We start from the raw sequence: 72,089 nt of genomic DNA, 5'->3' as shown, positions 1-72,089 counted from the left end.
ACCCTTTGGATATTCCCTTCGCTGCCTTGAATAAAGACTAAGCGCACCGCGTTTACAACAGAACACCTGTGGACATGCAGAAGGCAGTGCTCGTATTTGTATAGCGGTTAGTTTCGATTCAGAAGTATAGGGATATAAAAACGAGACCAAATTGGTTAAAAATTCATTTATTATGACTAATCTACTCATTTGGAAATGCTATCATAGCTTGATAAGCATATCTATGTCCGACAAACAAAATGACACCAAAAAGGTTTTGCCACCTCGGGTGGTACCAACAACCCATTTTTCGGCTCTTGGCCCATGGACTATCACGCGCGAGAATTTCGATAACCGAGTGGAACAATAGGTGCATGAACAGCGCAACAGGCAGACTGTTCAAAAATAGTGTTCATGGTTAGGATCCCGCCGGACTAAGGTGGAATAGACAAGGGGTAACATGTAAAGAGCAACAAGAACTATACACTATGCATGCCGTACAATGTAGCTGCTAAGAAGATATTGCTTCAGTTTTCGTTTGAATGAGGTTACAGTGGTACAACTTACAAGTTCCATAGGGAGTTCGTTCCAATATTTGGGCCCAGCGAACATAATGGTTTTTTTCGCGAAAATTGTTCGGGTACGTGGAAGGTGATATGCGTAACGTTGACGAGTTGGATAATCATGAACTGTATAATTTCTTGTAAACATTTGGGAAAATACGTCTGGTAATTGGCCAGTTGAAAATTGAAACATACAAACAGGCCGACGTTGTAATAAAATAACTCGGGAATTTTCAAAATTTTATTACTAACAAAAAGTTCGTTCGTGTGGGATAAATATCCAGTGTGGTTAACAATTCTAACAGCTCGTTTTTGTACAAGAAATAACGAATCGATAAGGTTTTTAGAAGCATTTCCCCACGCCAGAATCCCATAGTTGAGATAGGGAGATATCAAAGTTGAATAGTGGGATGCTCTGTAGAATATTACTTGGAAAATAATAGCTAAGTTTGTTAAGAACCCCGGTATTTCTAGCACTAATTCTGCTTACATAATTAACATGCATTGGTTCTCCAAGATAAATCACTGTCGATATGAAGACCCAAAAATTTTGTATTGTTGACCTGTGACAGATCAATGTTGTTTATCTTGACAGAGAGAGGTAACACAGGTAGCGAATTACTGAATAACATATACTGAGTTTTATAATGATAGTAATAATAGTAATAATATTAATAATAATGATAATAATAATTATAACAATAATAATGATAATAAATAATTGTTATTACTTCTATTATCATTATTATTATTACTATTATTATTATTACTATTATTATTATTATTATTATTATTATTATTATTATTACCAAGTGGAATAGGTATCCTTGTGAAGAGCAGTATTCATCATGCACCTAAGAAGGGCTATAGTCAGTGTACCTGCCTCAGTAAAGGAGCACTAGCAGATTTAGTCTCTTTTACAGAGAAATTGATAAATTCTTGAGGACTTTACCACATTCTGATTCTGGAACATGAAGAACAGGATACGCATTATTGTGAAACCTTGAATGGTGGTGTAAAACTATTCAGAATCGGATCTAGATTCAGCAGGATATTAGGTGTCAATCAGCTGTACACTTCAATGTATATAATGCAATACATTAAAGTGTCTACTAGGATAGTTTTAAGAATAAAGAAAAGAAATAATCTGAAAAAATACCGAGTTGATGAAAAATAGATACTAGTTCATTCCGGTTAAACGAAAATGGTACACAGCATTTTAAAGGCTGAATTACGTGTCATATGCATGTAGGGCCCATGTACAAGACGCCACCAGCACATTAAACATATTGTAAAGAGAAAACTTCACCATTCTGCATTGAAATTTGATTTGATTTGATTTGATTTGATTTGATTTAATTGATTTGATTTATTGAATCCTGTATTATCATTGTGAATGAACATACATGAACATATCTCATTGTTGGAGCCGTACATATATATATAGACATCGGTTGTTAACAAAATATTTTTTCTTCATTGACTTTGCACCATGTACGACAGAAATGTATCGGCAATACAACCGTACCCCGAATAATACAGTAGGGCTAAGCGTGACTTGATTTGCGTGCAGCCCTCGTACATAATATACATATTAAAAAAGGAGAGAGGGATGACTTGCATAGAGATAGGATAGCTGAAAGGAGAAAGGGAAAGGACAGGTCTGTATGCTTTCACTAATGCCCCAGTCACATATAAACACGGTTGCTCAAGGATCTACACGGTGATCCGGGGAAATCCGGGGACGTTCGGGGAGATCCTGGGAGATCCGGGATTTTGGTATGACTGTACACACGGTATCAACACGGCAGCTACACGGATAAGGCCGGAAGAGCGCGGCGTCTACACGGATAAAACACGGCATCTACACGGATCAACACGGCATCTACACGGCAGCCACACGGATCACCCCGGATTGCTCTGCCAACACGGCAATCCCCGGATGACGCCGGATGTTTTTGACCTCAAAAAGTTGCCGTGTTGGCCCCCCGGCGTCAACACGGATCTCTCCCCGGATCAGATCCGGGGTGGTCCGGGGTGATCCAGGATGTCTATGTGACTGAGGCATTAATGCCCCAGTCACATATAAACACGGATGCTCAAGGATCTACACGGTGATCCGGGGACGTCCGGGGAGATCCGGGGAGATCCGGGGAGATCCGGGATTTGTACACACGGTATCAACACGGCAGCTACACGGATAAGGCCGGAAGAGTCCGGCGTCTACACGGACAAACACGGCATCTACACGGATCAACATGGCAGCTACACGGCAGCCACACGGACCACCCCGGATTGCTCTGCCAACACGGCAATCCCCGGATGACGCCGGATGTTTTTGACCTCCGAAAGTTGCCGTGTTGGCCTCCCGGCGTCAACATGGATCTCTCCTCGGATCAGATCCGGGGTGGTCCGGGGTGATCCGGGATGTCTATGTGACTGGGGCATTAGGCTTACACAAAGTTAATTCACTGGATCACTGAGCAGTAAGGCATGACAAAATATTTCTCACCGAGGTACAGGTGAATCGTTACACTTCATGGTTGGTTACATGATTACATGATAGATAACATAATAGGTTAAATGCGGCGATATTTCTACGAAGGAATTTCGTGTATTATACACTAACAATGACAACGAAATTACTGATATCGATGGTACAGATTAAATGCTAATTGCACATAAGATAGAGGGTTGCGAATGATTATCATATCAAGTAAAATGGGATGTGAGGAAAAGAGAATGGATGAAACGTGTGATAAAATCGTATATATAACCTTAACAGTTAACCCTAATATATCAATGATAATAACAGGACAATAACAACAACTACTAATGACGATAAAGCATGCAAAAATAGCCATGAGTGATAATCTCAATGTAGACATTCTCATGTTTTCAAATAGGATGTTTTGGAAAATATTTCAGAGCACCTTCTTAATAAAGGTTCATGATATCATGACCGAATGTGTATATATCTATAGTGAGCGGGAAATCAATTAAGTGTGTTGTACATTGATGGAGCCATGGGCACACAGGGAAAAAGGTGTTCGTATTCTGCATAATTATAAATGACACGTATTTTGAATGGGGATATACATGGTGAATGAAACGAAAAACAAACACCGGTGATACACGTATTTATAAACTTGATGGAATTTCTTCTTTGTTTATACCCTTTTGACCGAATTGGAAGTCAGTTACAGAGTACTAGTGGCTGACTTCCTTGGTAATCTGTCATTATCAATTATGTAACATGTGCCTCGATTGCGATTTCTTATTATCTCTTGGACCTTCTTTGTGCATATTTTGTATTAAACTTTCGCTATTGTACACTGTATCACCTGACCTGTACCTCGCTCGGATGATTACGCAACTCTCCAGAAGTTCCATTGTTTCTTTGTCTTTTCTTTGTCATTTTTTTAATTCTTCGACGTTTATATATCCCTACTAAAAAACTGTCATTCCTTTCAATTGTAAATATAACTTAAGAATTAATCTCACATCAGCATCTGGGAATCTATACACCCTAAAAGCAATGCTTCTATGTATAGATTCCTCATATTTCACATGTTTAATTGTCGTAAATGCTGTATTTGACAATTCATCCATGCTTTTGTTTAGTTATGTTTTATGGTTTATTTATGAAATGTAGAATATGGAACAATAAAAACAAACAAAAACAAAAACTAAAAATATGTCAGTGTGGGAATTGAAGGCAAAAGATCGTATACGGCACATCATGCCGTAGACTCGACGTATGGTTTCTCAATCAAAAGTTGTTTGACCTATATCTAATCTATGACCTTTACTATTGGATAGCAAAATACAAGGTGTACATGCAATATAGCTTATCATTCTCGTTACATCTATATTAAAGTTTCCTCCTGATCAAAGTTCATTACTCATGAAATTATTTTTTAATAAGTTTCAGCGGTGTTCGTATCTCCTTTGCAGTCTTCGCCATGAGAAACGAAACCCCGTCGTCTGCAGAAGGTGCCTTTCATCGGCCCCTGGAACCAAGAAGTAAGAGTTTTTAGTTCTCATCAGTATCGTAACTTTATAGATTAAAAAAAAAAAAGTTTTGGCCATTATACTGATGAGACCTGTTTGCTTGTGTGTAAATGTAGGTATTTATGTACCTGTCTGTGTTTGTGTGTGGAAGACTGTTCCTTATCATTACTTTGTGCACTTAAGGAGGTACTATGATACCTCCTAAAAGTGTAACGCAGGTCAACAGACTATCTTTACAACATCACTTGATAGTCGAACCATGGTGCTATAACTGCATAAGGAGCTCCATGATCGAAAGCGGGGCGTGCAATATGCGTTATGACGTCATGGTTAGTAATACTACAATAGCTCGTGATACTAGAGTAGTATACTGCAGTGGGGAAAAAAAGAAGAAAAGGAAATATAAAGAAGATGCCATACATTTAATTTTCATGGCATAATAGACGAGTTCTGGACTTACCTACCTTAAATGGCAGGCAAAATAACATTCACCTTAACATAAGTATGTTAGGTCAGTAATAAGGAAAGAGTGGAGGAATTATTGTGTACTCTTCGAAAGAAATGAAATGAGTTTCTTATAATGTGAAATTTCCCTTATATCGTTGTATACTAACGCTTTGCATTGTGACAGTGACGTCACTACTGAAAGATATGGCGTTTAAAACCTTTCCCCTGTTCGGTTTTAATAGCTCATCATATAGTTCCTACATTCTGCTTTAATCTTTTTGTTAAAGTCAACGAAACGTGGTGTAGAATAACTATTACTCTGTAGTACAGCCACTTACATAGACTAAAATGTACAGACGCCAATGAATCAATCTTGAAGCATGAAGCAGAGTATTGTGCTCATCACATATCCCCGTTGTTTATACCACGCACCCAGTTTAGTGTTCGTACAGACACGAATATGCATTCTTTATGTTGCGATCATCAAGTCGTATCAATATTTGGAAATCCATTCCGAGAGTCACTTTTAATAACAGGGACATCACAACATCTGTGCCCTTTGTATCATCATGATGACTTGTCACGTCTGTAGGCCTCATTGCACATCTATATTGCATATTGCTGAGTCAGCTGTTTACATCTCGGAGCCTATACCTCGTCAAGCGATGTTTAGGTACAAAGTACAGAACTGATGATTGTGTCGGAATAGTTTCCTGTATAGTTCCGCTATTTTTATCAAAATCTCGTATCGATCTGTCATCATGCTTGGAGAAAGCAATGATGCAGAAATAAACCAAACCAGATCAAACCGAACCAAACCAAACCAAAATCATGTCAACCTGTAATTGAGTATATGAATATAAGAACGACCCAAGTCCAATTTTTGGCCAAATTTAGTTTGACATGGGAAATTGTAGCTTAAGCATGGACTCATCTTGTGTGTAAATGATAAATCCTAATTACCCCCGGAAGTGCCTGAAATGAATGAGTTAAATCTTATATCAATGTAAGAATGAAGGACTTGGGTCATTCTTACATTCATATAATAGCGCCCTCTCTCATCCTTCTCCCATCTCTATAGCAGAATATCATGTATATGAATCAAAGAACGACCCAAGTCCACCACACAAAATGGCCTCTCCACAATTAATGTAAATGTTAATTTATGAAGTTTTTTTTAGTTTACTCGAAATGATCTTCCATGGACTTGGGTCGTTCTTATATTCATATACTCAATTTCCTATCGATACAAGGCTGGACAAAGAGCAAGCGAGTCGAGAGGCGGCCAATCACCAGGCACGCGTGGATTTGGCGGCAGCATACAGAGCACTGGATTTCTACGATCTCAGCGAGGGAGTGTGCAACCATCTGACCCTGAGGGCGCCATCTCGAGTCAGAGACGAAGACGTGATGCTCGTCATCCCATATGGACTACACTGGAAGGAGGTATCCGTTAAGAATACTGAGTAGATGTTTGTTTGTTTGTTTGTTTGTCTGTCTGTCTGTCTGTCTGTCTGTCCACCCTGTAGTATGGAAAATACTAGTAAGTGAAACAATTCTTTCAATTCCTGTCTTACTCGTCTGGCTTCTGCCAGTGGCTTCTGCCAGAAAAACCGTGAGACACATTGCAGGTAATGAGACAACATTTATCAACCTTTATCAGACGAGTGTAACAGAAATGAAAAAAAAAAATTGGATCACTTTGGATTATGTCAACCTTTTCTTTTCTTTTCTTTGTGATGATGGAAATAAATAAACTATTGAATTGAAATTGAAAAACATTGTGATGCAAACACGTCGAAGGCATTGCTGTCCAATTATATAAACCACAAGCACTTACACAAAGACAAATACCTGTTCATGTCGAAAAAATGTATCCCTAAGATAGGAATCTTTCAACATTGTTGTTTGTTCAAATTCATGAATTTCTTCCGTCGAGATGTTTTTCATTGCAACTGATTGACAAGTCAATCAGTTGCATTGTTGTTTGTGTTATTATTATTTTTATTATTATTATTATTATTATTATTATTATTATTATTATTATTGTTATTATTATTATCATTATTATTATTCATTCGTTTTGTTACTCTCTTCCCAGTCCCGGCTATGGGCTCTTGATGCACAAAAACAGTGAACTTCATCTGTTGGCACTTCTTTAATAACTTTATGACCATGTGACTCACCATATCAGTTTTATACATAAGAAATCAGAACATGAGGAGTCTTACATAATTATTATCAAAACCACTGCGTAATGGCCTCTGCTTTTTTTTTCTAGCAAAAAACAAACAAACACATAATACATATAAAACTAAATAAGTATAAGGTTTTCTAAATACTGGTATGCACCAATCTCATTAATTCATTTTTTAATCATGTTCAAGTTCAAGTTAATTCAAATTCAGTTCAAGTTTATTCTAAAATTTTCCACCTCAACATAATCAATAACATTTGTTGGGGTATATACGCACAATCACAACGAAAGTAAATAAATGTCAACATACGTAATCAATACAAAAATGGACATTATACTTTTGATGGGGGTTGCAGAAATACGGCCTTTTGGTGATAAAGAAATTGGAGGATGACCCACTAAACAGCGAAGCTTGTATATTTTGGGTCCCACAAGTTACTATGTACAATGTACATACAAAAAACCACAACAGAGAAATGCTTGGTCACCAAATTCAGTACATATTGATTAATCAATTGACCAAATTAAACTAGAATTGTATTTATAGAAATAATTTGTGTGTGTGTTTTTTTTTTTGTGGGGGGGGGCTGATAAAGTTTAATAAAACCTAAGTAAAGTGTCTGAATCCAAGACAGACTAGACTAACGGACAAACAACATGCAAGACAGGCACTGGAGTACAAACATGAACACTACAAATGCAAAAATACACACACATACACACACAAAATAATGATTAGTTTGATTATTGAACCAGACGCCTTGGTGCATGTTCTTTTTCTCCGGACGTTGTCTACTACAATCTGATTCAAGAGTCATTCATGTTGCAGGTCACAGCCTCACGTCTACTTGGGGTGGACTTCTTCACGGGCGAGTTGATAGAGGGCGAGGGCGAAATGAACATAGCGGCGAGCAGCATCCACAGGCCTATTCACAACGCCAGATATCCGGTCGACGGGGTGACATCAAAACAGCTGTTAAAGAGTCAGTATGTAACTGATGATATTAAATTGTCAGGAAGAAGAAACGAAATCTTATATTGCCAATGAATTAGCCACTTCCTAGTCCATCGATTTTTGCTTGCGAGTTCTAGAGATTGTGTGCGTAACTACTGATGTACATAATGCACGCAGTTTTGCGATATGTTTAGACACCGCAAAAAGTCCGGTGTTATATATGAAACACCGAGCTGGTGTTACATTTTCGGTGCTCATTTATGGTGTTAGATTAACACCTCCGCGTGTCATTTCAAAATATAGAATTATCTTTTGAAGAATTTATTAGTAAGCACTTCTTGCTGATTTTGAACTTCAACAAAACGATCAAGAATTTTCTGATAAAGTACTTGATTTTTGAAAAAAAAAAATGTGTAAACACATTTACACCACAGTAACACCAGTTGGTGTGGTCTCCTATTGAAGCTGGACGGGTGTTATACCATTGGCATTAACACAAGCAATATCAAATCAATACCATAGGCCTATGCGGTGTCATTATGGAATTAACAGCAGCACAGTGTCGAAAATATCACCAGATACAGTGTCAAATTAACACCACGAACTGCCAGCTGAACATTTTTCAACACCACCACTATACATTTTCTACACCTGTGGGTGTGGTCCTCTATTAGCACTTGATCGGTGTTAGATTTAACACCCATGGTGTTAAATGTAACACCCATGGTGTTAAATCTTACACCGATGTTTTTTACAGTGTACCATAGCATAACACCGGATATCGACAATTTTCCTGAATGTTATGATTTTTAATGATTCTTTACATCAGTATGATTGCTCACATTCAAAGGTCATCGATGTTTTTCTATGTTGATATGATTTGAGCACTGGCAAAACGCGCATTTATTTTGCTGGTTACTCTTCTTATTGTATTTGAGAATTTCGTAATTCATCTCTTGAAGGGTAGGCCTGAACAAGGTCTTATTAAAAACCTGAATGCGTATTTGAGAAATGACATATTGGGTTGTTGTGGGTTTTTTTCCAAAAAGTAGCTTTTTGTTGTTGTTGATCTCGACAGTCAGATTAATCAACCAAATAGAAATGATCCTGAAATCGAGTTATTATTTTCCTCATCTATTTGAAGAGTTTTATCGCAAAATTCCATACTTGTTAAGTTGAGATATTTGTGATTAAAGCTGCTAAAATCAAAGGTAATAATAAAAAAATATGGGATATCTTTAATCATAATTTCTAGAATATTTCTTGGGTTGCAAGTGAGGTATCATAGGAACGGTTTAATTAGCTCTATCTGACGATGGACACAAGATGGCGCTTAGCCCATTTCGCAATGAAACTCTTCATTTGTATACCTCAGCATGCATGAAAGATCCCGAACCATTCAAAGTAGCCATGAGCCAGGTGAGCATGCGATTCCTGGACTTGATTGCCTACGACCACGAGTACGACGGCTTTGCCAATGCCGCCACTGAGGGCGCCAGACTGGCTAAAGTTCTCCGTGACAAGCAGGTTCTCATGATGGCTCAGCACGGCGTCCTTGCGGTGGGGAAGCGGGCTTGCGATGCCTTTGACCTGTTGTACTACCTAGAAAGAGCTGCTCGCTTACAGGTTAGTTTCGGTGAACTCACTGATAAGAGCAAAGAAATCATAAAGCATGAACAGGTTATCACAATATTAGTCATATTATATCTTAAATTGTTCCTATATAATTATGTCAACTGCTATGGTGTTCATCACACGCTGTACTAAAGATAGTACAACGAAAATAATGAGTGCCGTTCCAATCCAAAAGTGTCATCCGCTTATAGGATAAGAAAGAACACAGAATTGTTTTTGGCTTTCTGTGAAACAATATGACGTTCCTGAAGAGGATGTAGATTAAACATATAGGGATCAGCTGACTAGCAAAATGCGATTCGTTGATGAAAAATGTGCATTATGATGTAATTCGAGTGAAGCTCCTTTCATGGTTCTCGTTGACTTTGATAGATAAACCTAAAATAAAAGCAAGGAGGATGATGAACTCTTTAGAGAAATCGGTTATGACCTAAAGGCCCGAATTCACGAAGGTGGTACAAATTAAACCATGGTTTAAACCATGGACAAAAACCATGGAGCGCCAAGTGTCGCACAGAATATTTCGTTACGAAATTGGTCATTTTGTCGACACAATGACCGTTTCGTTAACGAAATTATCATTTAGTGGACGAAATGTTCATTCAATTACAAAATGTTGCCATTTCGTTACAAAATAATCATTTCATTGACGAAATATTCCATGCGACACGTGGCTCTCCATGGTTTTGTCCATGGTTTAAACCATGGTTTCATTTGTACCCCCGTTCGTGAATTCGGGCCAAAGAGTCGTAACACTGTACAGGTTCACATGCTTCACGAAACAATAGAATAGGACCATATAGGTCATGATTAAAAGTGATGTTAGTCACACACACACACACACACGCACAAATGCACACAACCACACTCACTCGCTCTCTCCCTCTCCTCTCCCCCCCCCCCCCCCCCCCCCCTCTCTCTCTCTCTCTCTTTCGACTGTGGCAACTTCCTCCAGGTGCTGCTGATGTCGTCAGGAGCGGAGATGGCATTGGCCCCGCCCAGCATCGTGAAGGGCGTGGCCAAGGATGAGTGCTATGACTTCAATGCATACGTCTTTTTCGAGAGCATGAAAAGAGTACTTGCGAAAGAAGAACCATGCTTCATGAATTAAAAGGATGTACACAGTTTTGATTGAGACTGGGTTACAGGTTTCCTACATTTTTGTATGGTAATTTTGTGAGATAATGAGAAACCTCTTATGAAATATGAAAGAACAGATAATTCTGTGAGGAAATCAAAGATGAGAATTGGTTTTGAAATGGCTGAGATATCCGAAATAAAGCGTTCCTTTACAAGGTGGAACCCACCTTTTATTAGGATCGCTTTGTTTACTTTGTTTTTAGATATCTCCGGCATTTCAAAACCAATTTTCATTTTCAGCAAATAAACCATGAATTCCTCTTAGAATTGCAGGCTTGTTAACATTTCATAAAGTGGTTTCAAGTATCTTACAAAAAAAAAAGTTAAAAGCTGAATTCCCTCTTCAATCAATACTATACCATCCCTTTAGGCCTTTTTTTTTTGAACTCTTACTCTCCCTGTCGAAAATGCTAAGTATTTTGATTATATTTTGATCTACATGTATATATCATATGCCCAGACTTACTCAACCATCTGTTCACCTTCTACAGCTCAAAAGTTTATCAGATATATATACTTTATCTTTAATTAACAGATTACAAAGGGTGTACATGACTTAGTTTCAATTAAACTCCAGTTGATGCTTACATACTTCATAACATGACATTGTGCATAACAATAGAAACTTTCTCATCAAAATTTTTCTTTGCAATAGATTTCACGAAATATTATGTCCTTTCAAACTCCAGCTCATTTTTTTTTTTGATCAAATGCATGTAGCCTTACAAAATTTCACTTAGGGTTTTGTTTTTGAGTATGACTTTCATCTCGTGAGTTTTCTTGAGTATGATCCAGAGTATAGTTTATATTTCATTCATTACAGCTATATGAAAGTAGCTTATCCACCAGTACTAACCAAAACTAACAGGATCATTCATATACCTGATATATCGCACGTGAGTGTTTCTACAGTGCGTATCAAAAAAAAAAAGAAAAAAAAAGGTAATCCAACTTTGGAGGGCTGCCATATTAATTGTCAGCTTTGACGAGCACAATGTTGGTTGTGAGGAAAGAGAAACGCTTTCTCTTTGCATTGGTACCCAACTATGGTGACAAATGTCATGCATGACTGAGCACATGAACTTTTACGATGACAAATTGCCTTTTCCAAGTTTGAGTGTCACATGAAGGAACAATGTATGTCTCATTGAAGGGATGAGATTTGTCAATGAAAGGGGCCGAATAAACAGGCCAGCCTGTACGAATGCACGTTTGTGTTTAGGTGTGTATGTAGTGTTTCTTCTAACATTTTACAGTCCATAACAAACCTGCAACATGGCCACCTGTCCGATAACTTGGTCACTCCCACAAGGCCAACCCATAAAGTCCATTTTCTCTGTTCATATTCAACGCATGGCTCGAAGCGACAAACTATGTTTTGAAAATGAAGGGAGAAAATGAATAATGGGTTAACCTTTGTGGGAATGACCAAGTTATCAACAACATGGCCACGTCGAAGGGTATGGACCATAAAGGGTTAGAAAAAACAAAAACACAAAACATGCAGTCATGCTGGCTGGTCTGTTAATCTGACCACTTTCATTGACAGTTCTCATCCATTCAGTGAGACATTTATTGTTCCTTCATGTGACACTCAAACTTGGAAAAGGCAATTTGTCATTGTTGTCTTTAAAGTTCATGTTCTCAGTCATGCATGGCATTTGTCACCATAATTAGGAATCAATGCAAAGAGGACGAGTTCCTCTTTTCTCACAACCAACATTGGGCACTCCATAGCTAACAATTAGGAAATGGAACCCCTCCAAAGTTGGATTACCTTTATTTGATACGCACTATGTATATGTTATATATCATTCATTATTTTGTATATATTTCCCATTCCCATGTTCTTCTTGTTGTTTAATTACATGTTATACGTATGTCCAGACTTACTGAACCACCTGTTCATCTTCTACAGCTCAAAAGTTTATCAGATATATACTTTATCTTTGATTAACAGATTACATGACTAGGTTTCAATTAAAATTTCCTTTGCCATAGATTTAACGAAATATGTCCTTTCAAACTCCAGCTCAATTTTTTTAAGTAAATGCACGTAGCCTTACAAAATTTCACTTAGGGTTTTGTTTTTGAGCATGACTTTCATCTCGTGAGTTTTCTCGATTATGATCCAGAGTATAGTTTCTATTTCATTCAGTGCAGCTATATGAAAGTAGCCTATCGAACAGAACTAACCAAAACTAACAGGATCATTTATATTCCTGATATGTCGCACGTGAGTGTTTCTATATCATTCATTATTTTGTGTATATTTCCCAGTCATGTGAAGTGCAGTACACTATATCTTGAAAAAAAAAAGTTACGGCATTGTTCTTCTATTTGTTGTTTAATTACATGCTATACGTATGCCCAGACTTATACTCAACCATCTGTTCACCTTCTACAGCTTAAAAGTTTATCTGATATATATACTTTATCTTTGATTTACTGATTACATGACTTAGTTTTGATTAAACTCCAGTTGATGCAATCCGTACTGCCCTCACTCGGCTTTGTCACTTTAGTCCAGCGATCACTATTTGAGATTGAAATTGAGATTGTGATATTTTTTTGTTGATCTAAAGAAAGAAAGAAGAGGGAGAGAAAATGGGACCTTATACAAATAATTTGCCCCAGACAGCACTTAACATAAAACAAACATTATAAATCTTAGAGAGATATAAACAAGAATATTAAATATACCAAGTCTCCACGAGGGAGCTCATTTAGTCTGCACAAGGGAGCTCATGTTGTCTCCATAAAGGAGTTCATTAAGTCTCCACGAGGGAGCTCATATGATATTGATGAATACCTCATGATTATTCTTCAAGCAGAGTCTAGTGACTCAAATAACTACATAATACACGCGCGCGTGTACCGCACACTAACTCACCCACGTACACACACTCAAACACGTACACACATAACACCTTCAACCACGCACACGTATACTAATATCAGGGGTAAACCCAAAGTAATATACAGTATTTAAATAAAGCACACACACAATGATACAATTGCAGAATAGATAAGATTACTATTAACCGGGGGGCCAAAAGCTAAAAACAGAGGTCGAGTTGCACTCTCTCTACAAACTAAGTAGACCATGCTTATTTTCAAGTTTTTATTGTAACAAACAACATTCCACTGGTCTACCTCAAAAAATTTGTTTCGAAAGCCTCCAAATCCAAGATGGCGTCCAAGATGGCCGCCATATTTACTGAATTTGTTATTTAAATGATAGAATTCGATAGAAACATCAGATTTCAACAAATGTGATGTCATATGAAAGAGAATAAAATTTTCAACAAGTTGATACCATTTTTTGTGGGTTATTGTGATAATTGGATTGAGATTTTAAGGAAAAAACTCATTTTTCGATATTTTTCTGAAAAAGGGAAAATCATGAAAATGCTTGATTCAGCATAAATCAAAGAAAGACTGAAGGATTATCTTGAAACGTTTCAAGAATTTTGTTTGACCTATAATTAATATTTGGAGAAAATTAGGGGTCAGTACCGTTTTCGGTTCAGGAGTTATAATGTCTCAAACTTGAAAACTCACTATGTAAAAATGGCCACTTTAGTTGTGACCAACACCTTGTTGTTTGTAAAAAAAGTCTGCGCGCGCCAAGATTACTACACGCGCCACTGGCACTGGCGCTTGCAGCAGTGCCAGTGGTGCGTGTAGTATAGTCTTGACAATTGCAGTCTTTTTCTTTGACAGACAAGGGTTTGTGCCTGCAAACTAACTTTTCATATCAAGTGGTAGCTCAGGTGATACTGATCGCTATAATTTCAAAGTAGATTGTTCTGAAGCAGATGACATGAAGCAAAAAAAAAAAAAAAATCAAAAAGAGGTAGTAGCTTGAAGCTTGGCACCAATCTTGTTATAGATCAACCGCTCAAAAAAAAAAAAAAATCAAGATGACAGCCATCAAAGTTGACATAGTGTATTGCGCCAAATTAAATGTATTATTTCGTTTTTGATACAAATTTGTCTGTTGTACCATGTTAAACCGTCTTAAGTTTTTATGTACACATTTTTTAAACCAGTGATATTCTACTCTCCGAAAAAGAAAAAAAAAACATATAAAGTGGAAGTTTTTACTTTTGATGTGAGGAGTGAATAACAGAAAACGGTGAATTTCGAGTGAAATTGGAGTGACTTTTGAGTGAAAATGTTCATTTTCACTCATTTTAGAGTGACCTTAGGCAGAGCTCCACACTATTTATATTTGGTGGCCCAAAGGCAAATATCCGACCTTTTTTGGTGGCCCGATCAGGCCACCAAATTCTTCATTTCTGACATTTTGGTGGCCCGACGTGCGTTTTTTGTGGCCCCGGGCCACCTAACCACCGTTAGTGTCGAGCCCTGCCTTAGGGATCACTCGTCACTCTTCGAGTGATCCCCGAGGTCACTCTTAAATGAATGAAAATGAACATTTTCACTCTCGAGTGATCCTGATATCTAATATAGGAAAGCATCTACCAATGGCATAAGCTCAGATCAATTGTGACACTATAACCCACACGAAATCAGCCTAAAAACAATGTAACAAAAATCTGATAACGGAAAATACAGTTTCAGCATGCTTATTTGTAAATGTGAATATACAGCACGAATAATCAATTTGGACAATTCTATTCGAACAATATACTGAAAAGTAATTTCGCACAACACATTTAAGAGCAAAGATGAGAAATTGCCGCCATGTTGGATTTTTTTTTGAGGGGGGGGGGGGGGTCGGATCAGAAGGGCTTTCAAGGACATCTACGGATCAGACATTATTACACATAAACCATCATCATTCACGTTTCTACAACAGCAGAGTAACATACAAGTAAAAAAGCATATCTTTGATACAGAAGCATTTCTTTTTTATCAAAGATTGGGCCTTACCCAAACACTGGAATGAGCTCCACCCCCCCCCCCCCCCCCCCCGAAAAAAGACCCTCAATATGGTTTACACTAGTACAATATCGTTCGGATGTATAGAAACATGTAATAGACAGCAATATGAGAAGATTAAAAAAACATCAAATTATAAGTTATAAGTTGAGATTTAACTTTGACGCAACACACTAAAGGTATTGTTTACCATTGGGAGAGATATCACATTCGATATGTATGTGCAGGTCAGTAGTATTACAAAACATTCTACCATGTAAAAAAAAATATAATAAAGCCTAAAACATACGGAGATATCACCATTTCTTTTCAAGAAACCATAACCATGATAACTGTTGACATAAAAAACATTCTTATCAGATCTATTTAGTATATCTAACAATATTTAGCATTAATTATACTGATTTAAGTTTCTACATTAATCCCTAACTCACAGTTTAGAACTAGTTTGAGGAATTAAGTAAAGCTGGGTTTTTGTTTTACGTGCACTAATGGTAAATACTGCCTTGAACGAAAACCTCGATTAATTACCGCCATCTTGAATTTTATGTGGATACTATTTTTATCGCTAAATATTACACATTGGCAAAATTTGTGCCAAATTTTAAGCTCCTATCTCTTTTTGGAAAATACTTTCTGTTCAATCTTATCTGCCTCAGAACAATCTACTATGATGAAATGCTACAGTAATAGCGACCAGCGTCACCTACCACTTGTTAGTTTGCAGGTACTTGCAAGTCACTAGACAATTACAGTATTACATGTGACCATGTAAACGCATTGTAAGCAAAATTTATAATGCATAAATATAATTTTTTCAAGCTTTAGATGTTAACTTGTCAACAGTGTATGATATTGCCTGTAATTCCAGAAATATGAATTATGTCTCAATCTCAATAAATCTCAATCTCAATCGCAGGTTTCAAAATAATTCTTCAGTTCTTCTTTGATAAATACTAAATCATGCATTTTTACATTTCTTCCTTTTTTCAAAACAATATAAAGATATGGATCCCCCCCCCCCCAAAAAAAGAGAAGCAAACACCCCCCCCCCCCCCATTTATCACAATACACAGCTAAAGTGGTATCAACTTTTAGAAAGTTTTACTCTCCTTCATATGACATCAAATTTGTTGCAATCCAATGTCTCTATCAAATTTTATGTTTGAAATGTTAATTTCAATAAAATGGCGGCCTTGTTGGACCGCATCTGTACTTTGCAACAAATCGACTGAGGTGTACTTACGGAACATTGCTTAGTATGCTTAATATTATGTATGGTGTTGTTTATAGAGAGAGTGGAACTCGAAAAGTAAGCACGATCTTGGATTTGACCCTCTGTGACGTCTTTGGGAACAGATGCGTGTAAATAACTTATTATGTAAAATGGGATTTCAAGTATGAGACACTATAACTCCTGAACCAAATACAATACTGACCTCTAATTTTCTCCAAATATTGATTACAGATGGGTAGATGTTAATTTCTGCATGGTTTTCATAAACATTTTAATTTTATTTTTTAAACTTTTTAGAGAAATATTCATGGTGCATTCTGAAAAATGTCTCCATAAAAACCTAAGATGGTTTGAAATGGCATTAAAATGCTCAGAATATATAAAAACCATATAAATAGACAGCAAAACAGACAAAATTGTATCAAAATCGAAATGATACATTTACTTTGGCGCAATCTTGAATTTTTTGAGTGATTGATCCAAATTTGTTTTAAACTTTCTATAGCAAGGTTGTTTCAAGCTTCTACCTCTATTTGAAAGATATTTTTTGCTTCATCTCATCTGCTTCAGAACAATCTACTTTGAAATAATAGCAGTCAGCGTCACCTGAGCTACCATTTGGTATTAAAAGTTAGTTTGCAGGCACAAACCCTTGTTTGTCAAAGAAAAAGTCTGCGTTTGCCAAGACTACTACACGCACCACTGGCACTGCTACAAGCGCCAGTGGCAGTGGTGCGTGTAGTAGTTTTGGCGCGCGCAGACTTTTTTACAAACAACAAGGTGTTGGTCACAACTAAAGTGGTCATTTTTACATAGTGAGTTTTCAAGTTTGAGACATTATAACTCCTGAACCGAAAACGGTACTGACCCCTAATTTTCTTCAAATATTAATTATATGTCAAACAAAATTCTTGAAACGTTTCAAGATAATCCTTCAGTCTTTCTTTGATTTATGCTGAATCAAGCATTTTCATGATTTTCCTTTTTTCAGAAAAATATCAAAAAATGAGTGTTTTTTCCTTAAAATCTCAATCCAGTTATCACAACCCACAAAAATGGTATCAACTTGTAGAAAATTTTATTTTCTTTCACATGACATCAAATTTGTTGAAATCTGATGTTTCAATCAAATTCTATCATTCAAATAACAAATTCAGTAAATATGGCGGCCATCTTGGACGCCATCTTGGATTTGGAGGCTTTTGCAACAAATTTTTTGAGGTAGACCAGTGGAATGTTGTTTGTTACAATAAAAACTTGAAAATAAGTATGGTCTACTTAGTTTGTAGAGAGAGTGCAACTCACTCGTTAAGTAAGCGACTTTTTGGGGTTTGGCCCTCCGGTTATATAGCTGTATCATTATTTCGAGAGAAAGAAGAAGAAAAAAATATATACAGTGTTTATATCATAGACCTCTGAGCATCACAACAATGATTCGGGAAAAATCCAGAGGCGTTGATACAGCAAGGTAGTTTTGCAGCAAAACAACGAAGAAATGTTGTACAAATATAATCGTGGTTTCAATGACGTATGAGCATACCTACTGACTTCAAGCCAAAGGAGAGAGTAGAAATTTAGTGTCAGAAAGTGGGAGCCATAACAATCTTCAAAACTAAATTTAAGCCACAAGTTTATAAGTATTAAATAAGTGCAGGCGACTCATACGAGAGGGGATTTACAAAAATTAGAGTTGTTCTCACTACAAAAAGGATGAAAAGTGTCTCATTTAAGTAAATGGACGAAGAAATCCTTTGTTCTTTCTAGGGAAACGCAAGCAAGGAACGTAAGACATACATGTATATGTTTTACATAATAAAGACCAATTGAGGGAGATGCCGGAATTTGCAGCAGCGAGTGACTCCAAAAACCCGCTTGCTGCAGATTCCGGCACCTGGGCGAGGAGAAGGTGGAGGCCTCGACGTGACGGCTGACCAGGCTCGGCTTGATCTCGCTGGGAACCGGAGAGCGAAGTTCGCTGCGGATGTCGTGTATACGCTGAATAGGAGAGTGTGAAAGTCCTTCCCCTGTGTACTGGAAGGGGAAAACGAGACTAAATAAAACATAAGTGAGATTAATCACAATCAAGCAAATGAAAAAACACAATATTGATAAGAAAATATATGCCAACATGTGTAGGAAACTCGCAAATATTTTGAAACTCTACGTTTGCAGATGAATATCTTGAAAATCCGCCACTGCAATTGATAATGCATACATTATACAAACTTCCCCAATGCATGCCACAGCAAACAAAGTGAGAAAAACATTATTGATAAGCAATTAAAGTACATCATAACGCATGATAACACATGATACAGACGACTCACAAAATATCATGAAATCTACGTTTGCAAAATGATAGTGCATACATTTTGCAAGACTTTACAAAGTCCATGCTACAGCAAAGGTATGCAATCTTAAATACTGTGATATTTGTTGGTTTCCTTGACATAGGTAGTAACTGCGTCCAGAGCTTTTTGGTTTGCGAGTAATCAGAGATGCTGGGTGATTGCTTATGGATAGCACGTATGAGATTCGTACGTTGATTTGTGTGTTGTTTGCAGTGTAATAAATAATGTTCATACGGTTTCCAATTCATTGCATATTGGGCAAAGACCAGTGGATGCTCATGGGTGTATGCAAGGGGGGGGGGGGAGGGGGTCGGGAGGGTCGTATGACCCCCCCCCCCAAAAAAAAATAACAATAACAATAAAAATCAAAAATCAAAAGGTCCACTTTTTGTAAAAGACACTTCTGTTTTTCGAGGGCTTTTTACCCTATATACAACAGGAAAAAAAGTCACTTTTGTACGCACCAAATGGCCCCATTTTAAGATATAAAATTCAAAAACTCCCTACCCTGGGGGGGGGGGGGGACACCCCACTCCCACACCCTTCCCCCGCTCGGTCGCTCCGCTCCCTCGCAAAGGTAAAGGTCCAAAAATTGTGATTACGACCCCCCAGAAAAAATCCTGGATACACCCCTGATGCTTACGGATAATATGATAAAAAGTTGCAAATCTGGGTCTGCCCATGCGAAGTCGGTTAGTTATTATTTCATCATGTCTATTCAGACTTTCAAAGGTGAAGGAGTTCGAGGCACAGGGTTGGATGTTGAAAAGATGGCGTCCTTTATTAGAAGAGCGTCTGAACACGTTCCAAGCGTCAAGACACCTATGTTTAATCACATGTATAATAATATCATCAACATTTAGAGGAACAATGATTGTAATATTTTATTTTATCTCATTCATTTTATTGAAACATACTTATTCAGGATTGCTTGATCAGTATGAGCTGTTTTTCATCAAGGTCATGAGATAAAACATAAAAATACAAACAAAACAATCATTATGTCATCGGTATAAAAATCCAAATCAGCTGCAGTAATTGAAATATCAAATCAAATAAATAGTTCATTATCAACAACATAAAATTCATATTTTCAAATTCATTTTTGCAAATCCTTTGCCGAGAAGACTGCAGAGATTCTTACGTAAACTTTGTTTGGCAAGATAATCGGCGTGAGATCCTCAGCGATGCAGGGACTTTTTGTAAAAGCAGAGTACAAAAGTCGCGTTTGTAGAGCATCTAAAAGCAAATTTCTAGGAATTTAAACATAGTAGAAAAGTCACTGTAAAGGAGTATGATTATAACATACGGGGGGGGGGGTGTTCATCATTATGTGACGGTGTGAGATCCTCGGCGAGGGAGCGAAAGCGACCGAGTGGGGGAAGGTGTGGGAGGGAGATACCCCCTCCCACGGTAAGGACTTTTTGTAACAGCAGAGTACAAAAGTCGCGTTTGTAGAGCATCTAAAAGCAAATTGATTATTAGTTGAAAGGAGATAATTATCCCCTCCCACACGACGGAAATTGTGTATTTTTTACGTGAAGTGACAAGTCTGGTGCACATTTGCGATAAAACATTTTGTAAATCTATCAATCTAAAGGTGTATTAAAGATAATATAAAGTTTTGGTACCTCAAAAGTATGAGTTTCCTTGTCTTATTTTGTGTTTCAGGTTAAAGGCCGTGTCACACCATAACGCAGGCTTGTGGCGAGGAGGTAGTTTCCAGCACGTAGAAGATTTTCAGCGGGCGAACAAGAATGTTTGCAATTTTCATTCATGCCTTGTCATACCGTACGGGGGAACTTCTGCGGCTTGACTTGCGGGGAAACAAATTTACTCCAAGGAGCTCTCCGCAGTTGGTCCGCACCTGACAGTATCTAGCGCGTAGTTGCCCGGAGGTGCTCACGCAAGTCCGATTTAACCGCAGCCAAGTTTTGAGCATGACCAAAACTTTTTCCGGGTGAGTCGCGGGAATGCCCGTAGAGGTCCACGCAGAACGCCAGTAGTAGACCCTTAGCGGCAGTACTTCCCAGGCAATTCCCACGCAGGTCCTTCGTAGTCCCGTATGCAGCCAAGATAATGAAATTCTGTGAGATTTCAGCCATTCCATTAGAGGAATTCCTTCACTAAGTTGTCAGCCCCCACGCGACTGGTACAAAGGTCACACAGTATACTCGCAAGTATAACGCGTCCAGCAAGTAAGACACATGCGCTGACTCGCACAAATCCCTTTCCGCCCTCAGGAATGTCCGGTATGCTAGAAAATCCCTACACGTAACAAGCCCGAGTAGCTTGCCCGGAAAGGTGTGACAGGGCCTAAACACGGTTGCGGGTAAAAAAATATGCGTGCGCACCTCCGGTCGACTACTTTTGAGATACATGCTAGGTACTGTCATGTGCGGATATCTACGGGGACCTCCGGGTAGTCAAAATTGTTCTTTGCAAGTCGCACGCAAGGCTGGTGTGACACTGCCTTAAAGTACCTTTCATATAACTAACACTGTGAGACTTACTCGCCCCAAAGTGCTCTCATGTCTTTATAGTCAGCATGCAATAATGGTTTCGTACCAGAGCAGAGCGGGCTCTGAAAAATTCGAACGAGCCGTTAGTTTGACTCGACACGGTACCGCGACAATCAATATACACGTATTGATATTCCCCTTATTAGGGGTCATGACCTCAATAAAAATACTCTCGAAGCATTCAGACATGATACAGTATTCATTTAACAGTTTGTGGTTTAAATTGTGCGTGACGTAGAAACAAACACCACCACCTCTTTTGGTAATCCTGTTGTTGGTAACTAATTTAAAACCGTCAATGGTAAATAGAGAAGGTGACGTTTCCTTGAGCCAAGTTTCACTGAGATCGATAATGCTGTGTTTAAATTGTAATTCGTTGAGAAATACGAGTAACTGATCAACATTTTTATTAAGGCTTCTTATATTGAAATGGGAAACAAAAAGCTCATTAAAGTGTGAATGAGATAGTGTGATCATTTCTTTTTCCAAGTGACAGTGAGAAAGTTGGCCTTCATTTCGAGCAGACGCATCATTAGCGTCAAAATCAAGCTTCAGATCTTGGGTTTCTGTGTTTAAAGAAGTAACAAAATCGGAGTCTTCACCTTCTTCTCTATCACAAGAATGTAAGAGGGAATTCAGTGCAGCTGGCTGATAATCGTTTGCATCGCTATCTATGGCTGCCTTTATCAACTTTCCCCTGTTTAAACAGCTTTCGATAGCCCATTCGATAGCCCTTTCGAAAGCCCTTTCCATATCCCTTTCGAGAGCCCTTTCCAAAGCCCTGACTGCCTGTACTATTAATGTCCCGCTTGTTTTCTAAGAAGGGACGGCGAAAAGCAATTACCATCATAAAGACATACGTGTATCTTCCTTTGAGAGGACGAGTCATGATGCAATGCCACATGAATCAATTGTCTTCCTACCTGTGAGGCAGCTCCAGTTTAGCACATACTTTAATAATATTTCTGAGTGGCGGCATGAGACTTTGGCTGCGTTTATCAACTTTCCCCTGTTTAAACGGCTTTCGATAGCCCTTTCCAAAGCCCTTTAGAAACGGCTTTCAAAATAGTTGCGTTTATCAACTCTCTTCGCGAACACGACTTTTAACTGGCCTGTCACTGCACAGCTGCATTGCGCTATTCGGCCCGAGGAGAAGTACAAGTACTGAAGTACAAGACTACAAAGCCGTTTCAAAACAGCTTCGCGTTTATCAACTTCCAAAAGGCTTTTACAAACAGGTTTCTGAAAACTTGTTTAGGAAACCTGTTTCGATAGCCACAAATTTGTGGCTTTCGAAAAGGCTTTCCTAAAGGGCTTTCAAAACAGTTTTGCGTTTATCAACTCGGAAAAATTCCTTGAAAGCTGTTTGGATAACCTGTTTCTGCCCGAGAAAGGAGGGTTGATAAACGCACCCTTTCGGAATGGCTTTTCCAAAGGGCTTTCAAAACAGCTTTGCGTTTATCAACTCGTAAAAACTCCCTGAAAGCTGTTTGGATAACCTCTTTCTGTCGAGAAAAGGAGCTGATAAACGCACCCTATGACAGAAGAAGAAATAGCGTTTATGAGCTCATCCATATTCAGAAGTGCACAAACACGAGTTGAATAATGAGTTGTTTACCGGAAATACATGTTCATGACTTACCGTGTGTCTCTTGGAAACGAGTTACAAAGACAACATTCAGTTGGTAAGCAGCATATGCATACCACACAACGTTCACATGAGGTAATGACCTTGCAGTTGGTAATAACTGGAATGCACAGTAAATAATGAAACCGTGTTCTCTAGGGATGAACAAATACAAAATGTCGAGGGACAGACGGAAAATAAAGGAAAATTCCGTGTGACACACAGGTAAGAAAGAAGCGTCATGAGTGATCTGTGTCACAAACACAGGAAGACGCGGAGTAAGGAGAAATGACAAGCTCTTATGTGGCATAATATTGTAGTAGAAAAAGCAGGTGGATAGATTTGTCTGAACATATCAAGCACAAACAATCGGACATAAAGCTTTTTTTCAAGAACAAAGTTCAGAGTGAGTTTTTTTGAAGCCATGTTATGGGTGTGCGGAAAATTGCAATCAGAGAACATGTATAGCAACGACAACGATATGAACATTTGGCTACAAGAGTTTGCAGACATGCTGTTTAGCATAGAGTTGAGCGAGAAGATCTGCGATGTACGCACGGACAATGAATTCTGGTTGGCATAATTGTTAGAAGTTGCAGAGAAGAATTGACTGAAACGCATTCTTAAAGAAAAGTTGATCCAAAATTGTGTACAAATACAACAATGGCTCTAACTTTGAGCATATTAGTATATAGAAACACGCAATCAAGAAAAGGCTCAGAACAAATATAGTTTCGTAAACCGAGTTCCGCGGTTTTACGGCCACCCACCTTACCCTCCAGTCCCATTACAAATGCCAATTAAGCCATACTAATTGCTAAGAAGTTGGAATATTTGACCAATAGAAAGAGGGATTTGGCTGGAATAAAGCTACGAAAATGCAGACATAAGGAGAAGAATCAAGACTCCTATACTGTATATCAGAAAAGAAGTTGTGAACTAATTTACATAGGTGAAATCCTTGCAGGCATTCTGAGGCGACTGAGCTTGGATATGTGACATTAATTGGAAAGGCCGTAACTATACATCAACACACTCAAAACCTTGCAGGCATTCTGGGGTACTTAGCTGGGCTCTGTGACATTGGAAAGACCGTAATTATACATCAACACACTCAACACACAGACGAACAGTGTGTTAAAGGAACCAACTGTATCAGCTTGACAATGTAACGGATATAGTAATTTTATAACACTTCGTGATAGTCAAAATGATACAGAACATGAGTAGGCCTAGAGAGTTGAAAAACTTCATCGTCGCACAGTATTGCTCAGCAGAGGCGATACTGTTGGAAATAATCAATTAACGGTGTTATTACTTACAGTAAATGGATAAGGGGTTACGAAGTAAGAATGCTAGCACAAATCAAGATCTTCGCTAACCGAAAAGTATATATCGAAGTATTTTAGGTAAATTAGATCAAAAGAGAAAAGATTCACGTGAGCAAAAGGTTAATCGTCATACAGGTTCCATCTGGAGGCACCCTTTTCCTTCCAGTATAGCAGCACATTAGAGCCAACAACTGAGATTTTCGTAGAGACGTGCTTCTCTTTGCGCAGGTTGAGGGCAGCTTTTGCCAGGACGCTCCTTCTGGCTTTCAGAGCTGGAGGGGAGGTCTGTGCGGACTGCGATCCTACGCGGGTTCTGGTCCGCGGAGGCGGCGTGAGATCCTTGTGGTCGTCGCTGGCGTTGACCGTCTTCGAATGCGGCCAGGATTTTGTTGGGATCTCTCATGTACACAAACTTGGCAATGAGGCACTTGGCACTTAATGAGGAGGGTGGCCCCAGCAACTCTGAGGGGTCAAACCTTTTGGGCTTGGTGGGGTAAATTGACCAGCAGCCAGCTCCTGGTCTTTGATTCTAGGCACGCAAAAACGCGGCCCAAGATAATGAGCATTTCAAAACGACTCTTCAGTCGCGCTCTGACCATGACCTGCGGGGTCAACTCGAAGTCACGCGTGCGAGGACTTTGATACAGATTTGCGGGCTTGCCGACTGACGCTATCCTTCGTGTGACGGGCCTCTATGTGCGTGCATGTCAAAATCTTTTTGTGAGGCCCTGAGTGTATGCTCTTCGGTTCACAGCGCATTGATAGTGGGTATTATGTGTAGGTCTATCTGTAGTGCTATTATGAAAATGTGATCAACGCATAACGGTACTCTGCATTGTAGACGCCTGTAATAGAAAAGTGCACTTACTGTTATGCCAGCGCGCCATTAGTTCTGGGTGAGGATCAAAGAAACGGTAAATAAAAGTTTGAAAACGACTTCGGAAATCTCGCAACCGCCACTGTTTCCAGAATGTTGAATTCAGCTCAATTCAGGAAGGCCATCTCTCGAATATCGTCATATTTGTAAGTTTAGATCACCAAAAGCAAACAGATCCGTACCTAGTATATTCATGTACTTTATCTTTGACTTTGGCTTTGACTTTGACTATGACTGCGCGTGGTGTGGATATACAGATATACAGTTGTTGCTGATTGACTTAAGTCTCAAATATCAGACATGTTTTACCTAGAATCGGGGTTTGTCGTGAAAGCAACACAGAGTATTTGGAAGAAATGTTATTGCTTTGTTTTGTGGTCACAATCGTCTAGTGTTTCTATAGAAGAAGGGAGATAAATAACATATACATCTACACGCTTAAAGTTCCGTGTCATTGGTCGTGACTGTCGCCATATTGCCATGGCAATTCACAACGACTTCTTAATGCCACTTTTTATTATTTGCAGCGTAAAAATTTGCAGTGCTTCAGTAATACTGATAATAATAATAATAATAATAATAATAATAATAATAATAATTGAATTAATAATAATAAAATGATAATAATAATGATAATAGAGTCTTTAAATGTGCCATGTCTATCACACAGTGGCACTCCTGGCACACTGCTTCAAATGGTAAAGAGCTACGATTCAAAGAAAGCAAAGAGTTACTGGAAAAAAAAACGTTTTGAGTTTTGTTTTGTTTTTTCTTGAACAGAGAGAATGAGGTTGGCCTATCCATTCTAGTTAATCCTAGTAGTTCTACTCTTCTTCTGAAATGTGAGTTAACGATAGAAAAAAACAACGCAAAAATGTAAGTCGGTATGATAATAGTGTATCCAAGATCAGTTGCGGCATTTTTTTTTTTATAGTAATGGGTATGTTCTGTGGAAGAAGAAAAAACAAATCAATGAATTGAAATGTATATATATTTTCGTATTTGGTAATATTGTGAAGGTTCGTTGGCTAGGCGATACAGTCTACACAGATTAACAAAAGAGATTTGAGTTGATAATATTATCACTAATTCATCTGGTGTGGTCGCCACCAATATCATAATTCGCCCAATTTTTTTTTTACTTACAGTAACTTTTTTAATCTATCCCGATTTGGTGAAGCTCATCATCTGTTTTATACTATTAAAGTCAACGTGAATGTTGAGTGGCGTTTTAGGAAGCTGCTTTCCCAGAGATCGTGAAAGTTAGCTTGTATACAGTTTTAAAAATGATATAATGATGAAGATGATGATAATAATAATAATAATAATAACAATAGTAATGATAACGAGTATTATCATTATCGGTTTTTTTTGTTATCATTACTATCATTATTATAATTATCATTCAGATGTGTGTTTCTTCAATTTATCTCCCTCCTACAAATCAAATTTGTTAAGATCGCAACTGCTGATATGTAAATGTACAAAATAATTTGTGCTCCTACAATTTAAATTTGTTATGATCGCTGCTGCTGATTTGTAAATTAACAAATTGTTCACAAATTTGTACATTTACAGATCAGCAGTTGCGATCTCAACAAATTTAAATAGTAGAGGGAGACAAACTGAAAAAATTCGAATCTGAACCCTGTGAATAATATCTTTCTTTCAATTATCATCATTGTTATTGTTGTTATTGTTATAGCGGAATTCCTGGATCCGCCCCTGAAACATGTACCCTGAGAAAAGAATCTTTTAACATTATTTGTCGTTTATGTTATGATTATTATTATCATATACCTACTTTTATTATCATTATTGTTGTTGTTATCATTTTCGTTATCAATATTATTTTTACTACTATTATTATTTATATTATTATTATTATTGTTATTATCAGCATCATCATCATCACCATCATCACCATTATCATTTCTTATTCAGCGCTTTTACAGGGACCTGATTAAAGCGCTGTACAATTAACGTAGGGCGTTCACAAAATATAAAGACAACATAATCAATATTCAAATAGTTCGGTCTTAAATTTCCTTCTAAACATTTCTCCTGAAACGCTATATGCGGAGTTGTTTTGGTAAAGCATTCCAGAAGACAAATCCAGCATATGAAAAGGTGCGTTCAAAAGCTTTGGTTTTTGCTTGTGGGATTTGTAGGATTGGTTTATCATTTTGTGACCAGAGTTGATATCCCATTATATAAAAATAGGAGGGAGGGATGACTTGCGTAGAGATAGGATAGTAGAAAGGAGAAAGATAAAGGAGAGGTCTGTATGCTTTCACTATAGGCTTACACAAAGTTATTTTACCTGGATCACTGAGCAGTAAGGCATGACAAAATATTTCTCACCGAGGTACAAGTGAATAGTTACAGACTTACAGTTCATTGTTAGTTACATGATTACATATAGATTACATAATAGATTAAAGGGGATGGCTACTAACTGATCAGTGGGAATTACTAAGTGGGAATGCTGGGGGATGATTGTTCCAATTTAAGAGTGCATTTATATTTTTGTGTAAAAATTATTTACTTCAGAATGATCTCATATTAAAGTAATGTGCAGTTTGACGTTTCCAGGTTAGCATGCCTGTACAGTGACGGGGCACTAAACTGCACATTACTTGAATATCAGGAGACTGTTCTGAAGCAAATTTCCGCCCAACAATAGATGTAATGTACTCTTAAATGAAGTATGTTGTACATTGATGAGCCATGTACACACAGGGGGAAATAAGTGTTCATGTTCTGCATAATTATATGACACGTATTCTGAATGGGGATATACATGGTGATTGAACTAGAAAGCAAGCAGCGGTGATACACGTGCCGTATTTATAAACTTGATGGAATTTCTTCTTTGTTTATACCGTTTTGACCGAATTGGATGTCAGTATTTACAGAGTAACCGTGGCTGCCCTCCTTGGTAATCTGTCCTTCACACTAAATCTTTTCACCAAATACCAGCTGTCAGTGTGGAAATAAAAGGCAACAGATCGTATATAAACTATGATTTCTTAATCGAAAGTTGCTTGACCCATATCTAATCTATGACCTTTATCATAAAATGGGTTCAAGAATGTAGCCAAATGGAAGCGCTGAAATGAGTCGCGTTCGCGTGCATTAATTTCTCACTAACATGCACGGCCTGACGTCACAATGTTTACACTAGCAGTGCGCACTCAATCAGTTGTTACAAGTGCGTCGCGCGCTACTATACGCGCTGTCAATCCTGTAAACAACTTCTAGTTCGGGCTGCCGGCCGGCCTTTCTTGTGCATACGTATACTCTTATGCGTACAGGATACTTATATGTGCGGGATTTCCGAGTGCGAGGTGCGTAAATGTTTGGGACGAACATCTTCGAACATCTTGACTCTTGAACGAGTGCTACATGTAGCTGACTGGTATTGACCCACAAAGGTACGTGAAAAATGCTGTTAGTTTTCGACCCATTTTATAAAACAAATGATGCACAGGATTATTTCGTAGCGTCGGGTATTTACAATGTAGTGCATGTTTCACAATTGTAAATACCCTCGAGTGCGCTACATCTCCACTAACGCACTCTATCCTGTGCATCATTTGTATACTATACAAATGATGCACAGGATAGAGTGCGTTAGTTGTAAATACCCTCGAGTGCACTATACGCCTCCACTCACGCCACGAAATAATCCTGTGCATCATCGTGCATGTTTCACAATTGTAAATACCCTCGAGTGCACTATACGCCTCCACTAACGCCACGAAATAATCCTGTGCATCATTTGTTTTATAAAATGGGTCGAAAATTCGAAAACTAACAGCATTTTTCAGCGTTTTTCACGTACCTTTGTGGGTCAAGACGTCCGAAGATGTTCGTCCCAAACATTTACGCACGTCGCACTCGGAAATCCCGCACATACAGTATAAGTATGATGGGGGTTGGGTTTCCGGACACTTAAGTTCCCGCATGAAAACTTACTTATTTTACATAGAATATGCACCCTTTACCTTAAAGACTTGATATAGACTCCTCATATAGGCCTACTAGACAACATACTCTGAAACGGCGTGAGAATTCACCTGCTAAATCGTTGGATTTGCCCTTCAAAGTGACTCCATGTACGCGTCCGGTCCCACAACGCTTGGTCTACTGTACACTGTACGTATGATACGTACGCCACACATGTTATGCACAAGGGGAAGAAAGGTCGGCCGGCCGGCAGTCCGAACTAGAAGTAATTTGTTTGCAGGATTGACAGCGCGTATGCATGCAATTCAAAGGAGCCGCCGCGCGCACAGACGATCGGCAATAGGATTAACACGCAGTGCAATGGGACTGAGTAACCAAAGCATACGTCACTCATTTCAGCGCTTCCTATTGGCTACATTCTTGAACCCATTTTATAATATTGGATAGCAAAATACAAGGTGTACAGGCGATACAGCTTATTATATCCCTCACAAATTGCTTCTCGTCCTCTGATTGGTCGAGAGCACTGTAAAAAACAAAACATAATTCTACCATACAAAATTAATCCACGTACGACTATTCTCCCTAGGGAAATAGTACAAAAACTATATCATGCTGGTGATTTTCGCGCCTTTTTTGCTTCGTGTCGCGACGCGAAATATTTCACGTGTAAATGAATGGGTATCGCAGCACCTTCGCTTCGCGAGAGATTTCATGTACAAATGAATGGGTATCGCGGCGCCTTCACTTCGCGAGAACCACAAGGCACGCATACTGTAGACAATACACTCAATACGTGTAACGTTTAGAGAAAATAAGAGACTTAGAAAGACTCTTATCAAGCCCTCATTCTACCTAAAAAGATGCTCATGGCATTGTGGAATAGAATATTACGTTACAACAGAGTAGGCGATATCGTAGATCTATAAATAGACAATTAACAACAATAAGCAAGCTCTTCGACCAACCGTAGGCCTAACGTTAGATCTAGACCTATTCTAAATAATCTAACGACGGTAACGTTGGTTAGGCCTCATTTGGCCCTGGTTTTGAAGATGCATGTCGTAGAGATAATGGAAGATCGTTCCAAGGTTTTGTTGCATTGTATGAGAAAGTATGATCCCCTAACTACGGTATACTAGATTTTCTATGCCTATGGCTATATCCCAGTGTAGGACTGTCTAATTTTGGGGAGTTCATGCTTCGTCGCTTGAAATTTGCTTATTGGTCTCGCAGTTCACTAACTCGAGCGACCCACCCAAAAGATGTAGACAAACTGTGCAGTAGATAGTAGGCCTGCTTAATTATTTCTAGCGTAAGTTAGATCTAGTTAAGCCTAGTTCTACTTCGGTGACTTCAGTAGCACTATTTTCTTCGGGGCTGCGCCCCTCAGAAAATAGTGCTACTGAAGTCACCTCATGCACATAGTTTCAACCAGAGCCTTTCAGGCCTGGTATATTTGTGTATTATATTCCACATACTAAGAATGTTGCAATAGGATTGGTCAAGAGCTGATCACGTGATGAAGGGTAGTTTTGCCCAACACATCACCTGAGAAGAAAAGTTTGTTACACTCTATATGTTGATAATCCCTTTTGTTTCACTGATCTCCACACAGTCCACACAGTCCTAGCGCGAGATGAGTACGTGCGAAATAAAAGTGCGTTGCACTCACCGAACTAGAGTTCGGTGATTGCACTGTGGCATGTGACCCAGGTCACTGGATAATACACAGTGCAACGCACTTTCACTTCGGTGCCGCGCGGTGCGCGCAGCAAATTCATTGTTTTGTCATCTACGCGCACACGTAGCCTAAGCCCTAAGGATACCTAAAGACAGCTAAAACAGCTTCAGATGTGGAATAAAATGGGAATTTCTAGAACCCTAGATGTGGAATATAAAGCAAATAATCAGCTTTTAGTTTCAGGCAATGAGACAAACTATCCCTTCCTCGGCGATCTGAATGTGTACGCTATCTTATCTCTGCTGCGCTTCGGAAAGATAGCTACATCCAGATCGCCTCGGAAGTGATAGTTTGTCCCATCACCTTTACCAACGTTGACTATTTGCTTACCGTTCTCGTTATAGCTATAATATGAATGTTTCCTTCTGATCCATGTTCATTACTCATGAAATGAATTTTTTTTTATAAGTTTCAGTGGTGTTCGTATCTTCTTTGCAGTCTTCGCCATGAGAAACGAAACCCCGTCGTCTGCAGAAGGTGCCTTTCATCGGCCACTGGAACCAAGACGTAAGAGTTTTTAGTTCTCATCAGTATCGTAACTTCATAGATTAAAAAAAAAAGTTTTGGCCATTATACAGATGAGACCTGTGTGCTTATGTGTGAATGTATAGGTATGTGTCTACCTGTCTGTGTTTGTGTGTGGAAGACTATTCTTTATCATTACGGAGGAGGTACTGTGATACCTCCTAAAAGTGAAATGCAGGTCAACAGACTATGTATACAACATCACTTGACAGTCGAACCATGGTGCTATATAACTGCATAAGGAGCTCCATGGTCGAACGCGGAGCGTGCAACATGAACTTCATGGCTAGTAATGCTATACAATAGCTCGTGATACTACAGTAGTACTGCAGTGGAAAAAAAAAGAAGAAAAGGAAATATAAAGAAGATTCCATACATTTTATTTTTATGGCATAATAGACGAGTTCTGGACTTACCTCCCTTAAATGGCAGACAAAATAACATGAACCTTAACATAAGTATGTTATGTCAGTAATAAGAAAAGAGTGGAGGAAATCATTGTACTCTTCGAAAGAAATGAAATGAGTTTCCTACTGTATGTGAAAAATCCCTTATATCGTTGTATAACGCTTTGCATTGTGACAGTGACGTCACTACTGAAAGATATGGCGTTTAAAACCTTGATTTTTTTTCAGGAAGCCGTGAGATTTGTCGCAATCACATCGTATGCAATTCACAACAGATTATGATTTCATCACTGTATAAGATTTCGATAGAGCTGTACATAACACTTCACTAAGTGCTCATTGTTTACACCAAATCGGAACGTATTGACGTATCCTTAACATCAGATCACCATGTCGTATTGTCGTCGTGAAAGCTGTCTACCAGAAACATGTCTAGTGCCATGTTTCTGCACGAAAGAAACTAGTGAGAGTGGTAATAAGATAGCACTCTCGCCTCTCCTAATTTTTGTGTGTGGTTACGACCAATACATGTACCACAATTAAGGGAAAATCTTTTAAATTTGAATTTCATAACTCTGTTTCCCTTGTCCGGTTTTAATAGCACTTCGTATAGTTCCTACATTCTGCTTTAATCTTTTTGTTGAAGTCGACGAAACGTGGCGTAGAATTACTCTCAGTACAGCCACTGACATAGAATAACATGTACAGACGCCAATTAATCAATCTTGAAGCAGAGTATTATTGTGCTTATCACATATCCCCGTTGTTTATACCACGCACCCAGTTTAGTGTTCGTGCAGACGCGAATGTGCATCCTTTATATTGCGATCATCAAGTCGTATCAATCTTTGGAAATCTATTCCGACAGTCATGTTTAACATAACAGGGTCGTCACAATATCTGTACCCTTTGCATCATCATTCAATTTCAAATTCAAATTCAAACTTTTTCCAACAGAATGTACAAGAAACAATATGATACATTTGACATGCGAGTCGTTGATAATATAGTCAGACATGCAGGGATAACAACATGTTCATGTCTACATGTTTAGTACAAAAGAAACACTCTATTTATACACTATGTGAAAAAAAAAAGTGGAGGTACCCACTCAGAAGACTATGCTTGTGACATGTGGGTACCTCTGAGGGAAAGGGGGAAGGAGGAGAAGTAAAGGGGATGAAAAACTTACAACTACACAGAGTGCGGGAAACTGGGAAAGTCGGGAATAGAAAAAAAAAGAAAAAGAAAACGAAAGAAAGAAAGAAAGAAAGAAAGAAAGAAAGAAAGAAAGAAAGAAAGAAAGAAAAAGCAAAAGTGTGAAAAAGGGGAACAGAAAATAGGGAGAAGAGGAAGAGAGAGAGAAAGAGAGAGAGAGAAAACCTAAATTATTCTGATGCATACACCAAGGGGCGAAGCCCACAGAGACAAATAGCCAAGCGTTTTCGAGAGTGAAACAGCGTCGAGCTGCTTTCCAGCGGAACAGACTGTAACCGTGAGGGCACGTATGGAATACAAAAATGCTAAACGCAGTAAAAAATGGTCGATGCCTCAAGAGAACGCAGTCTATAGTGAAAGAAGAGGAGAAAAATGTCATGCTTACGAAATACATTATAGAATTATATTTATTCGGTTGCATTATAAGACTTCAAAAGAAAAAATCTTCAATCTCTTTTATAAAAGAATTCAATGACGGTGCATTTTTTATGCCCATGGGAAGGGAGTTCCAAAATCTTGGACCTACATAAATGAAAGTCTGTTGAGCAAGCACGGTTCTTAATAAAGGTAAATGAAAACCATTTGACTGTCTGGTCGGATATCCATGATATGTCCGGTTGTGCATGAACATGGAGTTAAAGATAAACGGAAGGCAGTTATTATCATAAGTATACATAAATTGCCCGAGTTGAAACAAAAGCAAATCTTTAATTTTCAGAATCTTATTATCAAAAAACAAAGGATCTGTATGAAAATATGGAACGGTGTTACAAATAATGCGAAGAGCCTTCTTTTGTAGCAGTAAAACCCAATCCAATAATATTTGATGAGTATTCCCCCATACTAAAATTCCATAATTTGAATAGGGTAATATCAAAGATGGATACAATGTAAACAACGAATATTGAGGAATAGACAATTTTAGTCTATGTTACGTAAAACTTTCTTACTGACATTATCAATATGAAATTTCCAGGAAAGTTTATTATCGACTGTGATTCCGAGAAACTTGGTATTGGAAACACTTTCTAAAACAGCATCGCCAAAACAAATATCCATATTCAAATTATTGAAGGTATTACTGAAAAGCATATATTTTGTTTTTTGGATATTTAAAGACAACTTATTTTAGTAGAGCAGTTAAGCCCTCAAAATCATGACAATTGTGCAAAATTTGACTAAAGCATGAAACTTTCTCCAGTGTTAGTACATACCATAAGATTCATCTTAAGATCGGGAGGTAAGTCTGATTTGACCTCTGATGACCTCCAGAGGTCAATGAACTTTAAATATCAGAATATTGATGTTTGGAGGCATTTGTGAATGATAAGCCTAGATCTTGGTTACGCTGCACTAAATAATGCATTTGTACTACAAATCTTCCGTTTCCACAGGGCATTGACAGGTTTCTACCTTTGACCTCTGATGACCTTTAGAGGGCAATGACCTCAAAATACCATAATATTGATCTGTTATGTTATTAGTTAATGATAAACATGGTTAAAATGTGCAAAACATGCATATCTGTTTTACAATGAAATTGTCTTCATATTCCAAAGAGCACAGACAGGGCTCTACCTTTGACCTCTGGTGATCTTTAGAGGATGTACAACACAAACATCTGTTTTACAACGTAGCCCAGATGGCTACTAGCACATAAAATAAAGAATAGAATAGAACAGAATAGAATAGAATATAATAGGATAGAGAGTAAAAGAAAACAGAACACTGCATTTGACCCTGTGACGTCAATATGCTCAGTATTTTCCCCTTCTTGGAGTTTATGAAACCGTTTATCTTCCTTCCAGCTATTTTTTGTCGAAACCCCCTCTCCCAAGAAAAGTTTATGGTCATAGGAATTTATAAGTTAGACATTGGCTACTTTCCCCGCTAGTGGTCAGTTCCAATGGCTCTTCATTCCCAAATTCCCACCCAAATTACGGGGAATGACATGATGGCGTGTTCTTACCCTCTGATCCCCAAACGTAAATGATCTTCTGAGCTGGAAGGTCGCCCTCCTGCCAGATAAAGGGCTTTTTACACTTCCATATTTTTGCTTGGTCCCGTACCGACGGTGGGGCTAAGGGGAGGTGCCGGGGGGGGGGGGGGGGGGGGGGTCTTAGCCCCACCAATAAAGAATTCATTTCTAGTGAACACCACACCCCAATATAAGATTGAGCCAATGAAATGCTTTAGGGAAAGGAAGTTTGTTAGCAAATTACTTATAAAAAAAAAAAAAAACATGTTTGAGCCGAGAAATCAGTTAGAGTAGCAAACTGTAAATGTGATGACATATCCAGTATCTATGTATCTGTACAATAATATGGTCGCCGGCTCAGAGAAAGTCGTAAGGAGCTTTTGGGAACTTACACAATAATGACGTTGTCTTCATATATATATATATATATATATATATATATATGAAGAGTGTGTTCGCAAAAACCGATAAGTCCATGTTTGAAGTTTTTGAAGTACGGTCTCTGTCATAAAGTACAAAATAATACCTTTTAAATGATATATTGGTCACTACATATGAAGGTACATTTTTGAAGTTATGGTCAAAAGAAGCAAAAATTTTCTTATTGTTCTCTTTATTTTTCTTGACCTTTAATCGCAAATATCTCCACTTGGCAAATATGGACTTATCGGTTTTTGCGAACAAACTCTTCAATATGTGTGTATATATAAGAGAGAAATCGTTCAAGAGGAATGACTTTAATTTACGTTTGAAGACATTTCAAGAGATGTAGTCTTATTTGTTAAGGGGCAAATCATTCTACTGTTTGCAGTCTTGTAAACATACTTGTATCTTTAATAGCGAAAACTGTTCGAGTACGTGGACGGTGATAAGTAAGCCCCTTTAATCAAATTATGTATGAACCAAATGGTTTCTTTTGAACATGTATTGTGTTGAAAAGTTCTTGGCAAAATTCTAGGGAAAATGTGTACGTGAAAATTCCGATGTTCAAAGCATGCGATGGGAAATGTAAACAGTACGTGCGAATGCTTCTATGCTTCCTGCTGAACTAAGTTGTTATTGGGGAAAAGAAAAGAAAGGTCTCGCTCTACCATGTCTACACCACAATGCCTACGGATATCTAAGCTGGAGGTGGGTTGGAATGTCTTGTTTAGAGCATCAACCTAAGTACAGATTAATTGGCACGCTATCTTTTGAAGAGAAACAATACTTTGTTTCACATTGTTAGTGGCGAAAAGAAAAGAAAAAAGAGAAGTCTCGCTTCACGAGAGATGTTCAGATCCCGCTCTACACCACAACGCCTACGGATGTCTAGGCTGGAGCTCTGGAGGTGGGTTGGAATATAAAGCACCAACAGTAATTGCAGATTAATTTTGAAGAGGAACAATACTTTGTTTCACACACGATGATAGCAGAAAGACAACTGATAATCATCCGCTCGTGTGAAATCAAGCAGAAGTTTTTCAAAACATTTCAAGAGGCATCTTGGTGAGTTACAGTCTGTTAAACATGTCAATATAATGTGAAAAACAAATTGAAGGCCACCTGCAATAGGCCACCTGCAATACAGCCTCGCATTTTCCGACATCACAACTTCACGTGAAATAATCAACACGTTCCATATTATACTTGTGATGGAGAGAGAAAATAATAATCAACAACACTGCAAGATTGATGAAGACAACAGACGGGAACTGATTCCACGTAAAATACATAAACATGTACATATGTATTTTGATTTCTCCATGCATTTTCCCATATCCTTACACACAATCATTGCACACGTATACTTGATATGGTGTTCAGCTCACTGTATGCAGACTGAGCACGATCCGATAATTCAGAACCTTTGCCAGTGACAGGATTGTAGCCTATCCCGCGAGTCAAAAAGAAGCTTTCTTATCATCTCAAGCACCCTGTACTCTATGCGCAATGCACCCATCATAGGGTGCGTTTATCAACTCCTTTTCTCGGCAGAAACAGGTTATCCAAACAGCTTTCAAGGAATTTTTACGAGTTGATAAACGCAAAGCTGTTTTGAAAGCCCTTTAGGAAAGCCTTTACGAAAGGGTGCGTTTATCAACTCTCCTTTCTCGGCAGAAACAGGTTATCCAAACAGCTTTCAAGGAATTTTTACGAGTTGATAAACGCAAAGCTGTTTTGAAAGCCCTTTAGGAAAGCCTTTTCAAAAGCCCCAAATATGTGGCTATCCAAACAGGTTTCCTAAACAGGTTTTCAGAAACCTGTTTGTAAAAGCCTTTTGGAAGTTGATAAACGCAAAGCTGTTTTGAAACGGCTTTGTAGTCTTGTACTTCAGTACTTGTACTTCTCCTCGGGTCGAATAGCGCAATGCAGCTGTGCAGTGACAGGCCAGTTAAAAAATCGTGTTCGCGAAGAGAGTTGATAAACGCAACTATTTTGAAAGCCGTTTCTAAAGGGCTTTGGAAAGTGCTATCGAAAGCCGTTTAAACAGGGGAAAGTTAATAAACGCAGCCTCTATCGGAAGCCGTTTAAACAGGGGAAAGTTAATAAACGCAGCCTCTATCGGAAGCCGTTTAAACAGGGGAAAGTTAATAAACGCAGCCTCTGACCAGGCTGCGTTTATTAACTTTCCCCTGTTTAAACGGCTTTCGATAGCCCTTAGTAGTATAGTAGTTCCACTCCTATTTGGAAGTGAGGTACCTAAAGATGTCATTAAAAAAAATGCCCCAAGTTGCCTGACTTAATGACCTAAACTTAAGTGGATGACAATAGCAAGACACAGGATTACTAATGTGGAGTGCATGTTAGGCCTCACAGTATCTCTCCAAATGGTCCATGGCGTCACTGTATGCTTCAGGACCATGAGTCATTCATCGGAACCATGCCCACGAGCTCGAAACTAGGTAGCATTGCCCATGAGCTCGACACTATAAGTTTAGGCAAACCAGGCCCATAAGAGTTCGACACATGGGGGGGGGGGGGGGTCCACAAGACCTATACACTGAATAGATTAAGCTATCTGAAATACATATATTAATCTCGTACCGTGTGCCAAGTTTTCCTCGAGTGTCGAGCTCGTGGACCGCACAGCTTGTGGGCCTATCATATTTGATGTCGAGCTCATGGACCTTGTTCATCTAGTGTTTAGGTCACAGGATGTATGACTCGTGAGCTGCGTAACTCATGGGCTGTACGACTCTTGAGTTGTTTGACTTGTGACGTACACCTGATGAGGTGGGCCTGTTGTTTTCTGGTTAGTATCTTTCACCCTTTTATCCAGTTCAAGGGACTTTGCCATATGCCTGTTCACATACTATAAAGCATCAACCCAAAATATGGTACTCCTCTCCCCACTTTCCATGTTTAAGCGTACAAATTTTGTCCAGTGCAAATTTGATAATGTTGCACATAATTTCATGCAAGCTAGGCTGCATAACTAACCCAAACATGAATATTATACAGTATGTCCCCCCCCCCAAAAAAAAAAAATAAATAAATAAATAAATAAATAAATACAATTAGATTTTCGCATTGATAACACACAATATGATTAAATTGTCTAAATGCTACTCCAGGGTCTTAAAATATAAAATTTTAGCTCTATTTTGCAGTAAACCCCATTCGATTTGGTTAAGCGGTCACAGAGAAATGGGGATTGTTGTAAAGCATGTCATGAGTTTGATTCTTCCAAGTTTAGTACTTCGATGATTCTGTGTGTGAATACAATAGACAAAACTTGGAGGGAAGAAATTCCTGACATCTTCTATAAAATTCCTCATTTCTCTTTGACCACTGAAGCAAATCGAATGGGGTTTCCTGTAAGATGTGGGCAATGAGGTACAGTTTTCATACCCTGAATTTGTATTTAGATTGATTCGATATTTTTAAAGATATCATTGCGGAGGGTCCCGTTGTAATTTTTTTTTTTTTTTTTTGGGGGGGGGACATACGGTATTTGAGGTCACTGCCATCACTGAAGACACGTGAGCTTCATTTCTGAAGTAATTGACCGCTCACATTTCTGAAACCTTTTACTATGAACCAGTACTCTGTGGAATATGCATACATGCTTTGATTATAACGTCAAGGCGTGATTTGTAAATGATTAAACTTTTAGGATTAAACCAAAGAAGCCAAACACAAATACTTGTAATCCTACACAAATTTTGATATTCTAAAAGTCTGACCTCACATTGTCCTTAGATGTCAAAGTTGGATATACACAGGGTAATGACCAATGTTCTGTGGAATGAGGAGACACTTCTATTGATTGCACACCAGGTATACAGTTAACCAGTGAATATACGTCAAATATCAATATTGTAATACTTTGAGGTCATTGACCTGTCACAGTCCTCGGAGGTCAAAGGCAGAGACATGTAAATAATTTCCCTTGAACTGAGGAATAGGAAAGTGATTCAGTTGTAACACAAAATTTTTAAGACATCGTTATCATTTTTATCATCAACCAATTGCACCAAATATCACAATTCTGATAATTTGAGGTCATTGACCTCTGGAGGTCATCAGAGGTCAAAGGTAGAAACCTGTCAAGGATCGGTGGAACATTGAGGCAATTCCACTGTAAAAAACAAACAAACAAACAAACAAACAAACATGGTTTTAGTACATCATTGCCGTGTTTATCATTAATCAATGACAAAATATCAATATTCTGATATTTTGAGGTCATTGACCTCTGGAGGTCATCAGAGGACAAAGGTAGAAACCTGTCAGGGTTCTATGAAACATGAAGACAATTCCACTTTAACAAAAAATGAGTTTTTAGTACATCATTAGGACCTACCATTTTAACATTTATCAATGACGCAAAATATCTATTTTTATCAAATTTTGAGGTCATTGACCTTTGGAGGTCATCAGAGGTCAATTCAGACTTACCTCCCGATCTTAAAATGAATCTTATAACATGTACTAACACTGGTGAAAGTTTCATGCTTTAGTCAAATTTTACACAATTTTTCTGCTTATCTGCTCTACTATTTGCTCGTATCCACTCACATAATTTTTTTAACTCAGAATTAACTGTCTGCACAAGGGTATTTGGGTCTTCATGTGAATAAAAAACATTTGAATACATTATTTTGATACGTTTACATATTTACATTTGCATTTGACCTTGTGGGACGCCACACTTAAATTCTCTCATATCAGAGTTATGATTGTTCAAAAAAATATATTGTTTGCGATCAGTTAAATAACTCCTGAACCACTCCAAGGCCTTCCCGCTTATACCATAATGAGACAACTTGTATAGTAAAATATCATGAGTTATAGTGTCGAAGGCCTTGAAGAAGTCCAGGAAGATACCAATCAAATGAGAGTGATCGTCTAAAGCATGTGCTACTTTATCAACAAAATTTAACAAAACGTGACAGGTGCTATGCTTTTCTCGGAACCCAAACTGCGAATTTGTAAAAACACCATACATTTTCAGAAAACTCAACGTTCTTTTACATATAATTTTCTCTAAAATCTTGGACAAACAGGATAATAAAGAAATAGGCCTATAATTACTTATATCTAACTTATCAGTATTCTTATATATGGGAATAACTTTAGCTATTTTCATTTGTTCTGGAAACACACCCGTTGACATTGACAAATTAAAAATATGTGCCAAAGGATCCGCAACAGAAGATATAACACCTTTCAAAATCATATTGCTTATGTCATCATAACCTGAACTTTTTTTTTTTTGCTTTTCAAGCCAGATACAATATCAGTAACCTCTTATCTAGTGGCAGGAGTAAAAAGTATTGAATGCATATCATACTGATTTAAAAAATCAGAGAAATGTTTGTTCAGGAATTTCTTGAGCGATGTTTTCTCCAATTGTTGTAAAATATGAATTAAAAATATTTGCTATATCCGCAGAATTATCAATAATTTCATCATTAAATCTTATTTTCGATATACCAAACTTTTCATTTGATACATTCATTGCTTGTTTTAATACATTCCATGTACTTTTTATATCACATCTATATCTTTCTAATTGCTTATAACAATATTTTTTCTTTTCAATACGTATTATCTTAATAAGGGTATTCTTATACGAGGTATATTTCAATCGTGCTTGTTCAGTTCTTTTCATTTCAAATACATAAAAAATTCATTTTTTCTATTCATCGAACGCAAAATGGACTTCGAAATCCAAGGAAGCTTTGGTGTTGATTTATAATTCCCTCGTTTATCCTTTCTTTTACAGGAATGTAAATATCCAAATGATTATTGAAAATATCCAAAAAATTATTCAAAGCCAAATTAATGTCATCAGTATCAAACACACAATCCCAACTGAGATCATCTAAAGAAGCACAAAAGGAAGACAAGTTTTCTTGGGTTACCCTACACCTCAAATTTGGCTGGGATGAACTATTGCAATTATGGTTAAGTTTAAAATGCGTCATTATATAGAAAATGATCAGTGATATCTGATAAACTTATCGACGAATCTGAAAGGGTTAAAACATTACTAAATGAATTGTCAATTAAAGTGGCCGACTGACGGGAAACGCGAGTCGGTTTTGAAATAAGAGGTAAGAAGGAAGAGGATAAGAATGTCTCAAGAAATTCTCCCGAGATGTTATCCGTTGTGTGTTTTAACAAATCAATCATGTCAATATTGAAATCACCGAATATAAAGGAGTCTGGGTTAATAGATAAAGGGTTGGTAAGAAGTTCAGTGAGATACGATAAAAAATCTTTGTTGTTTGAATGTGGAGGTCTGTAAATAATACCTATCACAATGTTTTTATTACCAGGAACAGTAATCTCAATGAAAAGTGACTCAACAATGTCATTCATTTTGCTAAGCTCTTCATGTACAGTGCATTCAAAACAGTTTGAAACATAAAAAGCGACTGCACCACCAGAGCGATCAGGTCTATTATTCGCAAAAATGTTATACCCTTCAAGCGCAAAAGATTGTTTTGGACATGAGGATAACCATCATGACGTGTCACGTCTGTAGGTCTCATTGCACCTCTATATTGCATATTGCTGAGTCAGCTGTTTACATCTCGGAGCCTATACCTCGTCAAGCGATGTTTAGGTACAAAGTACAGAACTGATGATTGTGTCGGAATAGGCTCCTGTACAGTCCAGCTGTTTTTATCAAAATCTCGTATCGATCTGCCGTTGTGCTTGGAGAAAGCAATAATGCAGAAATGAACCAAACCAGATCAAACCGAACCAAACCAAACCAAAATCATGTCAACCTGTAATTTCCTATCGATGCAAGGCTGAACAAAGAACAAGCGAGTCGAGAGGCGGCCAATCACCAAGCACGCGTGGATTTGGCGGCAGCATACAGAGCCCTGGATTTCTACGATCTCAGCGAGGGAGTGTGCAACCATCTGACCCTGAGGGCGCCATCTCGAGTTAGAGACGAAGACGTGATGCTCGTCATCCCGTACGGACTACACTGGAAGGAGGTAAGAATAGATGTTTGTTTGTTTGTCTGTCTGTCTGTCTGCCTGCCTGTCTGCCTTGCCACCCTGTAGTATGGAAAAGAAGTGAAAAGCAATTCTTTTCAATCGCTGAATTCCTGTCTTACTCGTCTGGCTTCTGCCAGAAAAAAACCGTGAGACACATGGCAGGTAATGAGACAACATTATGATGCAAACACGTCGGAGGTATTGCCGTCCAACCCAATAAACCACAAGCACTTACATAAAGATAAATACCTGTTTATGTCGAAAAAAAAATGTGTCCTAAGATAGGAATCTTTCAACATTTGTTGTTTGTGTTATCGTTATTATTATTATTATTATTATTATTATTATTATTATTATCATTATTATTATTATTATCATTGTTTTGTTGCTCACTTCCCAGTCCCGTCTATGGGCTCTCGATGCACATAAACAGTGCAATTCATCTGTTGGTACTTCTTTGATAACGTTATGACCATGTGACTCACCATATCAGTTTTATACATAAGAAATTGGAACATGAGGAGTCTTTTCAAGACCACTGCGTGATGGCCTCTGTTTTTTTTCTAGCAAAAAAAAATATATACGCACAATTTTAACGAAAGTAAATAAATGTCAACATACGTAATCAATAAAAAAGGAGACATTATGCTTTTGATGGGGGTTGCAGAAATACGTCATTTTGGTGATAAAGAAATTGGAGGATGTAGCCTGGGGACCTACTAATAACAATGCTTTTAGATTATGGGTCCCACAATTTACTATATTCAATGTACATACCAAAAAAATGATTGGTCATCAAATTCAGTACATATTGATAGATCAATTACAAAATAAACTAGAATTGTATTCATAAAAATAATTTGTTTTAGGGGGCTGATAAAGCTACTAAAACCTAAGTAAAGTGTCTGAATCCAAGACAGACTAGACTAACAGACAAACAAGATGCAAGACAGGCACTGGAGTACAAACATGAACACTACAAATGCAACAATACACACACACACACACACAAAGAATAATGATTAGTTTGATTATTGAACCAGACGCCTTGGTGCATGTTCTTTTTCTCCGGACATTGTCTACCACAATCTTATTCAAGAGTCATCCATGTTGCAGGTCACAGCCTCACGTCTACTTGGGGTGGACTTCTTCACGGGCGAGTTGATAGAGGGCGAGGGCGAAATGAACATAGCGGCGAGCAGCATCCACAGGCCTATTCATAACGCTAGATATCCGGTCGACGGGGTGACATCAGTTTTCCACACTCATCAGCCATACACTACCGCAATTGGTAAGATCCTTCAAAAGGGGAATTCCGGACCATTCCAATGTTAGTCTGAAGAAAAGAGTAAAATTTTACTTGCACGACAGGGAACATTTGATAAAAATCAGATTAAACGTAACACAGGTATGAGATCATAATTATTCCAAAACAGCTATTAAAGAGTCGGTATGTAACTGATGATGTTAGGAAGAAGAAACTAAATTTTATATTGCCAATGAATTAGCCACTTCCTAGTCCGGGTGTCATTTCAAAATATAAAATTGTTTTTTTAAGAGTTTCTTAGTAAGCACTTCTTGTTGATTTTGAACTTCAAGAAGACGATCAAGAATTTTCTGATAAAGTACTTGATTTTTGAAAAAATGTGTAAACACATTTACACCACAGTAGCACCAGTTGGTGTGGGTCTCCTATTGAAGCTGGACGGGTGTTTATACCATTGACATTAACACCAGCAATATCAAATCAACACCATATGTGGCGTCATTATAGAATTAACACCAGCACAGTGTCAAAAATATCACCAGATACAGTGTCAAATTAACACCACGAAGTGCCAGCTGAACACTTTTCAACACCATCACAATACATTTTCTACACCTGTGGGTGCGGTCCTCTATCAGCACTTGATCGGTGTTAAATTTAACACCCATGGTATTAAATCTGACACCGATGTTTTTACAGTGTACCATAGCATAACACCGGATATCGACAATTTTCCTGAATGTTATGATTTTTAATGATTCTTTACATCAGTATGATTGCTCACATTCAAAGGTCATCGATGTTTTTCTATGTTGATAATAAGATTTGAGCACTGGCAAAACGCGCATTTATTCTGCTGGTTACTCTTCTTATTGTATTTGAGAATTTCGTAATTCATCTCTTGAAGGGCAGGCCTGAACAAGGTCTTATTAAAAACCTGAATACGTATTGTAATTTGGGAAATGACATGTTGGGTTGTTGTGGGGTTTTTTTTCCAAAAAGTTGCTTTTTGTTATTGTCGATCTCGACAGCCTGCTGGCAACATGTCTCTAGGTAGCAAGTCAGATTAATCAACCAAATAGAAATGGTCCTGAAATCGAGTTATTATTTTCCTCATCTATTTAAAGAGTTTTATCGCAAAATCCCATACTTGTTAAGTTGAGATACTTGTGATTAAAGCTGCTAAAATCAAAGATAATACTAGTAATAAAAAAATGGGATATCTTTAATCATAATTTCTAGAATATTTCTTGGGTTGCAAGTGAGGTATCATTGGAACGGTTTAATTAGCTCTATCTGACGATGGACACAAAATGGCGCTTAGCCCATTTTGCAATGAAACTCTTCACTTGTATACCTCAGCATGCATGAAAGATCCCGAACCATTCAAAGTAGCCATGAGCCAGGTGAGCATGCGATTCCTGGACTTGATTGCCTACGACCACGGGTACGACGGCTTTGCCAATGCCGCCACTGAGGGCGCCAGACTGGCTAAAGTTCTCCGTGACAAGCAGGTTCTCATGATGGCTCAGCACGGCGTCCTTGCGGTGGGGAAGCGGGCTTGCGATGCCTTTGACCTGTTGTACTACCTAGAAAGAGCTGCTCGCTTACAGGTTAGTTTCGGTGAAGTCAATGATAAGAGCAAAGAAATCATAAAGCATCAGTGGCGGATCCAGAGGGGGGGGGGGGGCGCAACCGGCGCACGCCCCCCCCCCCTTTATTTGTCGTTAAAAACAAAAGAAATAAAAAGAAAAAAATGAAATGAAACCCGGAAGTGGCACCAGAAATATTAGTCACGCTCCCCTTTACAAAATTCCTGGATCCGCCCCTGAGCATGAACAGGTTATCACAATATTAGTCATATTATATCTTAACTAAGTTTGATGTCATGGCTGAAATGGCTCCTATATAATTATGTCAATTGCTATGGTGTTCATCACACGCTGTACTAAAGATAGTACAACGAAAATAATAAGTGTCGTTCCAATCCAAAAGTATCATCCGCTTATAGGATAAGAAAGAACACAGAATTGTTTTGGGCTTTCTGTGAAACAATATGACGTTCCTGAAGAGGATGTAGACTAAACATACAGGGATCAGCTGACTAGCAAGATGCAATTCGTTGATGAAAAAATGTTCATTATGATGTAATTGAAGTGAAGCTCCTTTCATGGTTAGATAAACATAGAATCAAAGCAAGGAGGATGATGAACTCTTTAGAGAAATCGGTCATGACCTAAAGAGTCGTAACACTTTACAGGTTTACATGCTTCATGAAACAATAAATAGGACCATATAGGTCACGATTAAAAGTAATATCAGTCACACACACACAAACACACACACACAAATAATATATATATATATATATATATATATATATATATATATATATATATATATATATATATACACTCAAAAGCTTCACATTCGTTGCTCACAAATCTTCACCAAAATTTCCTCTTCTTCTTTCTGTATAGTACAGGCCACCATCCAGATGGGCTGTATCAAAGCACTGATTGATCTCTTTAAAAGCATTTTCGGTGATTTAACTGTAAAGCAATGATGATTATTCTAAAGGCAGTCGAGCCTGATAAATAGACTGATCTCTTAGTGTTTTCCTTTTAAAAAGAGAAAATGGAAGAGGAACTGTGTGGCAATAATTACAAAACGGCTCGATTTCCTGGAAAATCGCACCATCCAGACAAGCTTTTCGATTTATAGCAAGCCAATTCCAAATGGTGGAAGACGAATGTGAAGGTCCTGCTGAGTACTGCTATATTTTTTTTTAAACGTATCTAGAATCATGTGTTTGATTGATCTGCTTGACAAGTCATGATGCTTTTGACCAACGGCGTAAATCCGTACTGAGGAGTGAGGGGAATGATCGGCGATAGTCACCATCACCACGATTACAAGCCCATAACCGGACCGGCGCAGCCCTATTGGGGGGGGGGGGGGGGGGGGGGGGGGGGGGGGGAGAGAGAGAGAGAAGCATGCCCCCCCCCCCCCACACACACACACACTTTACAGGGATCAAATGTCCCACTCTTTTCCATGCAAAGTGGGAGGGAAGTGGCAGCAAAAATATATAGACTTTTTGTTCTTGTTTTTGTTTGTTTGTGTGTTTGTTGTTTGGTTGTCGGCCGACTTTCGGCGGAAAATCAGACCTTAAAAGTATGAAGACTTTTTTATTGTTGTTTCTCTTGTCTTTTGATGTTCTTTCTTCTTGACTGACAGGCGATTTTTGACACCCCCCACCCCCCCCCCCCCTTTCAAAAAAAAGTAGCGCAGCCCTGAATAATGGCCAAATAAATTGAATAAAATGCTAAAAACAAGTAAGAAAAAGAAATATTATAGATAATTGAATGACTACATCGAGGTATTTTAGCTGTACCTCTGCCTGTGCGACATCACTGTGAAGGCCTACTAAATAGTGGGGCCTTTCACCGGCGCACAGTGGGCCAGAATGAGCTCAAAGTGCGCCAAAATTATATCCCGTGGTTTCTTTTTACCCAAATTTGGTGTCTAAGGGTAATTGGGGGCGTAGAATTGATTGAACATAATTTCAAACTCATATGACGTCACTGTGATGCTGTTTTTTCATTGGCTACCAAAAATCTGTCTGTAAATGACGAATAAAGCAATGCAAATCTTAAGCTGTTATTTTTTTTTCTTTAAAGATTAATTTATCTTTTCACCTTCACTGACACTGCTTATATACTACCATTGAATACACGATGTTTACATGTCATAGAAAGTGTATAAACATTCGGGTTTCGTTAAAAGAATCGAATTTAAGCTGAAAGTTCCATATTACACACGTACTGCAAAATGATACTGTTGTCCGTGTAAACTAGTTAGAATATAAGTTTATGATGTACGCTTACGTTTGGGTAAATTTATTCACTTTATTCTATAGCAGGACATAAATGCAAGATATAAAATCAATCTCTGATATAGTTCTTATCTCTCTACTTCATATATAACCTTAGGCCTATGCCATATCAATTCATACAAGCGCAAAAACAATTTTGTCTAATTTTAATGGAAAGATAACAAATTGTGAAGTCAGTAATCAGGAAAATGAAAGGTTATGACTTAGCAGCTAAGAATGAGTCTGCCGTGTATGAAAGTTTACTTGGGAAAGCTAAAATAATACAAAAGATTTTTTTTTTTATAAAAAATTTATCGAAATCACTATCACATGAAATTATAAATTTATCCACGTTCCACAGTGATTTTTTTTTTCTCATCAGTCGTCGGAAGCAAAGTTTTTTTTTTTTTTGCTTCCGATCGACAACCCACAAAGTGTATGGGATCACAGTCTGGTGAATCCGACTTGTATTGGTCGCCTATCAGGTCAATGTCAGACATGTCAGGCATGATCCGATGAGGTAAGATCGTCCGATGAGGATCACGCGAGCAATGTCTGACATTGACCTGCAATCGGATTCACAAACTGCGATCCTATACACTTTGCTGAGCGGCCGGAAAGCAACAGACTTTGCTTCCAACGAGTAGCCAATGAGAATAAAATCTCTGTGTTTTGGTGTATGACGTTCTATCTGCATATGTCAAGAGTAGGATCGAAGTACATGTATTCAAGTGTCCATACAATATGTATCGCAGTGGGAGTAACTATGTTTACAGTAGTGGCTATGACAATAAATTATGGACAATATGGCTATATGGCATTGGCTATGTGCAATTATGTACTCTTTTATTTTCGGAGGAGGGATCTTTTAGGTGCCGGACTAGCCCTATACATGTATTTTATAACTCTGTTTGCCTCTTATTCAGTGTTATTCATGTTTCTGTGCCTTTTTAACGTGCGAGGAAAAAATAAATAAATAAATAAATAAAAATGCCGCCCTCATGCGGCCCCGTATGATATAACAGCATTCCTAAGGGGCTGCAAGGTCCAAAATAGGCGTAATGTGTCGCGGAAAATCGGCTCTAACACAAAAAGTGGCAAAAGGTGGCAGCCAAATCTGGTATCAGCTTAAAGCTGAGACATCAGGGAATGTGGTGGTAATAGAATTTAGTTGGAAATCCGTGGCAATCTAAACTTTTCATGAGGGTATATTAAAAAGACAAATAATTAGCCTCTTTTCCAGGATATTTAGCGTAAAATATTCATGAACATTAAGTTTCTTTGCATTTTTATGGCATTCATAACGTAAAATGAACTCTGAGAAATATGTGGGAGAAATTACAGGTTGATATCTCAAAAACTACATGTTGAAATTACTTATTTATTAAAGAGGTTACAATTTGCTTTCAAACTCTTAAAATATTGTATTTTGCTACTTCAGGTAGGAAATATACCCCTTTAATGTACATACCTGATTCAAATAATTTAATGATATATTCTTCAAAGTATTGCCTCTCAAGAGCGCATGTCAAAAATTAAAAAATCCCAAGTGCCCAAAGTGACTTTTGGCGCACTTTGGTATCTCTCTGGCCCACTGTGCGGCGTAGCCAGGATTTGATCTTAGGGGGAGCGGTTAGATGCGAGGGAGCGATGCGAGCGAGGGGGAGGGTGAAACTTTTTGCATATTTATGTTGTAAATGGTGCAATTTGATGCATTTTTTGCGTGTTTTATCGACTTACGAAACAGTCCAACATGTTTAAGGTAGCAGTACATTTTATGTAGATTATTATTGAACAATTTTGCCTATAAAATGGTATCAGTTAGATAAACTTCTTGTGTTAATTCTTACACTGAAAATCATGAACGCGATCATGAATTTTGACATTGTGCAGTCCCCAAATGGCCGTTTGTAGCTAGGCCTATATTTTTTCGCTTGGGCAATTAAGGGGGGCGCACCGGGCGCAACTGCTGGCAATTACTGGCAGCAACATCAGGAGAATGGCATGACGATTAAATGCGAGCAAGCGAAGCGAGCGAGCTTGAAAATCTTGACATTGTACAGTCCCAAAACGGCTGTTTGTAGCTATATTTTTTTTTATTTATTTTTTTTGCTTCGGAAATTGAGGGGGGTGGGGGCGCACCGGGCGCAACTGGTGGCAATTACTGGCAGCAACAGCAGGAGAATGACATAACGATTAAATGCGAGCGAGCGAAGCGAGCGAACTTGAAAATTTTGACATTTTACAGTCCCAAAACTGCCGTTTGTAGCTATATTTTTTTCGCTTTGAAAATTAAGGTAGGGGGGGGGGAGGCGCACCGGGCGCAACTGCTGGCAATTTACCCGGCAGCAACATCAGGAGAATGGCATGACGATTAAATGCGAGCGAGCGAAGCAAGCGAGCTTGAAAATTTGGACATTGTACAGTCCAAAAACGGCCGTTTGTAGATATATTTTTTCACTTTGGAAATTAAGGGGGAGCCCGGTGCGCTCCGCCCCCCCCCCCCCCCCTGGATCTGCCACTGGTAGTCAAGGGTGTCGGTTTATGTTCATGATTGGGGGAGGTATGACCAGCGAGGTGGCGTCGAAGTGACCACGCGGGGGAAGGATGTCCAAAATCTGCACTTTAGAGCATCCCCTTATCAATATTGTTTGTGTTTGTGTGTGTGTGTGTATTTTATATGCATGGAAAAGTTCGGAAATAGCCCAGGTCAAGTCTTATTATTGACAATGCAAGGCATTTTAATATAGACAAGTATGTAAAGCAACACTGCAAAATCAATGATCTAGCTTTGATATAACGAAGCGTAAGGTACAAAGGTGTATACATTCTACATCACATTGCGCAACTTTGCAGCGACTCTTTTTTGCCGTTCGGATGTTCTGAGTACACTGCGCATATCCTGCTTATATTCCGAATGTCAACCAGGAATCACGCTGAATCGCAATCTTTTGTCGGCTCTGGGCTTTTTGAACAATGTTTGACAGTATATACCTCTTTAATTACTAAACCCTTTACTAAACCCTTGAATTACCATTTTGGTAAGTCTTTTTTTACCAGCGGATGGTGGGGGGGGGGGGCACATGCCCCCCCCCCCCTAGTTACGCCACTGCACGCACCTGCATACGAGGGTGCTTTTGCACTTTTAGAATTTATGATGAAATCTGGGGGGAATTTCAATCCCACAAGTGTATACTATTTTTTTAGGTGGAACCCTCCGTTAATTGAAAATATCTAGATATCTCCTCCCACCCGAGGAACATTTGCATTTCTTTAAACTGAAGTAACAGACCTGGTGCACACTTTAAATGAAACATTTTGAAATCTGTCAATCTAAAGTGTATTAAGTAGAAATGACTGAACGGGGAGGGTATGGGAGGGGTTAGGCCTACCCCCTCTTACGCGAAGGAGATTTTGTATTTTCAGAATTGAAATTCAGCTATCTTTGGGTGAAATATTTAGACAGTCTTCTATCAAAAAAGTAAGAACGTTTCCACATCTCGGGAGTTACGAGGAGGGGCAAAATGATCTGTTTGTCCACATTACTTTTACGGGGGAACCACCCCCCTCCATCGACGCCTCTGCATATGAGGGAGTTTTTGTAAGTGAAAGATCTGCTGCACACTCTTTGATAAATATAAGGAAATAAAACGTCAATCTCAATAGTGTACAAAGTCTATCAAAAGGGACCCAGTAGCGGAGCTTTTGCATATTTATGATTGCAATTCAACGATCCGGTGCATAGTTCTGGCGGTAGTTGTACAATTTTCCATAAAGAAAGTTCGAGATTTGTCCTCATCTCGGGAATTGCTTGGGGGGACAAATGATTTGTCTGCCCCCAACATTTCCGTAGGGGAGGGGCAAATGCCCCTTTGCCCCCCCCCCCCCCCCCCAACCCCCGAGATAGATTCGACGCCCCTGATCATCGCTGGGTATGCCCATAGATGTATCAGAGTCATCATCGTTTCAGGAATGATTCAGGAAATGGAGGGGGGGGGTTTCAATTATGGCGGTATAGTTTTTGTTATTGTTTGTTTGTGTTCATACATAATTTGCAAATGGTCCCGAGTTGCTCGCTTCATAGCATGTTTACATGTAAGCCTATGCTATTTGACGTTGTCAACGTCTGGACCATACCTTATGTCGATATTACTTTCTTCGCGAGCGAGCGAAGAGAGCGAGCGCTTGAGAAAATTATGTATACATTATCCTACAAGATAGAATATTCTTCAGCTCTGTTACCTGTCTGAAGGCGGGCGTACAAATGTCATGCAATATGCCAAAATTGATACGATCACATTTCTGCTTCCTCCATTTTTTTCTCAAATTTCAGGGGGATGATTGTACTGGCCATCCCCCTCCTCCATTTCAGGGAGGGATATATCAGTGGCGGATCCAGAGGGGGGCGCAACCGGCGCACGCCCCCCCCCCCCCTTTTTTTATTTTTCGTTAAAAGCAAAAGAAATAAAAAGAAAAAAATGAAATGAAACCCGGAAGTGGCACCAGAAATATTAGTCACGCCCCCCCCCCCTTTACAGAATTCCTGGATCCGCCCCTGTATATCCCCCATCCCCCCCCCCCCCGGGATTTACGCCCATGCTTGTGACACAGCTGCTGTTCAGGATGTCATTACAGTTAGCGACTTCAATACTCAATATCTAGTAAAGCACAATAACTCTGTTAATCCAAGGAGGTACCTGCCTGAAACCTCCTTACAGGTAAATCGAAAGCCGCGCTTTAGAAACACGTTTCAAAGCGTCATTTCAAACAAGTTATTTTTTTCAATGTTAGACCCATAGGCCTATGACTACGAATAAAGAGGCCCCAAGATTTTTTCTTTAATTCTTTATTCGAATTTCGTTCAATTTCATATGAATATCTTTCCCTTTCCCTTTCACACACACAAAAAAAAACAACAACACACACACACATGCACACACACACACACGCACAAATGCACACAACCACACTCACCCGCTCTCTCCCTCTCCTCTCTCTCTCTCTCTCTCTCTCCCTCTCTTTCTCTCTCTCTCTCTCTCTCTCTCTCTCTCTCTTTGTGGCAACTTCCTCCAGGTGCTGCTGATGTCGTCAGGGGCGGAGATGGCATTGGCCCCGCCCAGCATCGTGAAGGGCGTGGCCAAGGATGAGTGCTATGACTCCGGTGCATACGTCTTTTTCGAGAGCATGAAAAGAATACTTGCGAAAGAAGAACCATGCTTCATGAATTAAAGGGATGTACAGTTTTGGTTGAGACTAGGTTTGAGGTTTTCTACATTTTTGTCTCGCCCACCGGAGGTGAAGGCGAGACTAAGGGATCCAAATGGCGTCCGTCCGTCGTCCGTCCGTCGTCCGTCCGTCGTCCGTCGTTCGTCGTCCGTCACAAATGTTAAAGTTTACCTGCAACACTCTCTTCTGATGCATAACTTGGCAACTGTTACAGCAATGGCAGCCACACTTGGGTGATAGAAGCACTAGGGGTATCTTAAAGTTATGGTGTTGTCGGAGGTCATGTGATGATGTCAAAGGTCATTTGAGGTCATATATTAAAGAGTATGTGCAAGACTCTCTTTTCTATGTTAAAGTTTACCTGCAAGACTCTCTTTTGACAAATAACTTCACATAAGTTGCTTGGATTACAACCTAACTTTGGTCATAGATGCACTTGGGGTACCTTCATGTTATGGTGCCGTTCGAGGTCACAGGATAAGGTCAAAGGTCATTTGAGGTCATACGTTAAAGTTTACTTGCGAGACTCTCTTATCACACGTAACTCGACACATGTTGCTACAATGGCAATCAAACTTGGGTGATGGATGCACTGGGGGTACTTTCATGTTATGGTGCCATAAGAGGTCACATGATAAGGTCAAAGGTCATTTGAGGTCATACGTTAAAGTTTACTTGCAAGACTGTCACAGACAGGGGTCAACGAACTTTTAGGGCCCAATGTTAAGTTTTTATGGCGCGTTTTGATTATGGCTCATAACTTTTGATCCCTTTGTCTGTTTGTGACCAAACTTGGATGGTAGATGTCCCTTGGGGAGGTGAAGGTCATCACAAGGTCAAAGGTCACATACAGGGGTCAACAAACTTTTAGGGCCCAATGTTAAGTTTTTAAGGACGCGTTTCGATTGTGGTTCAGAACTTTTGCTCCCTATGTCCGTTTGTGACCAAACTTGGACGGTAGATGTCCCATGGGGAATTTAAGGTCATCACATGGTCAAAGGTCACAGAAAGGGGTCAACAAATTTTTAGGACCCATTGTTTAAGTTTTTCTGGCGCGTTTTGATTATGGCTCATAACATTTGATCCCTTTGTCTGTTTGTGACCAAACTTGGATGGTAAATGTCCCTTGGGGAGTTGAAGGTCACCACAAGGTCAAAGGTCATAGGCGGGTCAATGAACTTCTGGGAGTTAGAAAAACATTAATTTCTTGTACGCGAATGGGCGAGACACAATTTGGCACTTGCCTTGTTTTAATAGGGAGCTTTAGATTTTAGACGCGCGGACGTTTGAGACGACGAGTGCGCTGGACGTTCTCCTCTCCCTGCGTCGCGTTGAAAAGTAGCTTTAGATTACGCTGGGACGCAACGTATAAAAAATAAAATCGCGCCCCCACATGATCGGTGCATGAAGTAGCTCTCTACGTTGCAAACTGTGCGGACGTAAAAATAGCCCACTACGCGTAGTGAAAAACTCAGGCGACGCAAGCTAAAAATAGATCGACTTGACGCGCGCTTCTGCACACGCTCAGATCATGTTTTTTTCCTTTGAACGTCCGCGCGTCTAAAATCTAAAGCTCCCTAATGATAGTTTTGTGAGATAATGAGAAACCTCTTATGAAATATGAAAGAGCATATAATTCTATGAGGAATTCAAAGTTTGCTTGATAGAAAAATAATGGTTTTGAAATTGCTGAGATATCCAAAACAAAGCAATCCTATTCGAGGTGGAACCCACCTTTTATCAGGATTGCTCTGTTTTACTTTGTTTTTAGATATCTCTGGCATTTCAAAACCAATTTTCGTTTTCAGCAAATAAACCTCGGATTCCTCTTAGAGTGTTGTTAGTAAGCTTTTTAACATTTCATGTAGTGATTTGCAAGTATCTCGCAAAGAGTTAAAAGCTGATTTTACTCTTCAACCAATACTATACCATCCATTTAAGCCCCCATTTACTAGCTCTTTCTCTCCCCTTTTCTTTGCCATAAATTTAAGAAAATAATATTATTATGTCCTTTAACTCCAGCTCATTTTATGAAGAAATGCACGTAGCCTCATAAAATTTCACTTAGCATTTTGTTTTTGAGTATGACTTTCATCTTGTGAGTTTTCTCGAGTATAATCTAACAGTACTAAGCAAAACTAACAGCATCATTTATATTCCTGATATACCTCACATGAGTGTTTCTATATAATTCATTATTTTATGTACATTTCCCATTCATGTGTAGTGTAGTATACACTGTATTTTGAAGAAAAAAAAAGTTACCGCATTGTCCTTTTTTGTTGTGGTTGTTAAATTACATGTTATACGCATGTCCGGACTTACTCTACCATCTGTTCACCTTCTACAGCTCAAAAGTTTATCAGATACACTGTATATACTTTATCTTTGATTAATAGGTTACATGTTTTTTTCAAATAAACTCCAGTTGGTGCAAACATATTTCATAACGGATTAAATGAAGTATGCGTCACAACCATCAACACTGAATGATTTGAGTATTGCATTGTCAACAGGTGGAAATTAGATTTTCATCGGCAACGAAAATATGCAAAAAGGTTGCAAGTAATACAATAACCATAATTTGTAGTGTACGAATGAGATTTAATCCTGCTCAACAGATGTGAAAAACGTATGTCAAAGTCTTAGGGTCGTATCTTCACTTTAATGAGAAAACATCTCATGAATCTCATGATGAAATCAAGACTACGATAAAGAAAAGTAATGAGGTACATGGAGACAAAGCTATTTTGTGTTTAGTTTTGAGAGAAAAAAAATGAAGAGAAAAGGCGAGTGTCTACTATAGTATGTTCTAGAATTGACTGTGAGTCAGTTCAACGTAAAGGCAGACTGAGGTGCACGTTCGAATGAATTCCTTGGTTTTCATTCTGTTGTCCCTGGATGGAACACGTAGTCTGAATCGGGAGCTGGTGTGAGTGTAATACAAATTATAGATCGTGTTCCGTTATAATGATTGTGCAATGAATGAGTGGGATCAAAAACAATTCCATGTATCGAGTTCATGTCTTCATACAGATCTGCGATGGAAGGTAAATGTGTTCCGATAATACGCTGGCCTAGCCGATTTGTTTGCTGTGTCTTTTTTAATCTTTATTTTTAGAATCATGCTATCTCTTACGAAAGACGCTTTCAACCACTACCTACGAGGGAATATAATCGGGATTGTGTAGAGCATATGCATCTTCTTTATCCCTTGAATGCAAAATTATGTAAAGAATCTGATTGCATCTTTTAAAGCACAGTGTAGCGAAATGATGATTAAGTACTGTAGAGAGAAACCGTCATCACCATTATTACGTACTGCCCTCACTCGGCATTGTCACTTTAGTCCCAGCGATCACTCTTTTGAGATTTTGATTGTGGTGTCATGTCTTATATCGATGAATGCCGTTTCAGTTAACTCAAACTTTGGAATTATTTGTCTTTAATTATGTTTTTTGTTGTTGATGTTGCTGATGTGCTTCATAAATGTTTAGCATGCAAGATTTTCTGTGGCCAAGATATGGTTCAACTGTATGCAGTGTTTGTATTGCACACTACATCCAGTGTGTTCGTTATTATTTACCATGCAAAATCAAGAGCTCTTGCCGTCCGTTTTGCTGACATTTTTATTTCATGTTTACCATGTAAAGTTATGAACGTCTGGATTTGTTTTTAGCGTTATTCTATATTCTATAATGTAATCATGGTTGTAAGGAATCATTTCCAATGAGCCTCTTGTGTGCTTTATGTGGAAAGCGTTGTTGGATGCATCAATTTGAAATTTGTAAAATGTCCTTATGATATCATGCTTTAAAATGGAACTGATTGAATGAAAGAAAAACTTTATTATCTGAAATCATGAGCGTTTAGTCAATTTTACTAACATTTTGGTTCACAGAACTACTTTTTGGTTTTTTGTGTTTGTGCTTTGTTTTTATTTTTGTTTTTTAAATGAAGTTCTTTCTTTCAAGTTCTGGGTGCTGAGTAACCATTTTGATATTTTGACCAACTCATGTTGTTTTTTTTTTTTGTCATTTGTGACTGAACAACAATAAAAACATAGTTTGATGGTCTAAAGAGATGTGTTGTTTGTACTATATTTCCGTTAGTCAGCAATTATTGTAGGTCTTTGCATTCTTGCGTGAATGTGTGTGTGTGTGTGCGTGCGCGCGCGCGTGTCTATGTGTATGTGTATGCATGTGCAGACATACAGGAAAGGGATAGAAGTAAGTGGAAAATGGAGGGTTATAGTATGAATGAATTAATGTCATATAGAGCGTTTTTGGTTCAAGGCCGGCGGAACTGGGGCGGGAGGCACTTTTTTCACCATATAAAGGAATAAATAATGTGTCACCACTTTCTTTCTTTCTTTCTTTCTTTTTTTTTTTTTGCTTGTTAGCTCATGAAACCCGGAAGAGTGCCCCCCCCCCCCCCCTTTCCCATTTTTGAAAACCTGGCGCCGGCGGTGTGGTTTTGAGTTTAGGTAAGGAGAGAATTGATAATACATGTATTTCATTAAGGTTTTGTTGTAATATTCTTTGTTTCGATGATTTTATTCGTTGTCTTTTGCTGTATACATTCAAATTAAGATTGATGTTACCTCATTGAAAAGTAATGAAGATTGCTTTAAAAAAAAGAAAATGAATTCGTGGACGAGAGGGGATGGAGGACACCCATTCCCTTAGAAGTGGGTTAGACATGTTAGATGTCTGAATTTAGGGAAGCTTGGGGGTTGGGAGGGATGCCACCCATACGTATGTGTCAACATGGTCAATGTGGGGTATAGGGAGGACTTAGAATTTAATTTGGATTGTTTTTTATAATAGATTCCGAAAAGTTACCTCGTCAGTTTTATTTGATTGTACGTCATTATCTGATCACGATAATTTAAGGTCAAAATAACTAGGCAAGACATTTCCAGGTATTTTTATGGTAATTATAGTTAATTTGCACTTTTAAAAGGATTCTACATTCTTGTTTCGTTCATTTTGTTACAACAGTCAAATCGACTGTGTAAATCCATTTTCATGGAAAGAAAAAAAAAGATTATTTTAAAAATGCATAATAGTGTGTGTGTGTGTGTGTATGTTTGTGTGTGTATAATAAATACATATATATGATTATTATATGAATATATAAACATTATGTCTGTATGTGTGTGTATGCTTGATTAATTCTGAGGACTATTTTATTGTAGTGATATTCGAAAAGCTCCATATCAATGTAGGTGGTAAGCAAACCAAAAGCTGTATCTGATGACAACATGTGTGAAAAGAAAAGAAAAAGTCTGTACTTTGTAAATGCATTTTATATGTGTTGAAAAATGAATTATGTCTGTAAAATCTTCAAAATCCCTTTTGAGTTTCGATGTGGATATCATGACTCAGGACGGTTGAGATGACACTGTGTTTGACCTGAAGTATATCCTTCAGAGGCTAGTTTGGCTTCTTGGACTATATTGTGGAGAGTGTGACTAAAACTTCCTATCTCTCAAAGGTTATGCCAACGTCCCGGCTTTCCTTAGGATTTCATGGACGTGGACATAGCGCCCTGTAAGCAGTTTCATAATACCTGATAAATTTTCATGACATAACGTTGTTCTCCCCCCCCCCCCGCAGTTTTTCCTTCCATTTTCTTCTTTTTCTTTCCTCCTCCTTCTCTCCTCCTCTAAGTTTTCATTCTCCTGTCGTAATCTCACTCTCCTTTTCTTTGTTGTCTCTCAAATTCCTAATTTCCTTCTCTTTCTATCTCTCTGTCTTTACCTTTCTCAGTTCTGTAGCTCTCTTCCCCTCCTCCTTCACTTGAACTTCTGCATCTGTTTCTGTCTTCCCTTCTGCTTTTTTTGCCTACTCACCCTGTCCTACGTCCCTCTTTCTCCCAAAATCCAGGGTCCTGTTTTTCCCATGACAAGTCGTAACCATCTTTCCTGAGTGATAACATCTTCATAGGGACGTCACGATATTAACTAGAAATGAAATTGTACTGAAGAAGTGCAGAAGACGGTCTGATGAAACCAAAAAAAAAAAAAAGCTCGTACTCGTCGTCAAAACAACCTTCCCCCTGAGTCTGAACACGTGATTACCTCTGAGGGATGGGATTGGTCAGCACACATACTACGTCATTTATAACCCTATAAAACACGTGAATGCCGTAATGATATTAAAGACCTTTTTAAAGTCAGCAAGAAAGGTCTGTTTTCATGATCAGCATCAAGAAAGCATTTTAAGCAATAAATTCAGGAGACTTTCTTACACTGATCCAAACGTCTTATTCGTGGCAATAAAGAGCGGACGCAGTCGGCTGCAGTGGAGCTTGTAAAAACTGCAATCCTCCCGAACAGAACAAGGTATGGTGAACCGACAAACTTCCTATAACTTATATTTTGTTAAATATCATAGATGCCGCTGATAATGAGTGCCGGTTATATTTGATTGCATTGGAATTTCATGTCTTTCCGCCGAAGAATTTTTTTATACTGTACACGAAAGCGTGTATGATATAATTACCCTGCGTTGTCATGTAATTCTAGCCTCGTTTGGGTAATTCATGTGCATAAGCGTGACATTGCTTGATTGTGTTTGAATATGCAAGGAGAGGTGAAAGCGAGCGTCTTTATTGCATACTGACGCACTGTTCATTCTCCATCGCACAAACTAAGATCCATGGTGGGATGTGAGCGCAGCACAAAAACTTCGCAGTTTGTAGAATTGTACACCACCAAAACTCATGCAAAGACTTTAGATTAGCAGGTGCGATCAATAATATTTTTATCTTTTTAAATCAATTTATAATGAAAATTTTGTATTAAATCCCACTTGTTACTTTAAGTGGTTAAATATCACTGGTTATAATATGACGTGTAATCTGCATTGTATCTCAACGAGAAGATACATTGCGTCTTTTGTAAAGTACTGACTTGTTATTGACACTTTAAACTCTTTTTTTTTTTGTTCTCTCTTGTCAATGTCCGACAGGACAAATAGGCACCACACATGCATTTCTTCTTTCCCCCCTCATGTTCCTCTCTTTGTAAATACCCCCCCCCTCATCATTTAAACTATTTGCAAGCATATAGATTGTGTGCACGGGGGTTGCAACGATTTTCAAGCTTTAAGCTTATGTTGCAATTCCTTGGCGTGTTCGTTACCTTGAATAATGTAGCTCTCTTAGAGTTGTATACTATTTCTGTAACTGCTTCTTATCAATGTATACTTATCGTATATATTATCGTATATATTCTGTCTTGGCTATATGAGATGTACTTGTATACATTTTGTATGCACTCCTATTTTGTGAACACGCATGAAATCTTGAATAAATAAAATAAAATAAAATAAATATCATAATGCATGTAGGATTATTAAACTGGATTGAATATTTCACTGTTAAAAGTTGTTTACAGGAAACAATTTTCTCAAAAATGAAGTGAATACATCCTGCAGACGGTGTTAGAAGAAACACAATATTGCTGCATCATTTTTTTAAAGAATATTGGGAATTTTGGGATGGTTTTAAACATTCGTTTGCATGGTGTCTCTTTTGTCTCGTTTGTAAGGGAAATTGTACATGTTTGAAAGGTTCAAATATTGTCTCACCTTGAGCATCATAACGTAGTTCTAATGACTTACTATCTTGCTTAAAAATGGTCTCGGGGCCTCATCACATTTTCTTTTCGTCTAAAGAGTTCATGTTGCCATTCCATAACAGTATGCTCAGCTAGCAGAAAATATCACAGCGTTGACTGAGTCGGCGCGAACTTTAAAATGAGCGCATCACTCCGTATTTCCCTGTCTGGCTTCTCGCCAAAAAGTTCCCGAAGTTTGTCGACATTTCATAAAGCCACGCGACATGATGCACCCATCCGGTGCGCCGAGGTACCGCCGGTAGCTCCCGTCTCAAGTGACTTCCCCCAAGTACGCTAGCCAGAATATCACATCTTTCAGCTCATCGACCTGCAAAGAAAGTCTCTAGAGCAATATCGAAAAGAAGAATGTTCAGAGATGCAGGCGAGTGATCTTTGCGGAATACCATAAAGCAGTTTTTAACTTCATATAGTTCATGATCGTGGTTGTTGAGGAGTCTCTTGAAACTCTAATTCTGAAAAGAAACAACGTGTGGAATGACATTTTCCCCAGGAGAGAATAGTACAAAAAAAGGGGGGCAAATCGACCTTTAAGGTGATTTTACATGTCTGCCAAAATTGTCCATCCTCTTCAAATTCACAAACCTTGTATTCGCGGTCCATGCATCAAGTGTAGGAAATTGGGTCTTCCATTTCAGATACTTCTTGGCAGTGATACAATCAAAGCAAAGGTTCTCGGATTCTTTTACTTAATGTACATCTCCACATGCGCTAACTCATGCTCTCTTTTTTTTTTAGATGTCCAATAGAGATACCTTGCCAACCGTAGATTGCGGATCACAGTCGCGTCAGATTATTTTGCGTAGTTGGTCTCCATCAACGGTATCAACGACAGTAGATAGCAAGAAAGCTTCTAAAACATCGTCACCCCGCATCTTCACTAGAGTTACCGTATACACCCCCCTCCTTTTCATATAGATAGCACAAATTTTTTTCTTTTTTTTCCTTTTTTTTTTACCAAGTTTTTTCTTTGTACGAATGTGCCAATTTCACACGATGATTCTTTACTTTGTGGTTTCTTCAGTCACCTAGAAAAAAAAAATCAATCACTATTGCTTTCTGCAAACAATGCAATATGGCCCATTCCTCCTTCCGAAGAAGACGCTTAGAATCATTTTCATTTTAGCTTGGTTTATTTTACGATAAAATTACGCTTGTACATGGTTACCCATAACCTATACGGTATTTAATAGCAAGAAATTAATAACCGAAGGGGTTCGTCATTACCTAAAGATTGGTCATTCTGAAAATGATACAAGGTTTCTTCTGGATGCTCATTAATCGGAAATAAAATAACGTTAATTAATCCGAACATAACAAGAAGGTGCGTACAAACATAACTTCGGAATTACGAACCTTACTTGGTTGTTTTGGTATCAACGAATCTTCGGGAAGACGAACCTCTTTTTTTCATTTTCGAATAGTAAAACGAAAATTCGAAATAAGAGCCTTATTTTATTTTCGGATTAACGAATCGTCGGAAGAATGCATTAACCTCATTTAATTTTTGGATGAGCAAACCTGCGGAATAAACAAACCTTTGGAATAACGAATGAGGGAACGAATCAACTTGTGTGGTCTCGTTAACTTCATGTCCATGGACCTGTTGTAGGTCCATGTTCAGGTCTGATCCCTCCCTAGCCCATATCAATCAAGTGTCGAGAAATGATCTTTATTTAAATATGCCTTGTTGGCAATACTGCCAAACTGAAAGTTTCAACCTTGTTTGTCTGATGATGAGTGACAATGATAATTGCTTCCTTTATGTAAGTTTGTCTACATTTGACATTTACATTCACATTTCTGAATTTGTGGAAATGTATGTAGTCTAATCATCTGAAATTTAAGTATCAATTTTGCACACATGCACTACCATCAACAGTCAAGAGATTCTCCCTCTGCAGTATGACTTAGCTCCTACTTTCTTAAACTGTGCAGTCTATCATGTCGTTTGGTCTCATATGATCTGAGTGTATCTATGAATATCCTCTATCATTTGAATCCACGTGCCGATGTCAGCCCCGAACGTTGACATGGTTGAAGCAGGGAGGTGTGAGGTTGAAGTTGGTCGAAGTGGCAGTATTCCTGCGCTGTACCCTCCATACATGTGTTCAGCGAGATCTGTTAAAAATGTCTTATTATCTTAATTAATCAAATACGTGACATCGCAAAGCAACTTGAAATTGTCTAACTTCTATTATCTGGAGCTCTGTCTTTTTCCTCTTTCTTCTAATATTTTTTTCTCTTTGCTCCGTTCTATTAGTCTTTTCACAGTTTTTCCTCTCTTCTCTCCTCTTTCGTTATTCTTCTTTCTTCTCCTCCATTGCCTTTTCATTTCTCTCTTTTTTCCCACTCTTCTCTTTCGTCTTCACTTTTCTCTCCTGTCTGTCAAGTTTTTCTGTAAAGAACTCTCTCTCTCCGTCTCTTCCTCTCTGTCCATTTCTGTCCATTATGTGCCAGTAAACCTAGATGGGGAGGGGGAATATGAAGTTATTGATGTCTCATGAGCGACATCCGGCCCTCCGCTTCTCAGCACCATTGACATCGTATCGTTCCACCGGTCATGGGTTTAGACGGGAAGCACGGCCCGTTGTGGCTCATTCCTTCCGAGCGCCTCCCCCAGTCTATCTTTGAAAATGTCACGAACCTACCGCACCAATATAATCCATTTGATAATACGCAGTACAAAAACTTAGTAAAACAAAAGTGATATACTATACATCGTGATGACGACTCAGTTAGCACATATCACAATCTGATTGATTGTTACGGTTGCATATCTGATGAAGTACACTATCAAACGCGATTGAATCAGGAAAGTAAAATTTATCTCATCCTAAAAAGATCCAGATAGCTCTAACTGCTATTTTTCATTAACTTTGTGTGGAAGAATGCCTTGTGTTGCAAATGCGACAATAGATGACAAAATGCAATTTCATAGATAACGTTTTTTCCTTATACACAGCGTCTCTTCCAAGCGTCTGCGACATGCTATAGTTAAAATAAAAATTGATCTGCTGATTGTGAGCTATATATTTGGTATAAGTCTTCTTGCTTCCTTCATGATTGTTTCCATCTTTTTTTCACACTTCCACAGATGAGGGTGTCGATCATTTTAGGCCTGGTCATCGTCTACGTTGCGTGCTCGGAAGGTAATTGGTCTATCATAATAATCTCATGTGATCACTACTGCAATCTGTCTCACAGTCTCTTTTGTCATTATTCTATTTTTTGAATTGAAGATTAATATAATCACTTCATTACGTGATGGGACATTGATTGATTGGTAAGGTTGCTGGATGTCATGCATTTGCTTTACTTTTCTTTTCCTTCCTTTAAGACGAGAGTTAACGTAAACACAATTCGTCTTTCAGCAACGCCCTTTTAAGATTCGAGTTTAGATTAAACGCAGTGATTAATGTTCAGCCCTCTTTGTTGATCCAAGGAGGTACTTTCATGCATACCTCCTATCTTAACCTGACTACATCAACTGCAGCGACCTTTCCATCTACTTTGGCAAATTGACAATGTATATGTTATTGCTTTTACGGTAAGCGATGTGTATTTTATCTCATTTCGAAATGTTTTGACATGTAAATTAAAAAAGTGAAGTAAGTGTTGGAATGCCAGGATTAATCATGTTTATTCTAATCTTCTTTCTTTATCACACTCCCACAGCACAACGGAACAGTAAGTACTTTCTCGTTTTGAAATACCATATTTGAGAAATCATTAGTTTTACTATAGATCAGGTTACCATTTCGTTTTGTTTTGTTTTTGTGTGAATGTGATCAGTTAAGTCTATTATCCAACTTACTGTTTGATAAGAAAACTGCTGTTAATGTTTATAGGAAGTAGTCAGGACATTGTTTAATGCCTCATTGTGTTCTGATGATGAATATTATGGAAAGAACTTTTATTACATGATGACTTATAATAGTTTTTACGTTTGATATTCAATTTTCTTTCAAGTTTTGCTTTTCAATGTGAAATTTCCGTATGAGAATAAAGATTTTCAAAAGCTCATTCACTGTGCAAAGAGAAAGGTATATGAGTCTATTATCACATACACACAGAATAATATTCATTATCTTATTATCAGATATACAGTAATAAGTTAATCAACATAACAAAAAAATGCATAGTTACATGGACTACTAACACACTGAAGCAAGTGTATGAAAGAAAACATTCATAATCATTGCAACTACCAAGATAATGTGTCAAAGATTTTGTAATTACCACCCCTGAACACTTAATAAACAGTGTGCCTCCCGATATATATATATATATATATATATATATATATATAGATATATATAAAACATGAATAAATGCGTATGGTTTGAATTACAAATTTCACAACTACGAATAAAAACATGTTTTACCCTCAGGATGTCGAAACATCCAGTGTAACATCAACAGCGGACCGGTCTGCGCCAACGGCAGGAGGTTCCCCAATGACTGCGTCTTGAGGAGATCCTTCTGTAACAGACGTCAACAGTTCCGGCTCGAACGCTGCCCGACTCAAGGACCAAGGCAGCCACAGCAGCCATGGGGACAGCAGAGCAACAACCAACGTCGGCAACCTCCCTTCAATCAGGGTCGGCCTAACCAGGGTTGGAACAACCAGGGTCGCCCCAACCAGGGATGGAACAACCAGGGTTACAACCCGGGTTACAACCAGGGCTACAATGGAGGTTACAACCAGCAGTGGTACCCCTCGAGTCAGGGTACATGGAGCCAAGGATTCGCCGACCCGGAGGAACGGCAAGAGGCGCTAGAAAATCAACGAGAAAATCAGCAAGAGATGTACGAGAACGATTGGGAAAACCAGCAAGAGATGTACGAGAACGAGCGCGAAAATCAGCAGGAGATGTACGAGAATCAGCGGGAGAACCAAGAGGAGGGAGGAATGGGTATGTTCCAGGGAGGCTGGTACCAGAACCCCAACCAGAACATGGGGCGCTACCGTGGACAGCAACCTGGATGGAGGGGTAACTACAATCCACCACGCCGACAGATGCAACCGATGTGGACAAGCCGCGAGCAATTTAACCCGATGATGCCCAGTGGACTGGTAGCAGGTGGCGACAACGACTTCGTGGAGGCAGAAGAACTCGAGTTTGACGGACCTGTGGCTCAGACTGCAGGAGGGACAACTAATTCACAAGAGACAAGCTCCGAGGAGATACTCAGTCCCGGTGGCAGTCCCGGTGGCAGCCCTGGCCAGTCCTTCAGCTCCCCGAGTGACTCCGTCCTCAGCACGGGACCGTTCGGCTCTCTTTAAAGCTAACACGATTTAGAATGAACATAGGAGAGTCAGTAGACTTGTAGACGGATCTCGGCAGGTTTTACCGAGTAATTTGTAGTTACGGGATACAGTTATCATTTACGACGGGATATATCGAAAGTCTCTTGTTAAGGTTTACCCACAATACAGCAACTGATTCAATTTCGAATTATAGCACAATAAAGACTTTTCTAGGGAAAACTCGACGACTTGGAAGTTATAATTACTACACCTTATGTAAGGATTCAGTATCAAATATCACAATCAACGAACTTTAGGAAGAATCACAAGGTGTGCGTTTGTTTTACTTCTGGTTTGGAAATTTTTCCCTGAAAGCACTGTCATGCTGACTAAAGGTCAGTGCCTTACAGCATGTTCCTAATGAGCTCTTTTCCTTTCCGTTTCAATCATGTATTAACAACTTTTTGGGGAAAGAATATTCTCTTCAACTGTATTTGAAACTTTGTGTAAATGTTAAGTCAACAAATGAAGTGATATTTGATTTCTGTAAAGAGTAATCGCTTGGTATCTCAGTCATCAGCTACATCAATAGCTGTTATTGTTGTTTCATTAAAAGTACCCTTTGTTCTGCCCATTACAATATTGTATTCAATCATCTTGACTACATTGTCTATTACAAGATGCAGTTGAAATATACGAAGTAGTTATCCTTACAATGAATTGGTGTGAATCTCCATTATTCTTGTTATTGTCATCTATATATAAATCTCTATCTCAAGCAAAACATCGAAGTGTTGCGGCTGAGTCGTACGTGATACATGTACTTTTGATTTGATTTGAATTGATTTGATTTGATTTGACTTGACTTCATTCTACCTCTGCATTTTCACAAAGTAAATATAATGTAATAAACAATTTCCCAAAGATAATCACACATTAAACATATACATATATGTATATATGTAAATATATATATATATATATATATATATATATATATATATATATATAAATACCAATTGTAGTAATACACGTACAATTGGAAAATTATTGATTATTCGATCAAATTATTAAGAAAAAAATACAGGGTACCGCCATTAATGACAGCCTCTGAGAAGAATGCATATATGGTTAACTTGTCATTACAAATTATTTCATACTAAATTGTATTGTGGTGGTGGGATGAGTAGAAAAATGCATCAGTGCAACGGTGAATCAGGGTAACGTGTATGGGAGTGCAGTTTGGTTTGTTTTGTTTTGTTTTGTTTTGTTTTGTTTTGTCTTCTCTTGATTTGTGTTTTGATAGATGCTTTTGTGTGGATTTGTAGGCACATGAGTCGTGTGTTTGTAAAAGTGTATGATTCTGTGTACGTGTAAGTGGATGTGCATGTGTACATGGTATACATATTCTAATATGAAATTAAAAAAAAAAACGTGCGCTAAGAGGTGGGGGGGGGGGGTGAGAATGTTTTATCGAGCCAAAGTCTTAATGCATACAGATATAAGTTCATCGGGCCTTTCGCTGATGAGTGTTTTATGCACAGTCAGTTCCTGTGACGTTGAATATGACATTTTACAAGAAAAAATAAGAAAGGACTATATAAAACAAACAATAGCAAAACGATCCTAGAGTATACAGACTGACCGCTTCCGGTTTAGTGCGCACAGCAGTCTGTCTGAGAATACTTTGTTGTGTGACAGACTGTGATAACTCGTTAAATTTGGTCAGGGTTTGATTCATAAAAATGACCGTCCGTGGGTGCGTTGCTGCGAACGCACCTCCCTTCAGACCCTTAACAAAAAGTTTTTACTTATCAAGTATGCACACACAATTTAAATCTCGCATGGTCTAGAAGGTGGGACACCCCCCCCCCCCCCCCGCTCGCTCATACGGGCTCTGTCACTTCGCTCCCTCAAATGCGCTTGTAAGAAGAGGCTTTTTTGGGGGGAGGGGGGGGGGGCTAGTCAGCTGAAGAAAGGTAGTTGAGCTGAAGGCCCCCTTTTTATTTTATGCTTCTTAGCTGATGAAACCCGGAAGTGGAACCAGAACTATATAAACGTACCGCCCCGACCCCCCTTGAAAAAGCTGGTGTAGCAGATCAAAAAAAAAAAGTGAAACAGACATTTTCTTCTCTAGCTGCATGGACAAGAGGAGTGTAGTATTAAGACAGAATATAATTTCTAGTTTAAATATCGGCATACATTTTGTTTACAAGCTGTGCTACATTCCCTTTATTGCCTCCCCACTTTACCAACACATTGCACCCACAGAAACATACCATCACGCTCTACAATATATCCAAACATGCAGTCATGAATACGAAAGCAACTACAATATCTGCCCAGTAATTCAAGAGATCCATATGTAAAAAACAAACAAACAAACAATGAAGTATGCAATCTCTGCAAGTGCAAAGTGACGTTCTCTTTTACGAATGATTTTCAGCGATTCTGCGCTACAGGGAACCTAACAGTAACCAGGGAGGTTCGAGAAATGGAGTTACAACTGACTATAATTATTCAATCAGCTGTCAGTTTTCTATGGATGGACAAAAGAATTCCACAGGTGCATTTGTGCCTTTGATGTTCGATGCTTGAAGCCGCCATCTTTCTGAGCAATCTGAAGATTCATTTTTAACGCTAACATAATATCGGGTATACGCTGTTCGTTTATATATCAAATGCAATGAAATTTCACCAAATGATAAAGCATATAAAACAAAAGTCAATTCCGTTCGAAAATATGTGCAAAAGTGTAAATCTGAGCTGTATTTTCTGAAAGTGTTTGAAATTTTACCCTCATGGAAAGCCGGTTTTATCACTTTTCTCCTTATTTCCGCCAAATGAAACTAATATGGTATCATCTTCAAGTATAGTTCTTTATCCGAATTGATATGTCAGATTAGCGTATAGACACGTACAGTCGAGTAATTTTGATATCTATTTCAGCAATATTTGAGCAATTTCTATTCGCGCACCCCCGTCCCTTTACCATTGTCTACCGCCCATCGTTTGTAAGTAGGAATACCGAAAAGTAATTACCATCTTAAAGACATATCTTCCATTGAGAGTGACGAGTCATGATGCAATGCCACATGAATCAATTGTCTTCCTATCTGTGAGACAGCTCCAGTTTGACACATACTTCAAATATTTTTGAGTGGCGGCTTCGGGCATGGGATCAAAGCGAATAAGACTGTTGTGACTCCGTTTATCGAACCTCCTTGCAGTAACCATGGTCTACATTCGCAAGAAGAGCTCGCTCTTGCTGGTGTTTAAAAACAAGCGAGGAATTTTTGCCAATTATTTGTATCCGATGCCCCTAAGCAGTGCTAAGAGCGGGACGCAACTCAACTCTAACCATTTTCACTGTTCAGCTGAAACTGCAAACCCATTCGAATAATGTAGCACGTAAAGAGCGTATCCACACTGTTAAAGCAAAGAGAACTTCATTTGCATGAATAGAGAACAACAACACAACATATTTATCAAAATCAGAATGACTTGTTCACCAAGAGCTTTTTGCCATAGAGCTCGTTTATAGTTGAGTGAACTATACAAGCTGTTTATGGATTTCACAATGCTATTATATTTGCATAAGAATGAACAACAACAACAGAACTTAATATTTATCAAAATCAGAATGACTTGTTCACCAAGAGCTTTTTGTAATAAATAAAGCTCGTATATTATAGTTGAGTGCACTAAACGCTGTTCATGGATTTCACAATGCTATTATATTAGCCTAAATGAACAACAACGCAACGTATTTACCAAAATCAGAATGATTTGTTCAAGATATTTTTTTTTTTGGGGGGGGGGGGGTCATAAAGCTCGTATAGTTGAGGTCACGCTGTTCATAGATTTCACAATGCAATTATATGTGTCCATCACACATATACATACCAGAACACATGATTATTATTTACACAAGAAGAAAGAAGACTGTCACATGTATCTCTCTCCCTCCCTCCCCCTCTCTCTCCATATATATATATATATATATATATATATATATATATATATATGTATAAGTGTGTGTGTGTGTGTGTGTGTCAAGAAACAAGAAAGAGATAGAAAGAGAGAGAGGCGTTGTATTTATATTTGACTTGATCGGTGTTAAACTATTTAGGGTCCCCTATTTTTTTTTGTTGAAAGGGCCACCTATAGTATATCTTATTTTTATATTCTTAAGTAGGCGTTTCAAAGTACACACGTCACACACATACACACACATATACACACACACAAACGTAAATTGAATAATGAAAACACTGCTATAAGTCTTGCATAGGAAGATTGTTTTAAGGCTTGTCTTATCTTTTTATTCTGATTTTAATCAGGAAATGTCTGTTATTACTACGTTACATCGCTAAATCTGTAGCTGTAAAATACGGGACGAGGGTTCCACGGCATACAGGTGACAATAGCTCACCTTTCCATTAGTTACTTCAACCAATCAGTTTAAAAGAAAATAGAAATTGTCATCAACGAAGTTGAGAAAATAAGTGAAATTAAGGCTGACACTTTTTCCCCCCAAACAGTGACATAGCTACAGTCATAAAGATAACCCAAAGATGATGTCATAGCTTCGCATGATACTGATTATGTTATATCCACCCTTGCTCCGCGAAGAGGAGAAAGTTAATATCCTCAACATATTTTAGTTGTTGCAATGACGATATTGTACATAGAAGGGGCTCAAGTGGCTGAATTATTGGCTTAATCACTCATTTTGGATTTTATGATCAAAATATCTGAATAATTGACGGCCATGATATTATCTCCTTTCATTATGCCTGTATGTGTCCGCCACCATTGATCTCTCATTTTGAAATCCCATAAACTTTAATTTTTCGTCCGATTTCAATGAAACATTAATTTTCAGTTTAAGTTCATTCTTTAACTTTCTCTGGTCAACTTAACCATGGATTGGAATTTCACTTTAACTTTATATTATAAAGCTGCAGGGAAATTCCAATCCATGGTTAGGCTATTTAGGCAAGCCTTGACACTCACACGTTTATGGTCTCAAGGAATATACAGCCTACACATGCAACCTACATAATACCTACAACTCTTTCAAAATCCCATAATAACGTGCTGCAAGAAAATGGTTTAAATGTGGCTAATTTTATGGATTAATGTGGAATGATCTCAGATTTGATATGAAAAGCCAATCTTGCGTTACTCTGCAACATTATGACCTGTAATATCGATTTGTAACAAACCAATTAGAAGTTCAAGTACTGAAGCTGTTATCAAATCGAAGAATAAAGTAACATTAGAAAGTTCGTCCAAATAACTCTGACAGGACATGCACGGGCTGGTATATGTACACTCAGCAAAAAAAAAAGAAAAAAAAAGAAAAAAGTAAACACTTTTTTTTAGTTCATAATTTCCATAGAAGATTTTGATGAAAATCAATGTATTATATACCATATTAAAGGTAATTAAATTGGTTACCAACCTAGAAGGTCAATATGAAGGGAAACTTTACGCATGAGTAAAGACATTCGTTTTTGTCCTCCAAATCACAAAAGTAAAAGTTGAAAAAAATTCATGTTGTCTTTCAATTGGAAAAGCCCTTCAAGATAACAATGATAACAAAAGTCCGGTCTAACACAATGAGAGACATGAATGAAATAGCAAAAATACGTTTTCGTTCTCCTTATCTCTTAATAACCTCCAACAAAATCAAAGTGGGAAACTAAAGGGGGCAAAATCATATGGAGTAAGTGCTTA

The 72,089-nt window shown here is 38.4% G+C and overlaps 2 protein-coding genes across 2 annotated transcripts; both read left to right on the top strand.

Annotated features, from left to right (window-relative positions):
* The first annotated feature begins 25,759 nt into the window (after positions 1 to 25,759).
* On the top strand, positions 25,760 to 53,554 carry LOC139733982 (putative aldolase class 2 protein PA3430). The gene is made up of 6 exons (XM_071644793.1): positions 25,760 to 25,932; positions 31,941 to 32,009; positions 42,880 to 43,072; positions 44,192 to 44,366; positions 45,705 to 45,955; positions 53,293 to 53,554. The coding sequence occupies exons 1-6, from the start codon at positions 25,880 to 25,882 to the stop codon at positions 53,446 to 53,448; spliced, it is 897 nt and encodes a 298-aa protein (XP_071500894.1). The 5' UTR covers positions 25,760 to 25,879; the 3' UTR covers positions 53,449 to 53,554.
* Positions 53,555 to 59,712: 6,158 nt separating this feature from the next.
* Positions 59,713 to 66,665, top strand: LOC139733981 (uncharacterized). The gene is made up of 4 exons (XM_071644792.1): positions 59,713 to 59,794; positions 64,188 to 64,242; positions 64,769 to 64,780; positions 65,485 to 66,665. The coding sequence occupies exons 2-4, from the start codon at positions 64,188 to 64,190 to the stop codon at positions 66,378 to 66,380; spliced, it is 963 nt and encodes a 320-aa protein (XP_071500893.1). The 5' UTR covers positions 59,713 to 59,794; the 3' UTR covers positions 66,381 to 66,665.
* The last annotated feature ends 5,424 nt before the right edge of the window (positions 66,666 to 72,089 follow it).

This window comes from Diadema antillarum, unplaced genomic scaffold (assembly GCF_040938485.1).
Source record: "Diadema antillarum isolate AM-2024a unplaced genomic scaffold, OU_Dant_1.0 seq00000507_RagTag, whole genome shotgun sequence".
NCBI classification, from domain to species: Eukaryota; Metazoa; Echinodermata; class Echinoidea; order Diadematoida; family Diadematidae; genus Diadema; species Diadema antillarum.
The sequence above is the reverse complement of the archived record's forward strand: the minus strand, read 5'-3'. Positions and strand labels throughout refer to the sequence as shown.

Excerpts from the sequence above, each read along its gene's own strand:
- LOC139733982 (XM_071644793.1), top strand. The coding sequence starts at position 25,880 with ATGTTGAATTCAGCTCAATTCAGGAAGGCCATCTCTCGAATATCGTCA. Across the intron at positions 32,010-42,879 it reads TCGGCCACTGGAACCAAGAC|GCTGAACAAAGAACAAGCGA; the intron begins GTAAGAGTTTTT and ends TATCGATGCAAG. Across the intron at positions 43,073-44,191 it reads ACGGACTACACTGGAAGGAG|GTCACAGCCTCACGTCTACT; the intron begins GTAAGAATAGAT and ends TCCATGTTGCAG.
- LOC139733981 (XM_071644792.1), top strand. The coding sequence starts at position 64,188 with ATGAGGGTGTCGATCATTTTAGGCCTGGTCATCGTCTACGTTGCGTGC.